Here is a 70,447-nt window from a genome sequence, read left to right on the forward strand (position 1 = left end):
GAGGATTTTCAGGACTATGGCTATTGATGTCAAGTGCAGTAATTTATGTAACTAAAATGCATCCCCGAAAGCAACTTTAAGAGAATTGGAAATTTAATCAGCCTCTTTTTACTGTCCATGCTCACTACAGAGCCTGAGACAAGTAATCATGGTAAGATTACATTTCTAGAACACAGCTACAGCATCCAAATTCAGCAAACACCACTGCTAATGCCTGTCCTGGGCTCCACACCTTTCTTAGGACAGAAAACATTTAACCTTGGACATAATGTGTCAGATGAGTATTGTTTTCAGTCCAAGGCTGAAAGGTGTTGAGGAGGAAACACTTCCTACACTTCCTTTGTTTCAGAGAGGTATCTGGCAAGTTCCTCAAGCCCAGAAACAGAACAAGTGCAACCCCATGCACTGGAATCAAACAGCCACTCTGAGGTCTCCTTTCTGCTACAGGAGTAACCAAGGGCATCTGGAAGAGCAGTACCAGAAGAGCTGTGAAACCCAGCTGGGGGCATTTGGGGGAGCATTGCAAATGTACGTTTTAGAGCACACACACCTTAGGGGGCCCTGTGTCTCTCCCTGCTGTTTACACACAGAAACAGAAACTGTTACTGAAATACCACATCAAGCAAAGAGCTGTGGGCCAGTTCATACCACAGCCGCTTTGTGATTGGTACTGGTATCACACCAAACAGACTAACAAGGCTTAGTGCACTAACACTGTTCTCAGATTTGTGTCCAGAGGCATCTTACTTTGACTGTGAACTGCAGGGAGCTGGTTTTGCATGCAGGAAAGTCCCAAAGAAATAGGCACATGATCTTTAACAGTTCACTAGTCCTTCCCACCAGCTGAGTTACACGTGAAGGATGCTCAAAGACCTGCACTCAGGGCTAAAAACTAACCTGATACAGCTCAGCAAGTTTGAAAGCTTACATGGAGACAAGCCTGAAACAAGACATCCAATTTGTTACCATTAATTGGAAGATGCTGACAGACAGTCCTATGAAATAATCAGTGTCCTAAGAAAAATTAATACAACAAAAACCTTTGGGAAGAACAGTCAGTGAAACTTCAGATTAAATTCACAGCAAAGATTTTGTTCAAGACCTCAGTCAACAAAAGCCTCACTTCCCACGGAGATAAGAATCCTTCTGCTTTAATTTGCACTGAAGGATCAGGAACTGCAAGATCTGACACTTGTGCTAGAAAAACAAAGGTTTTACTCTAGGCTCAACACAAGAACCAAGCTTGCAGTCACATGCATTTCTCTACTGAAAACAGAGCTGCAGAAGGCTACCCCTACTTCAGACCATTCACTGACCATTGCTTTTCACACACATAAAAAAGCCCTGAAATCTGCTCAAACTGACTATCTGAGCTTGCTCAGGTAAGGTGAGCAAGCCCCAGGCCTCAAATGTAGCTGTGTGAGCATTTCACTGAACAGTTGAACCACAGAATGTAAATCAGCTCAGGTTTTTACCAATCTTTCTTCCCCCACTGTAATCTTTGGCAGAGCAGACAGACATCCCATCGTGTTTTTCCATGAGTTCAGCCACATCAATTCAAGTCAGGCAGTTAAGTGTCAATACAACCCTCAAAACATAAGTTTATTGAGTAAAGCTGAAGAGCAGGAAACCAACATATGCATCCACCTAAATAAAAAAATTCACGTATTTACAAAGTTCAGTAATTGTATAAGTTGTTCACATGCAGAGAGTAATGCACAGGTTAACAATTGGTAGTGTTTGGATGCCATAAACGCTGAAAGCAGTGAAGTAGATAAACACCAAACACATCAAGTTTAGCTATAGGCCAGTTAACTAAACAGTGACCTGGTCCCCCACAAAGATTCACACATTCTAGTTTAGTTTCCTTATTATAGGCACAAGCAAGTTTGCTAAATAAAAGTAACTGTAGCAGTTCTGGCGAACTCAGGACTACAGTAGCAAGTTAATACACCCTCTCCTCTACAGCACCAGAGTATGGATAAATTGAAATCATGCTTCAGAGAACTGAAAGGGGACAAAAAATTAAAATGCAGCTTCAGACCGAAGGCAGGCAGCGTGTAGTGTCTGTGCAACAGTGCCAGAGCTGGGACACGACAGTAAGGCCATGGCAGTCTGCGTTAACACTGGCGTCTCAGAACTGAGAGGGACTGAACGGTGTTCCCAACCCGAGGCTCCCACGGGATGCAAACCACACAGAGGTGAGGAATCACACACAGTGTGAGGCAACACAAGCAGCTGCACCATGGATCTGCACACACGAGTAGCTACACTGACACTGCTGGATGAACAAACCAGTCTTAACAAGGCTGTCCCTTTAAATATGCTGAAGTCATTGAGAAAGTAAAGCTACAGAAACATTATAATCTTGAGTTTATACACACTTCCCTAAGCTGCAGGAGCTAGTCAAGAGACAGGATCAATTCATTGGCTCTCTTGTGCTTTGACACAGCAGAACATTTCATTGCATCTGACAGGCTTTGCACATGGTTACATCAAGAAAGCAGGCGGGTCTAGAGTTGTCACAATAGCCCAGGTATTCCATAGCACCAGGTGAAACTGTGCCCAGCCATTCCAGGAGCAGGAGAGAGACACTGACAATTACACACAGATTGTGCTAAAGGTCAACAACTGCCTCGATACAAGAGCATCAGTAATTTGGGTGTCATGCAGCTGCTCAGAATGCATGTTCTGGTTTCAGAGAGAGACCACGAGTATCTGGAGATAGAAAAATGTATTTGAACAAAGCCTGATGATCCTAGCAATTTGTTTTCATGCTGGAATACTCCAATTTTTGAAAGTTTGACAGAACAGTCCATTCCCATCCCCCACATAAACGTTAAACAGAAGCAACAGAATGATTTTCAACACATGACTTTCCTAATTCATCAAGAGAGTTTTCTTTTTCAAGTGACAGGATCTCAGCTGTAGATTAGTGATGCTGATCTATGCCTTGTGCTCCCCTCTGCAAACAGTTTCCATTTCTCTGCTTACATACACACATCACATGCATTTGTGAGATCAATCAGTATCCCACAACTCACGCTTAAATGTTTTCTAACTACTGTATGTGGCATCTTACAGAATCTTAATGCTGTCAAGCATCAGCATCTTCAAGCCACTAAACACTAGAAATAAAACACTTGCTGAAAATCATATAAAAACCTGGCCCTGAAAAACCAGAACAGAGTGTACCATCATAGTTAACATGGTAGAGATATTCTTTTAAAAAGCCCCCCCCACAACCCTCCCACCACAGATGGTTGTAAAATAAATATTTGTGCTGACTTTATCATGACAACTCTAGTTGTTTTGTGACAGAATAGGAATACAAGTCTTCAGCAGTGCACATGAGAAATGAACCGTGAAAAGGCAGATTCTTGATACAGGATTTTTGGGTAGTATCTCATTATGGAGGGAAGTGGACAACTGAGATTATGGCCAACTGGTACTGGAGATTCCAGGAAGACTTCAGCTTCTTCTAGATTTTGAATGCTGAATAAGCCACTGAAGCGTGATATCTACAGGGAGAGAGAAGAGAAGTTCCATTTCAAGTGTCTGTATTGGTGTAAGTGGCAAAGCTTTGGTATTCCAGTGTCCCCAAACACAGGACAGGAATATCCAAGCCCTTCTCTAGAGGATGGCCCAGGGCAGATGAACAGAATGATTTTTTAGGATGCTTGCTGTCTGTGCTTTGATCCTGTAACTGCCCAGCATCCTGGAAGTGACAACTACAGGCACTGCCCCACACATCCTGGCTCCTCAGTTCTGTCCATCTCTAGGAAAAAGACATCCCTTCATCTGGCACTTCACTGTGGCTCCAGTAATTAGCTTTAGATCAGCATTGCTCTATTCAGCCAGTCTGCAGCTCCTCACCTGATGAGAGCAAAGCCAGTTTAGCCCTTTGGTACAAGGCATCAAGCTCCTCCCTGCCTGGAAGGGGCTCTCCTAAGGAAGGGAAAGGCCCTGGCTCCCCTCCCATCAACTCCTTTCCCAGAGCCTCAGTGATGCTCAGCTGTGCTGGGAGCCTTGTGTGCATCTCCACAGAAGGGAGTCTCTGCTTCTATCCATCATGTCTGAACCTCCAACTGATGCTAAGGTGACAGGGGCTTCTTGGAAGCCACAGCTGTTCCACAGACTGTTTAGTTTTCCTAGAAAGAAGATGAATCCTTAATATAAAGCCATCCTGGTATCCTCTAGAACTTCTCCTGGGAGCATCACCCTGAAGTTTCCTCATCAGTAAACTCCTGTTACCCTGGCAATGCACCAGTATTAATCCCACAGCAGCCATGGAAGGCATCAGGAGAAGGATGGAAAGTGTCGTTAAATTCTGTTCTCACTCGGCTGAGATGACTCCGTTTACTTATAAAGCTTATGGCAAATACCAGATATTACACAGGACATGGTTTCTGCCTTTGAACTCCACAAGTTCTAAAGCATTTGATTCTGTGCCAGAAAAAGGCACTGTTTGGCTGCAGGGAACAGGGACTGGCAGATGCCACAACACAAACTGCTCTGATAAGACAGCAAGGGAAGGTGATTATTTCAAGGGAATGACTTGAGGAAAAACTTGCTGTAAGTACTCGTTATCCTCACCAAGTGAGGCAGAGGTGAGAGCACCTGACAGAAGTATAAAATCACTTAGGCCAAGCTAATAGACTAGACAGCTATTTCCTGCAAACTAACTGAAGAAAGGAGCAGGCTTCACAGGGACTGACATGTTTTGGTAACTACAACCCCTAACACCACTCTAACTAACACACCTAACTACAACTCTAACACCAGTCAGGCATCCTCACTGCCATCAGGAGTTATGCAGAATTTAACCAGTGCATTCACACATTGGTCTTTGATTTGTTCCTGGTTTCCTGAAGACAGGAAGCTTGTGTTTAAGAAGTTACAATCCCTCCCAATCCATCCTCTGATAGCAGTTCATAATTCTCAGCATTTTGGGTTAATAGTTACCTATATTATCTTTCTCTTTGCAAGAAATAGAGTAGCAGCAGATTTCTCTGTCCTGAATAGCAGCAAGGTTCCTAGGAAAGAGAGAACATTTCAGCACACATTTCACTGACACAAGGACTCTTACTGACAATCTGAACTGTTCCTCTTCCCCTTCCCCACACAACTTGCTCTGTACAATGCTCAGTTACCTCCTGTTGCTGGATTTTCCACTCATGAATGCGAGCTTCCTGATCTAATAACAACCCTATGTACATGAATTTATTGAGTAAGAGAAATGTTTCTTAGGAAGGGTTAGACTTACATCTTTTCAATTAGCTGTTTCTCATCCAAAGCATTAGGAAGGTCTCTCTTATTTCCAAGGACTAGAACCTGAAATCCAGAGAAGGAAATGGCTGTAGCTTTGCTTAAAAAAACCCCAAACAAACAGACAAAAACCCTAACGAAAACCAGAAAACCAACAAACGTCAAGGGACTCTCATGAGCAGTCTGCATCTGCCTGTTAAATCTAATGGAATGAGATATTCACTGTTAGACCAGATCAAGACCTAGTCCCAGGGAAAGAGGGGGTACAAATAAACTGTTCTGTGCAACGAGCAAGCACGAGAACACATCAGCTGATAAATCTGAGAACATTTGCAGCACACTCATCTGAGATTCCCCAAACTTACTCTTCTGTACTACACTGTGGTTAACCTTTAGTCAAGAGCACAAACTCATACTGTGGAATCCTCCAAACTACCGTTTCAGTTGTATTTATTATGTTTTGTGAGCACTGAATAAAGTACAATCACTGAAGGTCAACAGTTCCATTTTAGGCACTGGGGGCAGGTATTGTTCGTGCTTATACTGACCAGTAATGTTGGGCCTTACAATTAAGAGTTCAAGGCAGACTTCAGAGTTGCTCAAGTGATGCACATTCCTCAGAGATATTTAATGCTGTTTGAGGTGACGTTACTTACAGGGATTCCTTGTAACTGGGGCTTATCTAGAAGATTGTGCAGCTCATTTCGAGAGGCTTCTATTTTGTCACGATCTGCAGCATCTACCATGTAGCTTTAAAGAGAATTTCAGGTTAGGTCAGTGACACTGAGCTCCTGCAGAAACATTACTCTTTTTTTACACTGCCAGGTTTGAGAACATTCAACAAGGCTTTAAACAAAGCTAGGACTTCTGAGCAAAGAATTTGGTTCTTTTAAAAAAAATTCTCTAAGAACAGAGTAGAAGGAAGATGCTTTGAGTCAGACAGCACTGCCACCCAGTTCAGACAGGGAGGAGTTAGTATTCCAGATCAGACACTGATAAGAAATAACCCATCCTGAGCCCTGAACTTAGGGGTGAAAAAGGTCAATGTGGTTGCAGTACAGGTTCAGAATCACAAGGAGAACTACAGAGTCAGGCATGCAGTGTTAGGAAGGCTCCCAGAGAAGAGGAGCACATGTGAAGGAAGCAGAGCTGAAGGAAGGACACTTACACAATAGCATTAACTCCTCTGCAATATCGCTCCCACATGCTTCGGAATCGGGGCTGCCCTCCTATATCCCAAATCTTAAGGCAAGGGGAGAAAGACAATTTAGCCATGCACTGTGTTTAAACATGTCAGGCAAAGATAAGACAAGAAATCACAACAGTTTTTCCTTTCTCCTTAAGCAGCTGCTGGACCTCTCCCACGTTACAACAGGAATAATCCCTTGCACAGCTGCTCAGAGCTTGGGGCCCAAGAGCAGGAGATGCAAACTGGACTCCTGTGTATGAAGGTTACACACTGAGGTACACAAGAATATAAAATGTATTCACTTAAAGGTTTGCTTTTGATGTAAACCTTCCCTTAAGCAAACTGATGAGCAGGAAAGAGGCATCTCTGGGCCTCAAACACTCAGATCTAAGCCAGACAGCATTATCACAACAGTGCTTTAACTAGTCCTTGAACCTGGGAATCACACACAGATTCTCATTTCAGAAACTCCATAAATAAACATAAATGTCTTCTTAAACTACTCCACAGATTTAGCTGAGCCTCTTCAGTTTTCTATATTTGTCCCAAGGCTGGAAGCAAAACAGAGCAAACACGTAAATTTTAAACTAGAAGCTACAGAAAACAGTCAACAATGGCAACATACCTTTATTGTAACATTACCCTTTGTAACTTTCCTCATGTTGAAGCCCACAGTAGGTATCATATCTTCACTGAATTGACCTGACTGGGGAAAAAAAAAAAAAAAAGAGAAAGTTAAATTTAGTGCTTATCTGACACAGCTGGTTTACATAGTAAAATATCACAAGCTTTTTCTAACCATTTGCCTTCCAACTGAAGGTTTTACAGCCAAGAAGTCACGGATGTTAAATCCATGTGTACTGGAGCTTGTGTGAAGTCAGACAACTCATTTTGTACAGTCACTGAAATCATTTTTCAAGCCTCCAGGCAGCCAGGGGAGCAAAGTTACCTGGGAAAGTGCTTTGCACAGCTTAACAGATGGACAGCCAGGGCAAGGGTAGGAAAAGAGCCATTCACCTACTTCTGCTGGAGCCAAGGTCTACACGTCAGGATCTCCCAGTTACCTGGGAGCTAGAAATATCCAGAAGGGCTCCCTGTGATGCAAGGTGCTCTTTGGCCAGCATTTGCAGTAATAAATCACTCTTGTGGAGGAAGCCTCCAACCCACAGGTATGGGGTGACTCCCTGAGGAGTGTTAAAGGCTGGAAAGTGGAAGGACCTGACAGGTCAGCTTCCTGCCAGGCTGCAGCATCCAACGTGTTCAGCAGTGGCAAATTCAACTCCAGAGTATCTGAGCCCGTTTCCAGCAGACATTCAGCATCACTCCAAGCTGGGACAGAACTGCTGCAAACAGCAGTGCACTGGAGAGGTTCGCCAGTGGCAGATGTTTTACTGCCTGTAACACTTCAGTCTGCAGCAGCTTGAGAGCCAAGTTTTCAACACTACCACAGATTTCTCCCTTGGCTGTTTGGCAGAACCGTGGCCATTATGAAGCTCACTACATCCATTATGTGTAATAGAACCAGCCAGTCAAGCGCATTTAGAAAAATTAGGGTTGATCCCAAAGCATTCAGTTGTTTAATTAGGGTTTGGTATCACAGCAGGAAAGTCTGCATCTCTCCCCTGACACTGCCCAGAGAAGTTCCCTGGGGTTCAAAGCCCTTTGGGATCTCGGAAGCAGACACCACCCCAGAGTTAGGGCCTGACTGCCCACAAGCTGGAAGGAGCAACTAAGCCTGACCAGGTGGCCACAAAGGCCAACAGCTCCTGGCTTGTATCAGAAACAATGTGGCCAGCAGGACCAGGGCTTCATGAGGAGCTTGGGTCAGACCCTGCAGGACTGCTTGAGAAGCCACTCCACCCCTTCTAACTTAGCAAGGTGGGTGCCCACTGCAAATGCCAGTCCAGTAGCAGTCCATTCCTGCCCGAAATGCCAGTGCCTGAGCTGCCCATCACAGCCAGAGTGATCAGCACAGCTCAGAGCTGACGGTCAGCTGTGCTGCCATGGCTGAGGCAGCTCAGTTCAGCTCCTCAAACCAGTCTTGCCTCTGAAGGGTCACTTACCACACTGCTCAAGCACCACAGCATTCCTGCCTCCACAGTCACACCCCACACCCACAGCTCCTATCCCAGCGTCTCCCAAACACTCCCTGAGCCTCCATCTCTGTGCTGCTGAGTGTTACCCCAGATGGTGCCAACTATTCCCACTCAGATCCTTCCAGATCCTTCTCTCGAGAGCTGTTCTTATCAATAGGAACACACATTCCAAGAACCTCCTGGACTCATCACCTCCCTGCTGGGTTTATTTCCAGAAGACATGTGGGAAGTTGAGGACCCCTACGAGAACAAGGCCTAGCCACGGTGAGACTTCTCCCAGCTGCCTAAGGAGGATTTTGGTGTCTCTTCATCCTGGACTAGAAGAGACTCCCACCAGGGTATCTGCCTCCCCCTGATTGTTGGCCTCCCCCTGATTCTTACCCATAAACAACCTTATTGTGACCCTCATCAAGCTCTAGACTGTTCAAACAGTCCCCTGCCCATCCATCCCTGTGAAGAGTTTACAGCCCTCCCTTGCAGCACTCACTGTGCCAGTCATCCCACTAATTGCAGTGTGTTCAGTACCAATTTCATGTTCTCCCACTGCTCTTTTAGGATACGGATTCCTGCAGATTGGAGCAGCACTTCATTTGCCACATCTTTAATGTAACGTTGAAATTACTGTGACCCACCACAGGGAAACTTTTACAGAATCTTCAGGAAAGCTGCTGCATCTTCCTCCTTCCCAAGTGCTCTCTACCCACACTGCACATCCCCAAACCTGTTTTGACTTGCTGAAAACCTCAAAGCCTTAAAACTGCAGTGGTTCAGTTGAGTTTCAGCTGCCTGTTCTCTGCTTTGCAGAGGGACAATCCAAAGCTGACATGAACATATTGGTCAGCTCAGGTCTTCACTTAAGAGACCTTCCCCTGATGTGAGTGTGGGTGTTCCTCTGCTCACAGGCAAGTGGGCCCAAAAAAAGCTACTGGCACTCACCTTCTCTTTTAAGACAGGTCAAAAATTGGTTAAAACAATTGTAAAGGATTTTAGCAGCAGACAGTGTTCTCCCTTGATGGATTCTGCTACCACATTCAACTGTCTTGGCCCAGAAACAGTTCTCTAAACTCAGAATTTAGAGGGCTTTTGTTTACTACCTCCTCAGAGGAAAAAAGCCAGGAATTCAGCTTCAACTTAGAGTATTCATATGCAAAAGCTACTCAAAGAGCAGAACAAAAGGAATATACTTTTACTAGCAGGCACTTCTCTTCGAACCAGCCTTCCCTGCCAGAGCAGAGTACTTGGTGCTGTCACTGTGTGCTCACAATAAGATGCTTTCTCCTCCTAAAACACCAGCTTTAAAACAAGTTTGATATGCTCAGCAATATTTTCAATTCCCGATGGGAAAGCCTTTGGCTGTTGTCACACACAGCAGCATTGCTCAAACACTCATCAAGGACAGCAGGAGTAGCTGCTGACAAACCCAGCAATGCCTTGTTTTCAGCACTGGTGCCCATCCCACCAGGCAGACCCTGAACTCCCTGCAAGGCTCCTGGAAGGGCAGGAGCTGTCCCAGCAGGGATTGTAAAGGAAGCCTCAGCCCCGAGGTCACACAGACCACACAGCACCAGCACAAGCCGAAGGTCACCAAAGTTAACTCCAGCCCGTGTGGGAGATAAGGGACAGGGAGACTAAACAGAGACAATTTCAGAGGCCACATGCACAAAGAATGCACAGGATTGATCCTTAAGCTTCCTGTTTTAAGAGATGCTTCCTTCTAGATACTCAGAGCTCCTGGAGAACCCAAATATGTGATTTTAGTGCAGCATGAACACATTTACCTGGATGAGTATTTATGTTGGATAAGGATTATTCAGCGCAGCAAAACTGCTTCCAGACTGAACTAAGGGACTTTGTCCCATGAATCAGTTTGGGTTCAGCTCACCTTGTATCAGTACCAGCACTAACTCACAGACTGCAGCATTTCTGAACAAGCCAGCTACAGGTACAGTTCATTTCCCAGAGCAAAACTTAGGACAAGTGTTTAACTCGCCATCACCTGACATTCCAGAAGCACACAAAGTGAGTTTAGTCTCTTTTATAATTTAATTCATATTACAACAAGCTTATTAAACCTATCATTTCCAGCTGTCTTGAGTCAAAGAAACCTAACCCAAACAAAACCACATTCTGCTTCTCCATAACCATAAGCTACAGCCAGAAACTCAAATTGCAGGGAGTTACAGAATGATAGAGTGGTTTCAACTGGGAGGAATCTCAAAGACCATCCAGTGTCACACCCTGCCATAGGCAGGGGCACCTTCCACTGCACCCGGTTGCTCCAAGCCCCATCCAGCCTGGCCTTGTACAACTCTCACCAGACTGTCAGCACCAAGCCCCCTAAGCAGCTTGTGACTCCACAGCCTGCACAAGGACATTCTTTTTATCATCAGAAAAGGTCAGGGCAGCCTTTAGTTTGCATGTCATAAAGCTGACATGATTCACTACTGTTATAGGACCAATTTCTTCATACAGACTTTGTTACTACACAGCAAAGATTGTTTTATCTTTAATCATAATACTTTTCATCCAGCTAGATGAGATCACAAACAAGCTTAACCAACTAGAAGACAACACCACTGGAGTATGGAATCCAGCCAGGACACTCCCAATCCACCTGGATCAGAGTATTACATTAAACCCTGCTGTTCATCCCTAAAATTTTCTTTCTTTTCGCACTAAGAAAAAATGCTGCATGTCTCCAAAATTTCTTCTTAAAAAATTATTTAAAAAGCAGTGCAATTTTAGCATTATATCAAGCTACCCCTACACTAAGCCTCCTCTGCAACACTCAAAGCCTCAACCAAGCAGTGCATCATAAATGGACAAATCAACTTTCTATAGTCCAGCTTCCTTCTTTAGGAAATACTTCAGTGTTCCAGCTACTTGTGATCATGATCAGAAGCCTGAACTCCAGTTTAGAAGCTTCAATCCCAGAAAGGCTTCCCAACAGCACTTCCAGGAATGATTGCTGCAGAAATCAAAACAGTGGTATATGACAAGAAAAGGCATTTTTATTTCTCCAACTCTGACTTTAACTGAGTATTTAAAAGGACATGGACTGCTTAGCAAATATCTACCATAAAAAAGGCATATGTTTGTCTAGAAGTCAGTCATGTAAGAGCTCAGGACATTTCATGTTTTTGATAGTCAAGAAAGTGTCTTTATCCAGGTGTTATCACTTAAAGCTCTGCCATTGCTTACAAAGTGCTCTACAGGAACTCAGGACCAAGATGGAAAAAGTAGATTCTGATTTCAGTCACCTGTTTCAGCCCAGCTGGGGTACAGCAAGCAGGACCTCAAAGAAAGGGTCTGAGACACCTCCCAGGAGCTTTATTAGCTAATGAAGTGATGCAATGCATTTCAAGAGACTCCTGCCATTAAGAAACACTTGGAATTTTATCACCCTTCTCCCTTAGCTATGGTGTGTATGAAGTGACAACACATGGGGTTTATGGCCTACCTGGGTGGTTCAAAAGGCACTAAAACAGCAGGGAAGCTCTTTAGAGCAGTATTTTTCTGCACTTCTCTGGTGTGGCTTCTTCAAGTCAAAGTTACTTATAACAGTCACAAGAACAGAAGGAAGTTGCAACTCCCAACTGGCCAAATGAATCTTTTGTTGAGAGGCTCTTCAGGAATTGCCTCTCTCTAGAAACCACAGTCTCATTCCAACACTTGCCAGATATTCCAAAGTTAAAAAACAAACCACACTAATTCAGGCTCTGACACAAATCCTAAAAAGGGACCTTATTTACCCTGACACTACAAACAGGTTGAGTTTAGCTCTTGAACCTGATAACTGTATCAGAGAAGTCCAACTTCCTCCTACTCCTCCAGATCTCTGCTTGCTACCAGGCTAATGAGCTTCAGTGTTCCAGTGCCACACACCTGGATCAAGGAACAACCTACCAGGCGTCAAGCAAAACTTCTAAAGAAACCCCAGGACACGCCACTCTTCCATGAAATACGCTGTTGAGGCTGCACAAGTGCCCCATTCTCCGGCAGCACGCGCTGCCATGCCGGGAGCAGAGTCAGTTTACTTGAGTCATGTTTCAGTTGCGTCACACGGCCGGAGCAGCCCCCTGGCCTCCCGTGCTCCCCACAGCAGCACGGCCACAGCTCCCAACTCCAACTGCCCGGGAACGGCCACGAGCTGCAAACACCACAAGGTCCTGCAGAGTCTGTAAATAATGGGCATTTCCAGGGCTCGGATCAGGAGCCGACAATTCCAGATGCGATCCCAGGATGACATGCAGTTTCTCTGAATAAGAGCCACAGGCCATGCACATTAGGGAAATTAGGACCAGGAAGAAATGATATCCTCCCTTGTGAGCAAGTTTACTCACGCACATGGAAAACTTATGCTTAATATCTAATTAGAGACAGTGACTAATGCGGAGCCTTAGAAAAGCAGAAGCTGCATTAGCTGAATCCAGCCCTAATGAGATTTCACTGCTAACATTGGGTTTTAAACCTTCTAATCAAACTGATCACAGGCGGGTTTGGGTTGGAAGGGACATTCACGACCATCCAGTGCCACCCCCTGCCATGGGCAGGGACACCTTCCACTGTCCCAGGCTGCTCCAAGCCCCATCCAACCTGGCCTTGGACACTTCCAGGGATCCAGCAGCAGCCACAGCTGCTCTGGGCACCCTGTGCCAGGGCCTCCCCACCCTCACAGGGAAGGGTTTATCCCTAATATCTAATCTATAATCTCCCTATCTCTCAGTTCAAAGCCATTCCCTCTTGTCCTGTCTCTCCAGGCCCTTGTTTAGTCTGATTACAAATCAAGTGTTTGTTTACACCGGAGGAATAAACGTGATCCAAACCCGCTACCAACCTAGAAAAGGATTATTCTAGAACTGGACTGTCTGCCTCTCGTGGCCTGTCCACTTCAGCAGCAGTCAGGCCTTGTACCAAGCTTCCTGTGTAATTGGTTGAGTTTTCCCTCTAGTTCCATATGCCTGATTTGATGGGCAGAGATTACATTAGAGATTTATATTGGATTAAACTCACTGTTGTCAAGACCGGCAACAGCCCTTTGTTAGACAGCACACAAACTTCTAAGCCACAGCAAGATCCTGGTGTGCACTCCAGCTTTAAGAGCTATCCTATAGGACATCTTGCTGTGTCATTCCTTTCATTTTAGTCTTGAGGAATCTCAACAGCCTCATCCACCCAAACCATTAACTGGCCTGCAGAGAGCAGTTGTTCTTTTCCTGCTCTCATTCCCAAATGCAGACTCTGAACTAAAGTCTGTCAAGGAAGCAAATAAGAAGTCAGCTCTGCACGCCATGGACTGCGCTACTTCTCTAAAAAGTGATCTTGCGCTGGTAACTGAAGCTTATGCTATTATTTTTTTAAAACCAATAATAAAAACCTGAGCAAACCTCCTCCCTCTGTTTTTTTTTTTTTTTTTGTGTAAAGACTCACCAGATTTCCTAATTTAAAACTTCAGAAATGTGACTTGATGCTTCCAAACTAAACCAGCTAAGGAGGCTGTGTCAGCATGCACAACAACTTCCTCCTGCCCCTGGGTTTTGCAAGGCTCTTTGAATGGCACTCGCTCAGATAAATGCCTGGGTGTGATCCTAACATGTGGTTGAAACCTTGCAAGATTCAACCCCCGCAGAGGAGGCTGGAAACAGACTCCAGCTTTACTTAGGAAAACTTCTCCCACTTGAGACAAGTTAGATGGACTAAACTGATGTGCAGCTACTACAGCTCTGAACCACTGCACATATCTGCAGTCGGTTCCACAGGTAACTCCCCAAACATGTGCTGCTGGTACTACACAGAAGCAAAGCAGTTCTTTGACAAGTGCCATCACCAGGAGGACTCCAGAGGATGAAAAGCCTGCAGAGAACCCCCAGCTGCAGAAACACTCCAAGCAGTATCAGCTCAGCAGCCACAAATCAAGGTTGTTCAACAATGTCAGAGCTCCATGTCTACAAATTCAAGCTCAGAGGTATTGGCAGAGTGTGAAAGAAAAGGCTTCTGGCATTCCTGGGTTACTCCAGCAACTGCCAGCTAACCACCAGTCAGAGAAGAGTTACCTTTTATGAAGTAACCCATTTCCCATGACTATCAGGAAGCCCGCTGAGTGCTCACACCTGAGCTACACAAGGGCTTAGTTACGTTTTACCAGGGCGTTTGTCAGTGTGCAAGGATGATGTATAACTGCAAGAGAATGAAAGTCCTTTTCCCAGGCAGTAACTCATTCAACTGACAAATAAATACATTCTTAGAAATACTCTGTAGTGTTAAGGACACAGCCTCAAAAACCAAAAGACAAGCTGAAGGTGTGCTCACTCTAAAGCTGGAAACATCAGCTTTCTCATTCTAGGTGCACTGCACTCAGGTCACTCATGCTCCCTGAAAAACCAAAAGGTGCCCTGGTTGCCCATTTCAGGAGCTCCCACAGTCCAGCTTTTCCATCACATACATCAGCTGAGCAGGACACTGATGAAGCTGAACATGCCATTTAGGCAAAGCCACTCTTTATCTCGTTCAACAATGGAAAAGCTTCGTGTAGGAGTATTCCCACACCCTTCCTTCACCTGCTCCAGGCACATCACCAGATCAGCAGGCCCGAGTGCAGCAGTTTGCTGCCGATGGGCTTGTGAGTTGTACTTCTCAGGTAAGTTGTACCTTAAGAGAAAGGAGATTATTTGATATGGGTCTCAGCAAGAGATAAGCAAATATCTGAGAGGAGAACCGAGAGTGGGTGCTGACACTTAAATCACTTAGGACTACGGAAAAACAGTCAAAGGGAGGCGGCAGCTGAAGACACACAATGTTATCTCCACATCTGCTAACACAAGCCCCGCCACACCGACACCCTGACTGAAAGGCGCCTTCAGAGCCCGCTGTGGGGCCGTGCCCTGCTGTGGGATCAGTGTCCCCGCGGGTCCCATGAGCACACGAACGTTTATGGAGGCACGGCAGCCAGCAGGGCTCAGCCATCGCACCCAGCGAGGGCTCACACGCCGCTGCCCGTGCCCCGGCCCGGGGCCCCGCTCCATCCCCGCTCCATCCCCGCGGCACCGGGCCGGGCTCAGGCCGCTGCCGGCCCCCGCCCGCCGCCCCGCTCACCGCGATGACGTTGACGAAGGTGGTCTTGCCCGAGTACTGCAGCCCCACCAGGGTCAGCTCCATCTCCTCCTTCCAGAAGAGCGAGCGGAACCAGTCGAGCAGCCGGGACAGCAGCGCCAGCATCGTGGCGGCGGGCGGGCGGGCCGGGGGCGCTGCGGGCCGGGCCGGGGGCGCTGCGGGTTGGGCCGGGCGATGGCTCCGGCGGGCCGGGACGCTGCGGACCGGGCTGTGCCGGGCCGGGCCGGGCTGGGCTGCGCCGGGCCGGGCTGGGCTGTGCCGGACGCTGCTCCGGCCGCTCCGGGACACCCGCGCTCGTCTGGGCCCGGCTCCCCCCGCCGCCGTCACGTGACGCCGCGGTCACCCGGCCCGGCCGGCCCCGCCCCGCCCCGCGGCGCCCCCTGGCGGCGGGAGGACCGAGCGGGAGAGGGCGGGGCGGGGCCGCCAAGTGGGGTGTGGTGAGGAGAGGTGTGTTACCCCGGGCCCGCTGTGGGGCGGGACGGGCCGTGGCGGCACCCCCGAGCCCGCTGTGGAGCGGGACGGGCCGTGGCGGCACCCCCGAGCCCGCTGTGGAGCGGGACGGGCCGTGGCGACACCTCTGGGCCCACCATGGAGCAGTGTCTTCCCTGCCCTCTTCATCACAGGCTCCATTAGGTTGGGGAAGACCCCCAAGATGATCAAGTCCAGCTTGTGACCTAACACCACCTTGTCACCCAGACCTTGTTGCCACGTCCAGTCCTTCCTGGGACACCTCCAGGGATGGGGACTCCACCACCTCCCCGGGCAGCCCCTGCCGATGCCTGACCACCTTTTCCATGAAGAAATTCCTTGTGAGGTCCAACCTGACCCTCCCCTGGCACTGTCTGAGGCTGTGTCCTCTCATCCTCGCCCGCCGTGGTGCGGTGTGGTGAAGGGGTGTCTGCCTGCAGCCCTCACCCTCATGGCGGTGCTGTGAGGGCCCCTCAGGGCCACCCACAAATCCAGTCCCAGCCTGCAGAGGATTTGGGATTAAAAGATATCGACTGTAATATTTTCAGTTAGCCCAAGTACATTTTAAGCAAGTGAAATACAAAACCCTATGTATGCTCATAGAACTTCCAAAACCAAAGGGACAGCCCACTTCACCTCGTTATTCCCAGTTATTCTCACATAACCAGATATTCTCCAGAATTTCCTGCCTTTTGCATGGGCAAATTTTAATAAACTGACTTTGCCCTTGAGCCAAATAATTAGTTTAAGTAGATGACACTGACCAAACTACTCCATTAGGTGTATTTATCACAACTTAGTTGAGGTCACTTTAGTTTTCAGTAGGAAGCACTTTCAAATGGAGTTGAAGGAATAGCATGCATTTTGCATGGGCTTTTGGGGTGATTTACCAGGGTTCTTGTCACTGTAACTGGGGTTATTTTAATTCCCAGTCAAATTAGGCCCAAATTCACAAATTTTGCTGCTCCAGCTCTCTGGGGAGTTACGCAGTGACTTGTGCACTGAGGCCAGGCGGGAGCAAGAGGTGAGGCGGGAGCAAATGGAGATGCAGCAGGAAAAAAATCACGAGGAATCTACAGAATGCCTGAGGAATATCTTCTGTTCCCCTGAAGCACAGTCTTTTTCCTCAGGATTTCTTATGATGTTGCAGTAAAACTTTCATGACTCAAATGAAGGGCTATTAATGGATGTTAAGCAGGATTTGTTGGTTGTCAATAGATTGGAAAAGCGCTACTGTTTTGCGCCTGGCTGCAATGGTTCTCAAATTATTTTACAAATATTAAAGAGCTAAGAAAATGCATGAAGAATGGATTGAGCTGCCTGGATATGGACCAGAGGTTACATGCTGTGTCTGGGACACCTGCAAAGGGTTCTCCTTCTCCACTGCTGGCAGAAGGAAAAGTTCTAAATCACACAGAAAAAAAATATTTTTCTGAGCTGGAAAAAATGGGTGTCACAAATCTACTTTTCAGAACAGTGTAAAACAGGTGTAAAAAACAATTAGAGTGGGATTGGTATAAAAACACCAAAGCGCGCACTGGGAACGATGGTCTGAGGGATGTGGATCTCCATCAGGAGGATGCACCACACCCAGACCAGCCCTTGATGCTCCCGCAGCTCCCTGGCCTGGGGAGATCTGCACTAATTGGTCTCTTCCCGCAGGGCCTTGCGCAGGAGGAATAGCGAGGGCTGCACGCAGAGAATAAAGCCCATTCCCATCCCTCCTCAGGCTCACGGTGCGGGGAAGGCGCTGCCTTCAAATGCCGTGGCTCTGCCACACTGAAATTAGAAATTCCCAGCTCCCCAGTGGCAGCAAAGGCATTTGTGCGTGTGCTTTTTCACCCCAAAACACGGCTTTCCTTTGTATCCATAAAAAAGCCAACTAATATACTCCTTCCAATTAAGCTGTGATATGAACTGCACTTTGAAAGTTCTTAATCCATTCTCTGGTTCATTAACTCGGAAAATTTCATCCCCGTGGTTAGCCCTATCAGAGAGGATGGAATGCCTGGCACCAATTAGTTCTAATAACGAGCTAAGTTGTGCACAGATTTCAGAGCCTGTCATTAGTATGAGAAAATAGGACAGCTCCTCTCAGAATAGAATATCTTACTGGACCTTCCTTTCATTTGTCTTTGGCTAACGACTCCTCCCGCAGACAAAGGAACTAATTGATTTGATGAGTTGCAGACACCTACTGTGTGGCACTTCCCCTGCTGCTGAGCAAGGAGCTGAAGCCAAAAAATAGTGACAATATTGCTCTGAGATTCTGCTTTCCTGCTTGTTCACAACCCGTGCTTTAAGGAGGCAAACACACGTGCCCTGTTAGTGCCCTCAGTTCGTTTGGACGCTGATTTTCTTCCAGGGATTCAGCTGGGTATTGGTAAAATGTCTTAGAGACTGTGGGTGCCTCCCAGGTCAGGATCCTCCCTTGTCGAGGGAGGGAGAAGCTCTTAGATCTGGGGAATCTGAGGACTGTGAGGACAAACGGGAGCCTTGCTCTGCAGTGCCAGGAGGCAGCTGGGGGCTCTTTCCAGCTCTGCTCTTTCAAGGCCCACTTAAAATGATATCAAAAGAAACAGGGGCAGATGATAGCAGGTACAAGATATGTGTCACCTTACGTTACAGACTCTTACAGGAAAGCGTAAGATTACTGGTCACCACTAAAGAGATGGACATTAAATATCTGGTTCCTAAACCTGCCACCGCCTGTAGCAGAGTCTTCCATCATTTTATACAGGGCTCTTGGTACTGCCACAGTATAAACAGTCACTAAAGAACCTGAGGAAGCAAAGGAAGGATTTCTCTGTCTGCCTCACTTTTCTGAAAAAAGAGATGTGTCAGTTACGCTGTTACTGCTTGAGCTAAACCAGAAGTATTCCTTTGCTATGAAGAGGGAGACGCACCATGAAAATTAAACCATAACTTATTTCCTCAGAGATGTTTGCATGCTGCCAGCATGCCATAAAATCCTGCCTCTTTCTGCAGCCCAGGACAGCACCAAGTCTTCTCCACAGTGGGGAGGAGAGACAGAGAAGGGGAGGGAGGTGGCAGTGAGGGCAGCACAGCCCTGCTTTGCCAGCGACCCAGGGCACGCAGCAGCGTGACTCCTGTGTGAAACCTGACGTGAGCGCCCATATCTCATTTCCCAGAGTCACGGGATCACAGGGTGACAGAATGGTTTGGGTGTAAGTCAGAGGGGTGCATGCTTGGACACTGAGGTTTCCATATCTCTAAGAGGACTGCCTGCAGGTGAGCCCAGGTGAAAATCCTGATCTCAAGGTGACCTGGTATCGGGTTCATTGGGAGGCATCACTTTTCATGCACCTCCTTCACCTCGGAGTGAAGTCTCCAAGCCTGGGAACGTGGCAGCTCGGCGGCTGGCAAGCTGTGCGATTGTCTGTCACTGCCAGGGAAAATATAAATGATGGCAGTCGCTTTAGCATTTCGATTTCGTAGGTGCTGGCAAACACTCCCCAGCATGAGCTGCTGCATGCAAGTGATGACCTTCAGGAATGCTGGCATCTCCCAGTGCCGAAGAAGCAGGAGCATGAATCAGCAGAAGGGAGCAGGGAAAAAAATTATAGTTAAAAAGGAGCCTGCTGTTAGCAGGAAGTTAAAAAAAATTCTCCTGGTCCTCCAGTCAGATTTATTAGCAGTGACCTTGGCACTTGCAGAGCCCCCTGCACAAAAGCCAGGCCCACGCTTGCAGATTTAGTGCAGAGTCAGGGCCTTGGCCAGCCTAGGGACTGCATTTCACCCTTTCTGTAATTTAGATTTTAAATCTAAAAGGAAACAAACCCAGTCTTCCAATCTAAGCACAAACAGCCTCCAAGCGAGGCTGTGAAAGGCGGGCACAGAGCCCTGGGCTCCAGCTCTGCACAGACACCTGTATGACCAGATTCAGAGGGAGCAGCACCTTGGGAAGGCCACAACAGGGACTTCTTGGAGGTCCTCGGTTAGACGGAGCCATGAGCTCCCCATCCAGGGACCATGCACATGGTGCCAGGCCAGGGGAGACATTTCTCCAGCCTCTGCTTTGAAGTAGAGCTCCCTCCAAGATGCCAGGCAAGATCCAGCCAGTGCTGCAGCCCCTTCCTGACAAACCCCAGCGCCCACAGCCCAGGTTGCCATATGTATTTCAGTCCCAGCCAGGTGTTTTGCAGCTCATGCCCATCAGCCGTGGCCCCTGGGCACCACCTGGGCTACGAAGCATCTCTGAACCCAGCACCAAAGCACTGAGATTGTCTGTGCCATTCTGTTTAGTTCCAGTCGCGATTCTCCACCTGCTGTGAGACCCTGCCACATCATCAGGGCCACTCTGACCCACGGCACCGGGTGCTGCCCCTGCCTCACTTATCCATTCCCATGATGGGGAGTGGGATTGTGCCTGGCACAAATGTGATGTGGTCCCAATTTCTGCAGAGGGTCAGGTTGTCCCCAGCAAGAGCCCTCTCATTATGACAGGCATGGGATGAACCCCAGTACAGCCCCAGGGACCCCGGGCCTCACTTACGTTCTTTACACATTAATTTCCCCTTTTCCTCCCTGGCCAGCGGCTGCTCTGCTGCCTTTGCTCGGATTGTCCAGGAGAGGGGGATGCAGCCTCACCAAAACTGTCCTCCTTCCCTAAAGCTTTTAGCTGTGTCCTCACCTTCATCCTCACCCTCAGCCTGGGCTGGGCTCCCTGCGCATCACGGCCCCTGGCCCGGCAGTGCCAGCACCCACACCCAGCCCTCCCCTGGCACATGGGCACCACAGAGCCCGGCAAATCTTCCTATTTCTCGGAATAAATCCAAAGCAAGGGATGTTATCAGCCGTGAGCTGGTCACAGGAGATGGACAACAGGAACAGCAAAGCAATGTCCCATGGGAGCCCCAGCCTGCCCGGCGGGAACATCTCTGGGGGGCTGTCCCCAGTGTTGTCACGGACAAGGGGGGAGAGAATCCTGGGAACGGATTGTCACTTTGGAAGGAGGGAGAGACAGGGCTGCAGCCCAGGTACTATGGAATGCTGCACAGGCAGGTGGGAGTTTTTGCTCAGGTATCACTCTCTGCTGCCCATGCTCTCACCTTGTGGTGAGGGAGCATCCAATTCGCTCCAGGTGCGAGGGGCAAATGCCAGGTGATGCCTTTGCCTTTAGTGAGGGAAGAAGCAATACATCTACAGGTACAAACAGCATCTCATGAGCCCAGTCAGCTGAGCTGCACTGATTTACACCAGCCAAATACACAACCTGTTGCCTCAAGCACCTGGTGAGAGTCCTGAACTGAGCAGGGGGAACTTCATGTGTGTCAGCGCTGAAACCAGGAGCAGAAGGGAGCACCCAGCCCACTCTGCAGCCTCTCTTGCACTGGATTGTGGGTGCTCTGCTTGTTTGTATTGTCCTTTGTCATCTCCTCTGTGTCACGTTCCCTGTTGGCATCTGATGGAGCAGGGCCATCTCAGGGAGCTGGGCACCTCACGCCATCATGTCAGAGCTGTGCCTTCAAGGTTATTTCTTGTCAAACGCTCCTTCTTTCAGCCATCCAGTTATTTTCTCCTTGGCTAAATCATCTGAAAATAGTCTGCAGCCATCCTAGCTCTTCCTGCTTTGTATGCATGAGCAGGAAGGGGAATTTAGGATTTTGCTGTAATGCCATACACAAAAGCCTGCTGGAGAGCATCACTTTGATTAGCTCTTATTGTACACCCAAGAAAACAGAAAAGAATAAGAATAAGGGAGAGCCCAGCATGAGGCTGCTGTGCCTTGCTGCTTCAAGGCTGCTCAGAAAATCTGCCTGGTTGCTCAGGGCCCTCAATATCAATAGCATATTTGTGCATATCTCAAAAATGGGTTGGGTTTTATCTTCTTAATGATGAGGGAAAGAAGGGCAGGAGCACTGTAATGATTTGTTCACTAGCACATCCCAAAACTTGAGCTCTGGCAATAAAGCAGCCCCATGTGTGACCCCAAGGCCTCCCCTCCACTTGGTCACCTGCAGGCAGGTGAACCTTTCCAACCCCTCACCACACCACACAGGGCACAGCAAAGCTTCCCAGCTGCAAACAAGACATCCCAGCTCCTGGAAGTCCGAGATGGAAAACTTGATTTAGATCTGGGAATTAAATTAGCAAAAGGGATGAAAAAGAAGAAAAATATCTCACATCCAAGCACTCATCTTTGGCAGCATTTATGATTGGAAAAAAGTATTGGGATGTGAATTTTGCAGACAGGTCTGATGAGTGATGGAATGGACCGAACTCCTCGTTCTAAACTCCCTGAACTTTGAGGATTTGATGCAGATCCAGATTTTAAATTTCCATTGGGGCCTTTCTCATTAAAACCAGAAGCAGAAGGATCTCGTTTCCCTACAGAGGCTGTACCAAATATTAACTTGCCCCTTCTCTCTCTGTGTACTGGCCACCCCCTCTTTATCCTTTCTCAGTTTACGTGAGTCTTTGTCACAAGGCACTGACAAACCGAGCAGTCCTGGTTCTCCCAAGACATAGGGCACTGAGTTCTGGAAAACAGAATTAAGTCCAAGTATCTGCATATGGATTTTTAAAATAAACCTAATCCCAAATAAAGCTCATCCGAAGCTGTGGGCACTCAAATCATGTTTAAAAACACGAGAACACAGGAGAGACAGAATGCAATCAGTGCTTCCCTGCTTCCCACCCAGCCAGGCGAGCTCCGGTCATGAGACTCACACAGCTTAAATCCCACTGTTACACTTTCCCACCAGACAAATCCTACTTTATTAAACCAAAGTGCAAGGGAATTAGCAAAACCGCCCGTTTCCTTCACACTATAGTATATATAAGCAACCTAATCCATACGCCAAAGCTCCCACTGCTCTCAAAACCTCTCAGTTGGGAATTCCCGTCAGCAGCTCGCAGTCTCCCTCCTGTCAGCTCGGGATTACCTTTCCCTAACAGGGCACAGGAAGGAGAAAAACACGTGGGCACCTGCCAAACCCATCCCTGTCGCTCCCCTTGCACGGTGACCCCGCCTGAAGGAGAACCGCAGGGATGGGGATGGGGCAAGGGGCTGCACACCAGACTAATTAGTGCTCGGCTTTGCTCATTAAAGAGGCTCCTTTGGCTGACCTGACCAAATACTTCCCATTGTTTCCTTCAATCCCATGGCTGCTGGGTCTGCTCAGCGGCGCGGGGAGGAGAGGGATTGATGAGCCAGGGAGGGATCCCCATGCCCTGCCCGTCACCCCTCCTGGCAGGGGCGGCCCAAAATTCTGCTGAGAGAGAAAGGAGGTGAGAGTCAGCGAGGCCGGCGTTTCGTTTCCATGAGATAAGCACCTCCGTATAGCAATAGAAATCAGGGGTAATTGGCGGGGCTGGGAGGACGGAGCCTTTTGTTACACAAGGCTTAATGGGCCTCTTCAGAGGGAGCAGGAACCAGCGCTCCCGCCAGCGAACATTGCCGCCCGGGATAGTGATGTGCTACATCCCATTTCTCAGGAGGGAGGAAGGAAGGAAGGACACGTGAAAAGAAAATAGCAGTAAATGATCCCACTTCGTCATTTTTTTCCCCCGTAACCCTTCTGGCCTTACAAACAGGAACTTCATTTTAAACTAAAAATAAAGCCTGATGCCTGTGTCGCAGTTGCGATGGGTGTTTCCAAGAGCGCCGCTGGGGCTCAGCCCTGTTCTATATGCAGCCTGGGCTGGGCACCCTAGGAAAGTGCCTGGCTTTGCATTTGCTATATTTACATATCATCAGTTATCAGGAGAACAGGATGTCCCAGGGGATCTGAAATAGGATATATCTCACTCCATCTCCTGGTCAGTTCAGCCACGGGCCAGGCCCGTATGACTGATCCTGTTTGCCTGTCTGCCCGTGGCTCTGGGGCTGCCGGCGGTGCCCGGTGGGTGTTATCCATCCCAGCCCAGCTGGCACGTGGGCTGGGCTGCTGTGGCATCCCCAGCCTTCCTCCAGACACATGTGGCTGCAGCAGAGAAGAGCTAGGGGGTGGAAAGCTCCTATTTCTCTTTCTGCCACACTATTTTTTATTGCAAAGGCAGAGGAGATTTATTCTGCCCTCCAAAACATCAGGTCTGTATATCTCCTCCACACATTGTTTTTTACACAAAAGCCCCAGCAGCCATCAGGAGCCTTCAATACAGGGTGATGGAGCGCAAACAAGCCCTTTCCCAGGCAGAACAGTGCCAGGGCAGGAGCAGAACCCCTGGCACAGCTTCCTGCAGGCCCATGGAGGGGCTCACCGGGGTGCAAAGCACAGAGCCAGAGAGGGCAGGTGGGCAGATGGAGGGGTGGGTACCCTGCTGGGGAGGTTACAGCTGGCACTGCAGACCCTGCAAGGCATGGGCTGTCCCGTCGGAAGCATGCAGGGTGCCCTGCCTACCTCACCACCTTGGATTTAAATGCCTTTCTCACACGCTGGGCGTAGCTGCCAAGTATTGTGCCTTCGGTACATCACTCCACCTTGATTTCAGGCCACTTCAGCTTGTGTTTGGGAGTGGTTTCCAAGCATTCAGCTCACCCATATCTTATCCACACTGGTTTCCTTTATGAGCTGCACCCACTACAGGTCCAGAGCTTTAAATGCAAACCCAAACAAGTCTGTGGTAGCGCTTCCCATTCCCACTGGACTGGCCTGGAGTGGGAGTGGAATGAGTCAGGAGTACCATAAAGGAAAGTGAAATAGATCCACCCTGAGCAGATGATAGGATCAGGGCAGATTAGTAGCCTTGGATCAGATTCAAGGGTCAGCATAAATCTTTAATCTTTGCAAAGTCCTCGAGCCTCCCTCCCCTCACTGTCTCACATGCACACACACCAGGCATGACTAAACAGCTCTCTGCGGGGATGGCAGACGCTTCAGAAACTCCCGGCTGGTTTTGGTTTGCAAAATACAACAATAAAGCTGTTCTCTGTTCTGTAAACGTGAGAACTTCCCTACGCAGGCACCTCGCCACTGGATGCTGTGGGATGCTGCCAGGGACGGTGTCACACCACAGCCACTGCTCCCACCAGCACTGGGGGCTCACCAGGGCCCCTCCGGCTTGCTGACCCCACAGTCAGGCTGCAGCACACTCATCTGCCAAAAGCATTGGGTGAGAGGCAAGGACAGTCCCTGCCTTGTGCCTTATTAGGGCCCAACATGGTCTGCCAGCACGTCATTACTCATTATTCCTCTATATTTGCTCCCCACTGACGCTGTGCTCAGTGCACATAATCTGGATAGTTCCCAGGTTGCACGTGGAGCTGCAAGTGCCTGGCTCAGGGGTGGTGGAAACGCCAGGCTGCCCTGGGAAGGGGCTGTGTGGGGGCAGAGGGGCTGGAGGAGACGTGTGTGCCAGCTTTGCACCCAACTGTGATGCACTAAAGGAAAAGAAAGAAAAAAAATATATAGCAAAAAGCCCTGGCCTAGTTTTTTCTAGTTTTTGTTTCACTGTGCTGGGCTCAGGCTCGAAGGATGTGGTTTGGTGGTCAGCGCATAAGACAGCAAATGCAAAAAAAAATTCCTTTGATTAAATCCAGATCAGGTCTGTGCAAGCTCTTCCTGCGGCCATCGGGAAATCACACGAGGGAAAACCCTGCCCACGCTGCCTGTGGCTGGGCACCAAGGGACGTGACGCAGTCCTGTGGTGGCCCCATCCTGCTCGGTGGGGCACTTTGTCCCACGGAGTGAGGTGTCCCATCCTGGCACCTGGAGGACTCAGTCCCCGGGGGGCTCTGAGACATCCATCTCACCATGCTGAAGGCTCCATCTGAAGCTTTTGTGATAGATTTATAACAATTCAAGTCACTCTCGCTACCGCTCTGCACACGAAGGGCCAGGCAAGTTCTATATAAGTGAATATTTATATATTCCCATAAACATTTTTAAATGGGAAATTACCTAATATGCCTTATTAAAGGGAAAGCATGAACAGCTGGCCGAGGGCACCTGGCAGAGCTGCTGACAGTGGATGTGCTGTTGCTGCTGCACCTCACAGCTCTAATTGTTTCAGGAATCCTTTGACTCATCTTCCAAGCGGCTCCAGGATCTGAACAGAGATCTTGGTCTTGCCGGTCTCCTTAAAAACACCTTTGCCTCGCTGTTGGGTTCAAAAAGCTCGTGCTGCAGATGCCTCCTGACCTCAAGTGCCCAGGTGCTTGCTGGAGCCCGGAAAACCCCTCTGTGGTTCCTGCCTCACCCGCACATAGCAGCCGGGCTCACGCTGCTCACACGTGCGGCATGGCCTGGCCCTGCCACAGCAGATGCCCGGCTGCTGCTGCAGGTACTGGGGACAAAGACCTGCCACCAGCCAGTCCTCACCCCAGCAAGGTCCTGGCCCAGCCCGACACCTGCCCCTTCTGCCCTTGGCCAACAGTTCTTTGCTCTCCCGGGGCTGCAGAGACACAGTGGAACCCTGACACGCTCTGAAGCACAAGAGAGCTGTCCCTGGGCTCTGTGCATCACTGAGGAGTTGGGGATACGGACCACGCAGGTCCTTGGCTTCTCCCTGGGGACCAGGGATGTCACTGAGCGCTGCAGTGCCAGCCTGCTCTGTTACTATGGGGACAAGCACCACGGGGCTGAACGGAATAAATGTATAAAAATCTCCAGTAGTTTCGCTCCGAGGGTGGCGGTGGGATCACCAGGGTGCCGCAAGCTGCCCTCCCTCCCTGCCCCTTGCCTGGCTCGGTGGCCTCCCACCCCTTGCGACACCCAGCCCGTTCCTATCTTTGCCCAATCTGCCAGGCTGACAGCTCAGGGCTTACACACAGCTGTGGTTAGGCTGGCCCGGAAACGCCCCGCGGCGGAGGCGGCGAGCCCGCTGCCCCCTGCCCTGCCCCGGCTGCCCGGAGCATCCCTGCGGAGCCGTGTGCCGGGCCAGGGCCTGTGCCGCGGGCACGGCACGGTGGGCACCACACGGGCTCCGCGCCCCCACCAGCGCCGGGCTCGCCACGGCCGGGCAGCACGGGATGCAAAGCAGCTCGGGAGCGGAGCGAGTCAGGCGTCACACACTCACTCCTTATTCACTCGGCTGCGTGAGCTCCAGGCAGCGGCTGAATTCCCCGTGACCTTTGGACACTCATTTCAGCCATGGAAAGGGTGATGGGCAGCCAGAGGGAAGGGAAAACAGGCAATTGGCCTGGCGAGATGGCAGCGGGTACAGCCGGGGGAGCCTCCACCCCGGGCTGGTCCCCAGGCTGGGCGGTGCCATCACCCCGGAGCCTTCCAGCGCCCGGTATGGGGTGGCAAGGCTGAGAGCAGCTCGTGGGACACCTGTGTGCTGGGGGTCCCATAGCTGTTCCGCCTAGGGAAAGGCGCTGTTCCCATGGGAACGGGCCCGAGGAGGGATTGAGTACGGCTGTGCTGCTGGGAGGGAGCTGCCACGCACGGCAAGGCCGGTGACAGCTTTCCCGAGGGCATCGTCTTAGAAAGCCGCTCTTGGGAGGCCCGGTGATTCAAGGGGAAAGCTCTGCAACACTCATTCTGGGAAGTTTCCATTTGAATTGCTGCAAAGAGCAGTTTTTCCATGATAAACAGATTGCTTCAGTTCCCCAGCAGCACTGGGGGGGGTCACAGCCACCCCCTCCCTCCACGGGGCCCTGAGTCATCCTCCACCCAAAGGCTCGGCCAGGGGCCGGTGTGGTGGGGTTGGGATGGCAGAGCCCTGGTGGGATGGGCCGTGAGAGGTGCTCCGAGCAGTCTCCCACAGCACAGGGGAATTCAGCCCCGGAGCAGCCAGCACCTCTTTGAGGTCAACCGTCTGTCTGAAATCCAGACCCTGAGAAAACCCCTCCCCAGCCACCTCCTGACCAGTGCGTGCAGAGCCAGGGCCCCTCTGGGGCTCCCTGGGGGGATTGGGCTTTTTCATTCCTGAACCAGGACTCCAGCACTGGGGGGGTCAAACATTTGGTACAGGCAATGCTAATGAGAACCTGGCTTCCTGTGTCCCCACACCACCAGGAGTTCTGGATCATGGGGAGCTGCCCAGTCCCTCACATTTCACTGCAGCCCCAGAGCAGCACCCCAGCCCTGGCCAACCTCATCTCCTCCCTGGGGTGACACCAACACCAGGCTGGGTGCTTCATGTTCCAGCCAGCTCCAAGGCAAACATCTAAGCAGCAGAGATCAGTGAGAGAGAGGAATTCCACTCCCTGTGCCTCTCTAATCCTGTGGAATAATGCATCCCATGAAGTGCAGTCTGGATCCAGTCCAGCACTCACGGAAGGCAATGACAGACCTCCCACTGATTTCAATGGGAGCAGAGCGAGCTGGGGTTTAATCAGCGTGGTACCAGCAGCAATAGCTCGTCAGCCCCAGCATTTCTGAATACATTAGAACATGTTGCCTATGCCCATAGGTCACATTTCATCTCAAATCACACCAATTTCACAATACACACACTAATACCACGAGATAATCATCAGCAACGCTTCCATTTGGGATGGAGCTTTACCCCAATCAATAGCTGCAGTCAAACCCCACCAACAGGTCCCCAGGCCCTGCCACAGCAGGAGGAGGGCACTGGGAAAGGCCCCCAACATGGTCATAACCTTATTAATGATTCGGTGTCAAGAATAGAAATAAGAGTTAAATCTTCCCTAAGCTGCTCAGCTGCACACTGGTGGTGTACACATCCTCAGGCAGCAGCACAAACACGAGCTCCGTGCACGCCCCGTGAGGCGGATAAGCAATATTTCAGCCCTAATAGTTTGCATATTCATCAGTCCTTTCAAAGCAGGATAGATCTCAGCCTTTTCTCTCAGTGCCACTGCATGGAGGCGACCAGAGAGCAGCACGGAGGAGGGAATGCTGAGCACCCCAGGCTGAAGGGAGGATAAAGCTGTGTTGCAGAGAGAAACTAATTATTCCTCTTGTGCGACAGCTCTGGCAGCCACAGACCCTGGCCATCGCTTCTTGGGCTGAGCTGGTGTTTAGAAAACAACAACGTGGGAGCCCATCCTGGGCACTGGAATAAAGAGCAGAGGTCAGAGACAAGATAAAATGGAGCACTGGGGATAAGCCAAGGCGGTAATGGCCAACCCAGCCCTTTCCTATCAGCATTGTCACCCCCACAGATAGACACTCAGAGACATGGGCAGTGCTGAGATGACCGAGAGTCCATCCCACAACAAACACCCACCTGCCTCAGCCAGGCCTGCCTCCGTGGAGGCATAAAGATTTGGATGCCAGGAGCAACCAGCCCAGGACAGACTCCAGCCAGCTCCCTCCATCCCAACACCAGCAACAAGCACAAGAGGTACTGAGGGATCTGCCTTTTATTTCCAGGAATTCCTGTTTCCCTCAGCTGTGTGGTGTTACCCAGCCTGCTCCATTTGCAGTTTTTAATGAGGCACATGTGGTGAAAACCCCTTCCCAGGCAGAGCTTTCCTGTTTGGCCATTTCCAGAGGCACTGGGTGTGATGGCAATAACTGACTCCATGGGGTGATGTGCCTGGGGCAGAAACACACCCGGGAGAAAGGCAAATGTCTAAGAAATAAATTATTCCGAAATAGGTAGAAATACTATCCTCCATTTCTTACACCCCAGCACAGTGGTGCCCCAGGAGTGTGGGCACGAGGGCACAGGCACCCCTTCAGCCATGCCCAGTGCTCCCAGTGCAGAGGCGCTGTGCCCAGGGCCACTGATGTCCACTGCAATTAGCAGCCCTCGCTGGCACTGAGAGGCAGCGGGAGAGTTCTCAAGTGCTGTGAACCGCCCGGAGAAGGGCAGTGGGAAAGGTCTGGAACACGAGGAGCAGTGGGAGCCACATCTCCTGGCCCCGGCAGCACGCCAGGGTTACAAAACACGGACACCCCGTGTCACATAGGGAGGGTCAGTGTCACCAGCCCCGCGGGCTACGGTTACATGGGCTGAGCCCAGCAGAGTCATTCTGCCTGCAGCCCTGGGGAGATCATCCCGCCTCTGCCCCCGCTACCCGGGCATTCCCAGCCCTCTCCTTCCATCCCGAGCATCACACGAAATGTCTAAGGGGAAAAAAAGACTTGCTCAAGACCTGCTGCTTTTTCCACGCTGAAGCAGAAACAGCAATTATCTGGTTCAGTCTGGTGCTGCTGGCCTGTAACATGCCATGACAACGTGTTTCTCGTTTCAAAGCCTCTTTTGTACTAGGACACAGTTCAAGGGATCTTGCAATGCCTGCATTTGTAAACACGCCGCACTTGCAGCTACACGCTCTGCAGATGAAAGCCAAGGCGGAGCACAAGGGCACTTCTCCCTCCGTGTGTCACGGCCGGGGGACGGCGGAGCTCCCCCCGGCTCGGGTGGACGTGCTGAATCAGGGCCCCGGCAGCCCCGGGGCTGGGTAACCATGCGTGGTCCTCAAAAGTCACGGCACGTTCAGAAAAATGGAGTCCTGGAAAAGGGGGGGGAAAAAAAAATCACAGCAAAAAATGTGCGTCACTGCAGATTATTTTAGGCCCTGGTCCATGCATAATGCAAATAAGCAGCTCCCGGGGTACATGCCTGTAAAAACCATCCAGTCCCACAGCGCTCGGCTACAGGAGCTTTCCAAACAGGTGGTGAAAAGCTAAAATTATGTCTGTGTGTCCTCACCGGAGTTAGGAAAGGCCCTGGCTCTCAGGAAGGCTCTCCCCGTTCCTCCACAGGGCTGGTATGAAACAGGACCGAGACATTAAAAAATTCAGGAGCATTTCTTTCCTTTTGAGGCAATCCTGCGCTCCGGCTCAGCAAACCTCACTCAGCACCTCCAGGACACCCTTTGATCTGGCTGACCCTGCTGCCCCCTCCCACCCGCTCTTCACACACAATAACTTTTCTTTTTTTTTTCTTTTTTTTTTGCTAAAAATCATTGTATCCTCCTTGTCTGACTTCAAGGAGTCGCTCGGGAAGCCCTATTTATGGGTTGAAATGCTGCTGAAAGAGTTATTGCCGTGTTATTCAGCTGTTGTGCCAAGCCTGCATGGGGATCGGGTTTCTGCTGAAAGGGTGCCAGGCACGTCTTTTTCCAGGAACCAGCAGCCGTATTTAGCCTCCGGCTGCACATGAAAGACTGCAGTCGGAAACGTGACATTGTGTCAACATTTGAGGCAGGTCAGAGCTGGGTGAGACCATGAAAACAAGTCCCGGGAACTCAGCACAGCCCAGCGGGGCGGGCGGCACGGGCTGTCCCGGGCTGGCGCCGTGCCGGGGGTCGCCCCTCCATCCATCCACCCGTCTATCCACCCGTCCATCCACCCGTCCATCCCTCCCTCCTTCCCTCCCTCCATCCCCTGCTCCTGCCGGGCCACCCCTCTCCTCCCGGGCCGGGCTGGAGCGCAGGGGAGAAGCTGCTCTGGCAGGGCAGGGAGGGGCTGCTCCGGCGCTGGGGTTGTGGGCGGGGTCCCCACCCGGTGCCCCCCCAGGCGCTGCCCCTGCCCCACTCTGCCCCACAGAACTCGCCTGTCCTGCTGGTGCCGGGCCAGGGTGCCAGAGAAAATCCCAGCCCGTAGTAATATTTTGCTTCCTGAATAAATGTTCTCTCTTCCACTTTTTTTTTTTTTTTTTTTCACTTTTTCCCCCCATGACTGAGGGTCTGGAACTCGTGCAAGTTGTCCCACCATAGGACAAGGAGGGTCAGAATATGGAGGCCAAAGGGGAGTGAGAGCCATGGAAAGGAGCCAGAAATCCAGGGGGTCCCGAGGCTGGAGACACCGTTGCACTGAGCACCAAATGCTGTCCCCAAATGGGGTTGTTACAGTCGGCTTCAGTGAGATCAGTATTTAGCCCTAATTAAAGCAAACATAACATGAATGCTGGGACATGTGGAGGCCCCAAACACATTAAACCAAGCAGCATTTTTTTCTAGCATTACTTAAACTAAGGTTTCTTTAGTTCTAACCACAGTCAAACAGAAGCATCAGCCTCTCCCTGTGGGGTCCTGGAGATGCTCAGCCCAGGACTGAGCAGTGCTGGCCCAGTCGGACACTTAAACCTCTCCTCACGTTTTGTGACTCACCTGCACAGTGAAAATCCAAAATACCCCCTCAGAAGTGCCCATGCCCCAACCACTAGGAAACGGAGTCCTCCCACCCATCCCTTTGCTTCACCTCTTTTTTGCCTTTGGGGGAGGTTTGGGGTTGTCATCATTTTATGTGGAGGCCAGAAACCAGCCTTGCTGCTGGAGAGGCTGGGAGGAGCCCATGGTGGGATGAGGAGCACATCCTCTGGCTCATTTTGCAGCACTGGGAGCAGAGGCACCAGGCTGCTCCACCATTCACAGTGCCAGCTGGAATTCCCGAATCAGGGACACCTGGGACATGTCAGGGTAGCAGCAGGGATCACTCCCAGCAAAGGCAGGACCTGGCCCTTGAACCCCTCAGCCTCAAGGGCCTGGTGGGCACCATCCCTGGCAGTCCTGGGGCAGCTTTGACACAGATCAAAGGCACTGGCAAAGCAAAAGCAGCTTGCAAAAAGTGCATTTTCCTCCAGGAACTGGGCAAAGGCTGTGGAAACGCCACATCCTCCGGGGTGAGGGGCTGCCTCGTCCCCACAGAGCTTGGGGCCCAGGAGCCAAATGCCAGACACAGGGAGCACAACGTGACATCAGGAGAGAGCAGGAAAGCCAGCCAGGCTGCCCTGGCACCTCCCTCGAGTCTGGAAGGAAAAAAATCCCTGAAGGTGCCAAGGGAGTTAAAATAAATAAATACTCCTGGTGACAGGGGTAATGGGACCCTGAGCTCCTTCGGGCACTGACAGCAGAGGAGCTGTGGGGGGAGCAAGAAGAGCCCTGCTCCCACCTGCACCCCAGGATCCCCCATCCTCCCTGCATCCCAAGATCTCCACTGCCCCCTGCACCCCGGGATCCCCACTTACCCCTGAAACCCGTGACCCCGCTCCTCCCTGCATCCCGAATTCTTGCTCCCCCCTGTGCCATCCCCTGCTGGACCAGACCATGTGGAATGACCCTGCTCAAACATTTCAAAGCACAGGAGGCAAACCCTTATCTTCCACAGGAAAAGAATTATTTTATTAAGCATTTTTAAACAACTACTTAACATTTACTCAAGATAAAAATATGTACAATATCCCACCTTGAAGGCGGCTCCAAAATATAAACACTGTACCTCTCCCGAGAGAAAAACGGAATATTCTTCTCTTCAAAAAAAAAAGACAACCCAGAAACAAGAATACATTCATATTTCTCACTTCTTTATGCTCAAGTAGTTATACAAATAATAGACATCTGAAACGTCTTAACTTTTAATATATTTATATAATATATATATATTTATAACAGGATTTTACAAATAAAGGCAACAACTGTATACCAAAAAAACCCAAAAAACCAACAACAAAATAAACGTTAGAACACAATCTGCAATCAAGCATAGTGCATCTCAACAGCTGGTGCAACGGGAGGGCGACATGAGGGTCCAGACAGGCGTTCTGATCACCAGTTCTCAAAACCAGTAAGAAAAAAACCACCAAAGAGCACTGCCTTTTGCAGTGAAGTTTGGGGGTTTTTAATTAAAAAAAAAAAAACTAAACTGGAAATGATGTTCTTCTGCGGAGAAAGCCCCTCGCAGCTTACAGGACAAGTGTCACACCGAGCCCTCTCTCCTTAGCACAGGGATGTGGGCCAGGGTTTGCCAAGGAGACTGAGGAATCCAGATGCTCAAACCCTGCCGGGATTAGACTCCTTTGACAATCCCAGCCTTTTCCTTTTCCAAAGGCACTGTCAGGGACACGTTCAGCAGGGATGGCGCTGCCAGCTCCGGCTGAACTGCTCCCTCTGGCAAGGAGCTCCCGACCCGCCCGGCCGGGAGCAGCTGGGCCGGGAAAACTGCGGTGATTCCCGAGGGACGCGGTGAGACCGTGCAGCAGCAGCGGGAGAGGCTGGAGCCAGTGCCACCAGCAAAGTGATCCCAGGGACAGCTCCTCCCGACCCGGCCCAGCATAGCAGCTCAAGTTACAGGAAGAGCGCAGGTTAATTTATTTATTAGATGTACGCCATGGAAAGCTCCAAGCAGCAGCTACCTTTTATTTCTTAAAAAAATATCTATGTATCAGCAAAGGTGTGGAGAGAAACCCATCTTAGGTCTGCGTGATCCTGTGTCACCAGGCAGTGACCGCTGCCCTGCTCCTCCTGCACTCATGGTGGCACTGCCACCACCACCAGTGACCACTGCCCTGCTCCTCCTGGTGACATTGCTGCCCCTGCAGTGACCACTGCCCTGCTCCTCCTTGTGCTCTCTGTGGCATTGTCACCACCACCACCACACCACAGTGACCACTGCCCTGCTCCTCCTGCGCTCACGGTGGCATTGCCACCGCCACCACACCCCAGTGACCACTGCCCTGCTCCTCCTGCGCTCACGGTGGCATTGCCACCACCACCACCCCACACTCGGGGCCACTTGGACACCAGTCCAGCTCAAACAAGCTAGCGGGGCCATTGCCTTCAGAGCCGCTCAGGGAAGTACCGTGTTTTATATTCATGTATTTTATATTCGCAGACCCTCAAACCAAGTCTGCCCCGTGGAATATTTCTTCACAGCTTTGCAATAGATTGGCAGCTGACTGAGTCAACTGTTGCTCTGTAGATGTGGAGAGGGAAGAAGGGAAGGGGTAAAGCACAAAACCCTTCTTTAATCTTTTGGAAGTAGTTGTGAACCGCTAAACTGGGCGCATCCTTCATCCTTCTCCAAGCTACCTGACAAGTCAGAGAAAAGGGGATTTAGCTTCCTATGTGCAGTGAACCTCGTCCCCACACCTCAGTCCAGCCAATATATAAAAGTGAAACAGTCTCTCAAACTAAAAAAAAAAAAAAAAGAAGAAAAAAGAGAAAAACCAGTCACACTGCACTCAGTCTTTGGTTTCCAAGTTCAAAGGAGGAATCTGCTTCAAAGCTTGAAGCAGAGCTGAGGAGTCGATGGGGGAATGGGCTGGTACAGGAGAAGGGAGTCTCTGGGGCATCAGCAGAGGGGGGGAGATTTTGTCAGGGTTCATGAAGCCCGTCAGTGCTGCGGCAGAGGCTGGGAGGCTGGGGTACAACACGGGAACCGAGGCCGGGTACCAGCACTTCTCCAGCATGGGCAGGTAGGCGGTGGCAGACGGCGGGATCAGGTAGAAAGGCAGGCACAGGGGAGGCTGGTGAGCGTGGGGGCCCAGGAAGCTGCTGGAAGAGCCCATCATGTCACTGCCAAAAGGGCCCTCGTCCTGCGGCGACTCCAGCCGGCTCCTTTTGGCCGGTGGGTCCTCAGTCTCTTGCTTAATAGAGCTTATTCTCTCCTGGACAGCGTACTTGAGGTCGGTATCCTTTTTGAAATAGGGCTGCTCCGATTTGGAGTCACTTTTCTCCAGCTCTCCCCCGTACCCGCTGTCTGTGTCCGTGTCGCTGCCACTCTGCTCCCCGCTGGAGTGAGCGAATGTCCGCTGGATCACGGGCACGCAGTTCTTCCCGTGGCCCTCGCCCGCCGTGCCCAGGGGCACCGGCTTCTCTTTCAAGTCCACCATTTTGGGAGGGATGTCCCCAGCCTTGCGGGCAGCCCCGCCCTGCAGCACCTCGCTGGCCATCCGGTGCAGGTGGCTGACCAGCTGCGACGACTTCAGCTCCTTGCCGTTCTCGTGCTTTGCCAGGTATTGCAGCATTTCCTTGGCACACATCTGGAAACCAGATCGAAACATTTCCTGGCTGGAATCAAGGTTTCTCGATGACAGGTCACCTAAGGAAACATTAACAGAAAGAAATTAAAAATTAACAACATGCTAAATAGTTCCATTTTCATCTCTGAGGCAGACCGGAGGCGATGCTGGACTTGGGTTACAGCACAGGCAGAGGAAAATGTGACAGCCAGCCTGGACTGTATGAACAGAAATCCCCAGATTTCTGCAGGAATGGACATTTTCATTGGAACATCCACCTGTCCACTTTTACATAATAACTTTAAACTTATTTTTTGTTATTTACTGTATAATCCACCTTCAACAGGTACTGGAGTGTGGAGCAGGGGAGTGAGTCAAGCTGTGGCTTCTCCAGGAAACCCCCTGGGGAAGGCAGGGAGCTCCTGGCCCCGACAGCAGCTCCGCCAGCCCCAGGGGACTCCGCGGCTCCACTGCACTCCCTGTGGCTGCCGGGGCAGGGACGGCGCCTCCGAAAAATTCGGGTTTACTGCATCAGATTCACGTGAGTGCCACATGTGAAAACAGCAGGAGGAAGTGCATCTAAGGCTGATAAGCTGAAGCACCGGGTCCCCTCTGCCTGCAGAGCACAGGCCAGCTCGCTTTTAAAGAAACTTAAAAAAAAGTGTGTGTAGAAAGCAGATTTATATCTAATTCCAGAGAAAAACAACCAAATAAACCCGACTGGGTCATCCAAAGCTCCCAAACACAAATGGGAAGAGTCAAATGGCTTTGGAGAGAACCTCACAGCAAACCTGCGCTGTAACTAAAACTACCTAAAACCCAATTTAATTTCAAACAACCCCCAGTTGTTTGCACTCTGCACTGACCACCTTGAGCAATGCATCTTTTTTTGTGAAAGCTCATAAGCAAAGCCTGAGAAAATAACAGCATGAAAGGCCAGAATTCCTGTCTCCTCCCTTGTCGGGAACAAGGTGTCACAACCGCATTTCACAGGCTCCCCAGGGAAAGTCCATCACACACACACAGCTTCTCACCCCACCGTTTGAACACTCACCCGCCTGCAAACCGTTCTGCAAAGCGATGATCTTCTGCTGCTGCTGCTCGATGAGATTGGTCAATGCCTTCACGTGCTTCAAGGTGAGCTCCAGAACCACAGCCTTCTCCAGGTGACCTAGAGTCTGGGAGCACAGGGACAGGTTGGCACCTGCCGCAGGCTCAGCCACGCAGGCAGGAGCCCCACGGGGCTGCCAGTGCCTTCCCAGAAGCCGCGGGAGGACGGACACGGTGAGACCCTGAGCAGGCAGGACTACCACCGACAACATTCCACAGAAATAACTTAAAAAGCAGGCTCCGGAAAAGGCTGTCACGGAACCCTGTGGGTACTTTCGGACCAGCCGCATAGCCCGGAGGAAGCTTTTTATTTATCGGTTCTGCTGCCCCTGCTGGCACCGTGACCTGAGCCCGGGGGAGCCTGGGAAGCCCGGCCGGGGGCTGCTCTCGCCCGGCAGCGGAGGGGGGAGAACCGGCGGGCAGCTCCCGCAGGGATCTGCAGCTCGCGGGGAAGTTTGGGACGCGCTTACAGCCTGTCCGGGTGTGCGGCACCGCGGAGCAAAAAAAAAAAAAAAAAAAAACCAAAAACAAACAAACAAAAAAAAAAAACCACCCCAAATCCGCGGTGAAGCGGCAGCAGAGAGCCGCTGCCCCGTCCCTCCGCCCGCCGCTCGCACCTACCGTCAGCTTGAGGTGCTCGGGCAGCAGGTCCTTCAGCTGCGCGATGCACTCGTTGATCCTGTCGCGCCTCTTCTTCTCGATCAGCCGATGCGGCAGCTTGTAGGTCTCCTGCGGGGCCGGGGGCAGCGGGTCAGCGGGGGGACACAGCCCGCACGGCCCCGCTCCCGCTGCTCCTCCCGTCCCGAGTGCCCCGCGGAGCGGCCGAGCCCCCGCCCCGGGAGCGCTGTCACGGCCGATTTACCCCGTTAACCCCCAAATTACCCCGTTAACCCCCAGTCTACCTTATCGCCCCTCATTGTACCCCGTCACCCCCCATCTACCTTGTTGTCCTCGCTCCTCTTTAAGCCCCTCCGGGGCTTGTACACCTGGTACATGTGCGCGAAGTCCAGCCTGCACGGGCGAAAGGAGAGCAGCGCGTTATTCCCGTCCCGGAGCCGGCGGAGCCGCTCCCCCCGGGTCCCCCGAGCCCCCGAAGCCCCGCTTACCCCGGCAGGTCTCCGGTCTCCAGGGCGGGCAGCTTGCCCAGGCAGCCGGGCGGGGGCTGCGCGCTGGGGATGCGCTCCATGGCGGGGGGCGCGGGCGGAGCGGGGCGCTCAGGGCGGGCAGGGGCTGCGGGCGCTGCCGGTGCCGCTGCTGCTCATGCCGCGCCCGCGCCGCGCGGGCTGAGGAGCGGCGGGCGGCCGCGGGCCGGGTTAAATGCGGGCGAGTGGGTGGACGGGAGCGACGTGCGGAGCCCTGTGACCGCCGGCACGTCTGGCGGCCCCGGCGCCCCCGCCCCGCCGTCACATGAGCCTCACGTGGCGGCGGCGCGGGGGGAGGCGGGGCCGGGGCACCGGGCCCCCCCCGCACGTGTGTCCCGGCGCGGCGGGGCCGGAGGCGGCGGCGCTGGGGCCGTGCCGTGCCGTGCCGTGCCGTGCCGTGCCGTGCCGTGCCGTGCCGTGCCGTGCCGTGCCGTGCCGCTGCTGCGTCCCGAGATCGGGGGAAAAAAAAAAAAAATCACCCCCAAAGCGACACAGGCACAAACACGGACCCGGAGAAACCTGCAGCCGCGGAATTTTGGAAATGTGGGGGGAAAAATAAAATAAGTGAGAATCGCTAGAATGTGGCTCTGGGGAAATGGCGGTGCTGCAGGGAAGTTTTGGGATGGTAGGACCCCATCTCTGGGGGTGTCCAAGGCCAGGTTGGACAGGGTTTGGAGCAACTCGCTCCAGTGGAAGATGTCCTTGCCCCTAACAGGGGGTAGAACTAGATAATCTTAAGGTCCCGTATGGCCCAAACCATTCTGTGATTCTATGATCAGCAGGAAATTCTTCCTTGTGAGGGTGGTGAGGCCCTGGCACAGCTTCCCTTAGAAGCTGTGGCTGTCCCATCCCTGGAAGTGTTTCATGGAGCAACCCGGTCTAGTGGAAGGTGTCCCTGTGCATGGCAGGGGGTGGAATGATGATAACATTAATGTCCCCTCCAACCCAGACCATTCCATGCTATCCCATGCCCATGCCAGCCCGTGGACGCCAGGAGTTGCACAACGCCAAGCGATGATAATGGTTTGTGTGTACCTGCCAAGGCAGAGCTCTCCTGAAGGGCCGTGGTCACTTCCCTGCTGAGTGCTGAGCAAGTAGAGGCAGGCTCAGCTGATAAAAGGTGCATTTACCAAGATAAGGGAACAGCAGAGCTCCAGCACTGAGCTGCTGCTATTGCCTGCAGAGCCCTGGCTGCTCCACCTCAAGAGGAATCCGAGGGCAGGAGGTGTTACATGAGAGCACAGAGAGGTTTTATATGGGCGATGGAGACAGGCTGTTTAAGGCTCACCCCCATCTGAACATGTCTGTTGTTACCAGGAAGAATCCCAACGGAAGTCAGAACCTCAGAAAGATGCTAGCCATAAATGTAAGGTCTATAAACCCCCAAAATCTCCTCTACAAGCTCCCAGCAGCATCTCCAGTGTGAACGCCAAAGCACTCTGTCAGTGACATGGGGCTTCCAAAAAACAGATGTTTGGGTTGTCCCACTCAACATGGTCTTCTCTGTGTTTGACATCAGAGCCTGCAAACCTGCTGATTATGGCCAGGATCATGGAATCCCAGAATGGTTTGGGTTGGAAGGGACCTTACATACAACTCATTCCAACCCCCTGCCATGGGCAGGACCTCCCCATCAATCTTGGGGGTCTCTGTGGTGCCGCAGCCCCGGTGCAACGTGGAGGAGAGGGCTTGGGACTGAGCGTGGAGCTCTGAGTACCACAGGATCACAGCTCCGAGCTGTGACCTCTCACAGCAGAGCTGGTCTTTCCTATGGGCACTGAACAAATTCAGCAATAACCATGAGAAGACTTGGGGGTGATGTGTTTGTCCCCTCCTGCAGCTCAGGGGACCGTAACCAGCCTCAGTAACGAGCCCTGGAGCAGACGGTTCGTTCTCTCTATGCCCCCAAGACCCAAGCTGTTATTTTCCAAACAAAGGGTAAAAAAACACAGACAATTTTTCATCTATCCCATCACTGACCCTTTGTCCAAGGCAACAGAAATAATTAGAGCTTGCTGCAGCCTTTTGCTAATGAAAAATGAGGTTTGGGGCCAACCTGCTCTGCATTTGAAGTTCAGGCTCCAAGAATACGTGGACGGCTTCATGCCCGTGGATTGTCTGACTTCTGCATGCTCCTTCAGATATTTGGTACATTCCTGCAGTGGGTGGTGAGCCACAAATCAGGGTCAGAGGTAATCCCCAATTATTTAGCCCTTTTACTGTTCTCGTGCTTGCCAAACAATTCTCCATATCAGGATTTGCTCATGACCTTAAGGGATGTTGCCAAGGACTTAGGAGTCCCCCTAAAAGGAGGATCCAAATGAAGTTATTACATTCTTGGGCATCAAGTGAGATTGCTCGAGAGTTGAGTTACATTTTCCTGGGGATCAGTTTTCATAAGCAAGGGCTGATGCAATCATCAATTTGCCTTCTCACTTGTGTTTGCTGAATTATTTCTACAAGGAGAGCTTCTTTGCACCATACAATTCAGGGAGTAACAAAATGCTTAAAAAGGCTGAATTCCCTCAAGCCATCCGTGGAGCAGCAGCTCTCCTGAGCACTCCTCCAGCAGGGCTGGGAGTCACAGGACCGCGACAGCTCGCGTCCAAGGGGATTTGCAGTTATTTACAGCGGCACGAGAAGGTGAGAGTTTGGGGGCTGGTTTGGGGGTGGGCTGGGAATCCGAGACTCAGGATCTGCCCCTTCCTGGGACTGTCCCCTTCCGACCGCAGGGATTTGGGGGAAAACGTTCCAAAAATCCCTGGCACTGCTGTCTGATGGAAGCCTATGTGGGCAGCGCCGGGAGTTAACAGATGGGTTGTGGATTCGAGCTTACGATAAGGTTACTGAGGGTGGTTTTGTTTTAAAATGTCTCTTACTTAATATATCCATGAAGGCCAGGCATGTGCCTGTGGCCTGTAATCAAATCGCTGACTCTCCCTCTCTCCCATTTCCAGCAATCCCGGGTCGGGTTACTGGCACCGGAGGTGAAAGCTCAGCCCTGCCGAGGCTGGACGCGGGCGCGGTGCCGGGCGGGATGCGCTCAGCCCTCGGCATCCTCGGCCCCGAGCCTCCGGCAGGAACACCCCGTGCTTTCTGCTCAAGGAAAAGTTCCCGTGGAAGCCAGGCTGTCTCTGAGAGAGCTGGGGAGCGGGGTTCTCTCCTGTGCTCAGCAAACGTGACGGCTCTGCTCCCGAGCCCGGCAGCTCCGCAGCTGCCGCTCCCGCCTCTGGGATGGCCGGGAGGCACCGGGTGGGCAGCAGGGTGCAGTCAGCCAGGGGGGACAGCACCTCCATCCCCATGGGGTCTGTGCTCCTGCACAGTGTGGTCAGTGTGGGATGTATCCAGCCAGCAGCTCCCAGGAGACCTGCACGCCTCATTTCCCACCGCAGTGCCCAAGGAAGGCGAAGGAGAGCCCACGCCCCTCAGCCGAAAGCTGGGTCCCAAGGGACACTGTGGGACCTCACAGCACAAGGTCTGAGGAGCAGTTTGACACCCACCAAAGCTCTGTCTCAGCCTTCTGGGAGTTGCAAAAGCCCAATTTGGTGTGAAGCCGGGTGGTGTCAGCTGTGTGTGACTCTCGATAGCACAGCTGGCCGCGCTCGCTGCCGTGGAACCCCCAGGAACCGTCACGAGTCAGAAGTCGAGATTTCATATTGCAAATATGTGCATCCATCGCTGCTTGATTGCATTGGTTTAGGCTGCCATGGGCTCTGCCTGGATAAAGCACTGGGAAAACACAGCAAGAGCTGTTGTCTCTGTGCCCTCCCTCCGGCACGACCCTGGAGCGCTGCCGGGCACGTGAGAGCTGCGGGAATGACGCTGGCATCGCTCAGCGAAACTCGCCCGAGGACTATTCAAATGAAAGCCATTCCCCTCTTTGAGCAGAGATGTTTGCCAGCACCCAGGGCAGCAGTGGGAGGAACATGTAGGTGGAAACTATTTGGAAGTGGCAGAATTTGTGGACATTAATAAGAGACTTTAGCCCACTTTGATAGTGTGTTTAATAAAACACACCGGCTTCCCGGTGACATCCTGCCCTGCCAAGCCCCAGCAGCTCACGCTGTTTAACCAGTTCCCCCCCGGCTCTTGCACCATCTCGTGAGAAAGAACCCCGGGCGTGCACACCCGGCACACCCCGGGGCTGCACAGGCCTCAGCTCTGTCTGCACACGGCCTAATCACGGAATCAGGGACTCATGCAATGGGCTGGCTTGGAAGGGACCTTGAAGTTAACCAGTTCCAACCTCCTGCCATGGGCAGGGACACCCTCCACTATCCCAGGCTGCTCCAAGCCCCATCCAACCTCCTTGGACACTTCCCAGGGATGGGAGTCCACAACCCAAGAGCCATTTCAGAGGCGACATCCTGGCTGCTGCAGGTGGGGCAGGGGACAGCGACGGGTGACCCATGGTTTGGAGGGGCAGGGAGGATGAGGAATCACTTCTCCCGCTGCTGGCATTGTCTGGTGGATGCTCTGCACAATGGGATCTGATCACATCCCTCCTCCTGCCTCACATCAAACAGTGAGTCAGCGCTGGAGCCCCATCAGATGTCTCTGCCTCAGCTTTCATATCTGGGAAGCAGAGAGGATGGCACTCTGTGAGTATGCAAAGCAAGGAAAGCAGGGTGCCTTCAGATCTGCCACTTGGAAAATACCATATTATTTATTTTCCACTGGCACCCACGTACCCCCGCAGGAATCAACACCACTGAGGCTCCCAGTCTGGGGAGATGTTGTTCTTTCAGGGGATGCAGGTAACAACAGCTACGGGGCTGAAATGCATCATGTCTGAGTCAAATATTAACAGGGAGAATATTCTGAACTTGCTAATTGAGTCAAAAAAATTACACACCCACCCCTAAAAATAATAATAAAATAGAAGTGGAACAGGCAAAAGAAGAGCCCAGGAGTGTGTTCCTCCTGCAGTTCGTGTGAGGACATGGATGAGTTAAACCTTGACCTCTGAACTCGAGGCTTTGGGGCAAGGTCTGTGTGACCTCCCTGCTCATGGGGTATGAGGCACCCAGGGGCTGGGTTGGGTTGGGGGGTCTTGGTTCAAGCTGCAAATGCCAGGGGTGAGCACAGGGGTGAGCAGAGGCTGCTCTTCAGGGCATGGGGAACAGGTGAGAGTGTGGCAAGTGAGTGTGGGGAGCTGGGGGATGAAGTGCTGCCCAGGGAGATGGTGGAGTCACTGCCTCTGCGAGTGTTAAAGAGGTGGCTGGATGGGGGACATGGTTTAGGGGCAGTGGTGCTGGGGTGATGGTGGGACTGGATGATCTTGAAGATCTCTTCCAACCTTGCTGATTCCGTGATTCCCTGTGATTCTGGGAAGGGGCACACAGGGAACCCAAAGGACTTTGCCAGGATGCCACAGTCTCCTTGGCTGGAGACAAGGGAGAACAAGCCCTTGTGCTGCACGTGGCCTTCCTTAGCCCAGTCTGGTCTTCGTGTGATCTTATGGGATCAGGCACCTGCCTGGAGGGCCTGGGATGTCTCCAGGCTGGCTGAGGGCTGCAGTTGTCCAGATTTACCAGGGCTGCTTAAGGTGGGTGGGTGGCTGTGTTGGGAGAGGAAAAGGGATTCCTGGCACTCAAACTCATCAGGACTTAATGAACATTTGGCTCCTTGGAATAAATGGGATGCAAAGAAAATGAAGGCAGAAGGGGAAGTGCAGCTGCACGAGGCCAGACAAGCCATACACATGAGCTTGTTTCCTCGGCAGGCAGACTGAAAAAACCCTTGGCCAGGAATATCATTGAGCTCTGGGGCAGTCTGGAGCAGCCGTGGGAGAATGCAACCCATCATTTTCTAAATAAGAAGCCAAACCTCTGAATCCAGATCCACCTCCTCCCAAACTCCCGGTCTGATCCCATGTGCATCACGAGCCAGATGTGGCTTGGGCACTACTCCTGCTGCAAATTCAGCTGAAATAAGCACAAACAGGAATTAAATAGAATAGGAAATATTCATGGTGGATTTCTGCCTAATCAAGATTACACACACAGTTCTGCTGACTGTGTTCCTACAGCACAGAGCAGGACCCCTCCTACATTGCTCCTGGACCTCTCTGTGCCACACAGAGCCCTGATTCCAGCCCCCAAAACACCACCTGGAAGGGAACATGCCTGTGTTTAGGTAGAAAACACAGCCCACCAGGACAGAGAGAAAGGCAAAGGACACCCAAGGCATCCCTACGAGGAGTAGTATTTGACAGGAATGTCTCTCATAGTGCCCTTCCCTCTGTATCAGCAGGGATCTGGCTGAGAAGTCCTGAAGCAAACCACAACTGAGGGTGTTGCTGTCTTCCCCAAATACTTTCTCTAATGAGGTTTTTAAATAGTTTTGCCCCGCCTACACTGGCAGCCGGAGCACTTTCATCTCCAGGTGAATGGGAACCGAGGTGGGACTCAGCTGTCTGCCGGGAGGATCATTTCCATACTGCAGCGAGGCGGGAGGCAGAGCAGGGAGAGCTCCGGCTCCTCTGGGAGCTGATCCCGGCGCAAATATTCACCTCGTGCATCAGTGTTTGAGATGCAAAGAGCGCTCGGGCGGTGTGGGTTGGCAGGACGGGGGGGCCTCTCGGTTCCACCCTGGGCCGATGAGAACGGCCCTGAGCCCGCAGGTACCCGCTGGAAAATGAGGTTTGTGAGCAGGACTCAATTTGTTACAACCTGCTCCGAGTAACCACACACCTCTCGTTCTTAGGTGGCAAAGATCACGTCTATCCTGGAGGCTTTTGGGTGGGTGTGGAAGTACTTTCCACAGAAACGCATCTCGCCCCCTTCTCCTCCCCTGCGCTGCTGCCGCCGGAGCGGCGCTGACGTCGCCGGGGAGGCGAGCGCTCGCCCACCCGCACCAGCCGAGGAGCAGCCCAGACTCCAAGAATCCCAGAATCGCTGAGGCTGGAAAAGGCCTCCAAGATCATCGAGTCCAACCTGTTCCTGATCCCCACCTTGTCCCCAGCCCACGTCCCGAGTGCCACCTCCAGCCCTTCCTTGGGCACCTCCAGGGATGGGCACTCCAAACCTCCCTGGGCAGCCCCTGCCAAGGCCTGAGCACCCTTTCCATGGAGAAATTCCTGCTGATGCCCACCCTGAGCCTCCCTTGGCCCAGCCTGAGGCCGTTCCCTCTCCTCCTGTCCCTGTTCCCTGGCAGCAGAGCCCGACTCCCCTGGCTGCCCCCTCCTGTCAGGGACTTGTGCAGAGCCACAAGGTCCCCCCTGAGCCTCCTTTGCTCCAGCCTGGCCTCGTTCCTCTGCAGGGCTCTCTCCCACAGGGATCAGAAAACCATAGGATAGCCTGAGCTGGAAGGGGCCCACAAGGATCATCAAGTCCAGCTCCTGGCTCTGCACAGGACACTCCAACCACCACATCAGAGGGGGGCACCGCACTGGCCTCATGCACAGGGTGAGTGTGAGCTCTGAGAGGTCAGACAGGGCTCTGAGCCCTTCTTCTAAGGGAAAAGGAATAATTTCATCCCCAAATATTCACATGGGCCGTACTGCAGTAATCTGGGGAAATAGAAATGGCCACACAAGCTTATTACAGCTGTCCATTCTGATTTTATAAACTGCACATCCCTATCATGGAAATAAAGTCCAGCCCTGGAGAGCTGTGAACATCTGCAGCTGCTGCCCAGATGTGGTTGCCCGGAGCCTGAGCAGAGGTTTCAGGGGAAAACCCCCGTCTGCCTTGCACGAAATGCCAAAACAGAGGACAGAGGTTTCGCTTTGTAACCCTCGACCAAGGAGACATTAAGTGCCTTTGATCTCCAGATAGAAAAATGATCTTTTGATTTCAGATTATGAAAATGAGGAACCATCTGCTAAGAAACAGCTCCGGACCCACGTTTTATTGAGGCCAGATGGTGTCCAGGGTTCCTACGTATGAATTCAATTAGCTGCTTGTGTCTGCGTCAGTGAGTCTGGATCCACCCAGTCATGTTTTTGGAACAAATATTGTAATATTCCCATGGATCCTCCAGACAGTGGGAGGTGTTTCCTTCACTGTGAAGGTTTTGGGAAGTGGTGACTTTGTCTCATTTTCATCATTTTCATCCCTGCTCTGCATTTCTAGTCCCTTGGTTCTCAAGGTTCAGGGCTTCCCCTGGATGTCTGAGCCAGCTGTGCTGAGTGAAGACATCCCTGATTCCAGTTTGCCCATCAGGGCTGAGGTTTCAGCCCCTGGGAACCTCTCCCATCCACCTCTCCTACCCTGGGACTGAGTTTCAGCATTATTTGGAATATAACCCATCTCCAACATAAGCCAGAGCTGCTCCAGTCTCCTTTGCACGGTGCTTACCAGGGCTTTACTCAGGGTTTAGCTCGCTGAGAGCGAGGTTCCTGTTGCCAGCACCTTGCAGTCTGGAAGGGGGGCACAACGGGAGGCCTTTCCCAGGATACAGAATGTGGGAATGAGCAGCTGCCTGACCAGCCACCAACCCCAGCACGGATGGATTTCCTGCCTGGATAGCCAGGCTCTGCAGATCCCAATTAGCTCCCCTCATCTTTCCAGTCTGATAATCTGGAAGTCCCTGGTTGGTTTTTTATACAGGTGTGGCTCAGCACCACACGTTACCCTCAGCAAGCTGCATATTTGCACCAATTTCCCTCACTGCAGTGGTGGACGGGGGAAAATCCTGCTGTGGGAAAGGGCAGGGCCGCAGCAGGCTGTGATTTGGGGCTGGAAGGGCCTCACTCACAGCCCACACCTTCCTCTGCATCCTGGGAACTCACCTGCCTTGAAAAATGTTCCTGAGCAGGGAGTATCCCTGGCAAAGGGATGGCATTTATTGTTTTCTCTGGTCTTTTTGGGGAGGGATGGGGCTGTCAAGCTCAATTGCTGTTTACAGACACAGGCTCTGGGCACAGGGTCTGCCACTGCCCACGGTGACATCCCTTGTTTCAGGGTACCTCACCCATGAGCTGTGTTTGACTCTGGTTTTCCATCACGGGGAATGCTGGGAGGTCCAGCCCCTCTCTCCCTGCCTTTCCTGCCATGGAATCACGGTCTGTCCGGGCACGCTGTGGCTGCTGTGCCTGGGAATCCCCAGGGCACCTTTCCGGGCTGGCTCTGCTCCTCACCCTGCACGGCTGTGATTACAGCCCTATTACCAAATTAGAGGATTATAAGCATAATAACACACAGAGAAACTACTAATTTCCAATGATTTCTCCTTTTAAAAAGGAAATACAAGCCCTTTAGCAGATGGGGTTTGCAAAGAGCTCTGAAGGAGCAGCCATGAGGGAAGAGCCGCGGAGCAGAGGGATGAGAAAATGAAGCAGGTTCTCATTAGGGTGCAAGGTGTGTGATAATTACTTGAGGAAGCACGGAGAAGGCAGGGCTGGGTTCACCCTGGATCCCACAGCCACTGCAGGCTCCTCATGTGCAGCTGCTGTGGGCCTGGAACACGATTTCCCAGCTCTGCCCAACCCAAGCGTCCCTCGCTCCTTCCTTCCCAGGAATTCTCAGGAATCCGTACCTGCTCCCACATGCCACTTGGGGTTTTTCCTTCCTGTTGGTGCTGAACTGCCTGATAGAGCTGTTATTGCTCCAAACCCAGGATTTTAGGCAGCTGGTTCAAGTTTGACACCCCTCAGCACGGATTAGTCAGCTTTACACCGTACTCATCCCTCTGCTCATTCAGCCTCCATTGACAACCTCACCCCCACCAGATGTCCTGGTTTTCCAGCCTCACAGTTTGTGTTATTCCAAGGACCCACCAAAGCTCCTTGGATCTCTGGCAGGTCCTTTGGGATTCCCTTACAGCAGCAGGCAGCAGCTTTTGGGCTCCCAAACCTCGATGTAGAACCTTCCAGAAACACTGAATCCGCCCACCTGTCCCCATTTCCATCACACGTTACCAACGTCACCCCTTGCAAACCACTTTGAGGAAGGTTAAGAGTTGGCTGGTTGAAGCCAAAGTTGTGACTAATATTTTTTGGGGAAAGTACTTTATGTCAAAACAAGCAAGAAGTGAAGCGGAGACATGTGGTACAGGGATGTGGGAAGGGATGGAGGGGCTTTTTGGTGCCAAATTTCCCTGTTCCCTGAAGGGAGAACCCAAGTTGCCTTATTTCTTAATGTAGAATGAGACAGAGAAGGAAAACAGAGAAGGAAAGCTTCCTTCTTTACTTCTTTTAGATCCTTGTGTTTCTAGAAAGCTGCTGAATCATCCCCCTATGATAGAGTGTCATGGAAAGGGTCCCCTGGCTCACGACAGTGGCCACAGGCCAAGCCCCTGCCGGGTTCCAGAGCTGCTGGAGCCCCTCAGTGTCACCCCTGGGCCCTGCCCAGTGCGGGCTGGAGCTGCCAGAGCCCCCAGCAATCCCTTTTCCTCATGGCCCCTTCCCACAGCCACAGGCTGCAGCTTTCAGGTTTTCCAAGCCTTTTTCCAGCCAGAGCAAGGTGTGCAGGCACGCAGACACCTGGAAAGACAGTCAGTGGGGTCCAGCCCCAGGGACAGCCGAGGCATCCAGGTTCATTCCCTACAAGGCAGCCGGAGCCAGGTGTGTCACACGGAAACCTGTGGGTTCCGTGACTTTGGAAGTGAAATAACCAGTTATTTTCAGTCATTTAGAGCAGGCAAAGGACTCAACCCTCAGAACTACTTTGCTTCCACAAGTTATTCAAGCCCTGTGGAGCCACATATATTTGGTTATTAAGGAAGCGCCTGTGCTGGCCGAGCCTCGTCCCGCCCTGCCGAGCCCGGCGGAAGGAGGCAGAGCCCTCTGCACCCCGGTGCCTGCGGAGGCTCAGCTGCAGAGCTCATTTCCTATTTACATCCCAAAAAAGCGCAGTTCAGCAGCGCTGCTGCCCCTGCAGCCAGCGAGGTGCGCTGTGAGGTGTGGGAGGGTGATTCACCCCGCACCCACGGGTTATCTGCGTCCTGCGGCTCCCGGTGCTTCCCCGGCACAGGCAATTCCAAGCACACCCAAATAAAGTCCCAAATCAGTCCTGTCTGGCCTCACCCTCTTTCTCACCAGAGGGTTTGGACAGCTTCCATGTCTCTTTTTCTCTTCCTTCCAGAGGAAGTTCGCCTCACAAGCAACTCCCCGTGAAGGCCTGAGCCAGGAGCTGGGACCCGACCTGCTGTCCCGCTCTCCCGACCTCTCCTGATGGGAGTGACAACCTCCAAGGCTCTCCTACACCCCAGATGGGCTTTCCTCTTGCCCACACACAGCAGCCCCAGCACCCTCATTAACCCCTTCTCTGCTCTCGGCTGCACAGCCCAGGCAGGGGGAGCCCCAGCTGAGCTGGGGGGATCAGTGGGGGCTGATTCCTGACCCCACTGATAACTAAACGAGGCAGCCGGGAATGAGGAACTGCACATGGAAACGAAACATCCCACCACATTCTCCTTTCAGCAGGGCCTGTTGCAATAGGCCAAGGGGGGATGGTTTTAAACTTAAAAGAGGAGAGATTCAGATGGGATGTCAGGAAGAAATTCCTCCCTGTGAGGAAGGTGAGGCCCTGGCACAGGGTGCCCAGAGAAGCCATGGCTGCCCCATCCCTGAAAGTGCCCAAGGGCAGCTTAGAGGGAGCTTGGAGCAACCCAGGATAGTGGAAGGTGTCTCTGCCCATGGCAGGGAGTGGAATGAGATGGTTTTTAAGGTCCCTCCCAACCCAAACCACTCCACGACTCTATAAACAGCTGGCTGGAGCCTGTCAACTTTGGCTACTCTTTACAAACTCATCGGAAATACTAAAATACCCTGATTTTGGTTTGCCATCCCTCGGGAACAGTGGTATTGTTCCCAGCCAGCAGCCAGGACCTGTCAGGATGCCCAGACCATGACATGACTGGCTGAATGCCCCTGACAACCCCAGTTTCACTGGAAATGACGGGGCTGGGCTGGACATCCGGGTGCTGCGGCTTTGCCAGGCTCCAGCCCTCTCGGTGCTAACGCGCAGCAAAAGGCACTTCCTGGGGACAGACAGTATAAAACCTGAGTGCTATCACTGCCAGCTCACCAGCAGCAGGACTCATTGCAGATAATCTTCAGGGACAGGGACCTGAGGAACAACCCACCTGAGCAGAGGCTGCTCCATTAATCACTTTGGCTGCCCCCAAACTGAGCTAGGTTTGAGGCTCCCTCCTCCATCCGAGACACCGTGTCACACTGTGACTGGATACAGTGCTGAAATGCAGCTGCCGGAATTATGGAGGTGGAAGACCTTTATTTAGCCCAATCTTCCATCGTGAAACCTCCTCCAGACTTCCAGCAACCCCCTCCCAGAGCACTGAGTAACAGGACCAGCGCAGCTGCCTGCCGTGACCTCCCCCGAGCTGCCGAGCTCTGTGTATTTTGGATACCAAACTATTTTCCTCAGAAAATAACTTCCTCAGAAAGTTAGTGGGAGATCTTGGGGTTTATTTTTCTTATGGGATTTAAAAATACAGATAAATTCTATTTGTGTTTGCAAAGAAAACTCCGAAACCTCCTTCAGCCATAAAACAATTTGGGAGCCCAACCTACCCTTGCCCCGGTACTGTTGCCTCTCCCCAGCCATGGCTGTTGTTTAGGCATCACTTAGCAACACTTATGAGCAAGAATCTGTGCCGTGCTGGGGTCACCACACCCACCACCACATCACACATCTGCACAGCCAACTTTCCAGAAAAATGAAATTAAAAAACCAACGACAAAAAAAAAATCAACTCTTTTGGCGGCTTATTCCCACTACTCAAACGTTACTGATTTGGGGTGGAAATTCCCTGGCAGGAGCTTCTGTTTCCATTCTGTTTCTTGGGAAACGTGGTGAGGAGGGTTTTGGGAGATGAGCTGGGGGTGCCAGAACTGCAGCCTCCCCCTGGGCTCCCGCAGACTCCTCAGATGTGACCCCAGCACGCTGGGCACCCACAGTGATGGTCAGTGGCTGCTGCTGAGCTGCAGGGCACAGTGCTCCCTGATCTCCTGGACAGGGATGCTCCTGGGCTCCACTGTAGGAGCAGTTCCACGAAGAGATGGGTGCACATGCACCCCTCACCCTACACCTTCCCTGCACACACAGACACCCCTACCAGAGCACGCTGGGCTCGCAGGTGCAAGCCAGAGCCTCCATCCTTGGTGAGGAGAGCATGGACACACACGGACCTGGCACTCCCACAGCAGGAATCTCCTCCAGCTCCCAGCCAAGGACAGGATGTAGTGGCCAAAGGAAGGCCTGGTCTCCATCCCACACCCCCAGGACAGCCATTTGGGGAACTTCTTCCAGCTGGCTCGGGAGCACCTTTAATTACACACAGCTTTCGCCATGTGACACTTAGAGCTGCCATGGAGCCACAGTGATGCCACCGGGGCTGGCAGGAGGTGACAGACCCCTCACACCCCATGGGGCGTTGATGATCCACCACTGTTCTATCTTGCTTCTTTCCAATTGCAAGACACGGAAAACCCCTGGAGCCTGACATGGCCATGCCCCGCGGGCAGCTGAGCAGGACAGCAATGACTCAGGCCAGGGGCTTCCAGGTCAGCCTGGTCACAGGGCCCCACCAGCCCCCCTGGCCCCGGAGGAGGTGACCACCAGGTCAGGAGGGCACAGGGCACTGCTGGGCCAGCTTCCAGCTGGGGTTTGGGAAGCAGTGCTTGTTCTCGTGTCTCTCACGAGGGTGTGTGGTGTGGCTGTACAGATATCAGACAGATCTGGCTGTCTGGGTGCTCCCCTCCCTCAGCAAAACAGAAGGTTGTTCTTTACTTTTCTTGCTGGCACCATCGCTCAATTGCCATATTTTATGTCCATGCACAGTTTCTGTATGGAATTCTCTGCTCTGGGACTCTTTAGGATGAAAAGCCCTGTGTAAGTTTAAAATTATTTCTCACTGCCATTGAAATTACCTAGAAATAATATAACCGCTTTGGTTCTGGAACCTCAGCACGAGGCAGGATTTAATCTTTACTGTCCTTGGCCAAGCACATCCCTGTGCTCCCCAGGGTGTCTGAGTACCTGCCCTGAAGTGACACCACGCTGGGGTTCTGCTCTGGGACTCATGACTGATGGATTTTCACTGCTTGGCTTAAGTAAGGAAAGAAGGGAAATACTGAAATGAACAGAAGTAAACCCACAGCTTCATTAGGACTGCACTAACCCCTTCCATCCAAAATCTGATTTCTGCAGCCTGGCTGGCAATGCCTCATCACTTCAATGTCACCTTATGGACCACAACACCCAGAATACCACGGCAGTACAAATCTGTGCTGTTCCCTGCCTCCCTTCCCCAAGGCAAAGAATTAGGAATGGCGAAAACAAAATCATGGGACTGAAATAATAAGACTTAAAAAAAAAAAAAAAAAAAAAAAAAGAAGAAAAAAAAGGAATCACAAGACCAGTGGTTTGGAGCTAGGTGGTGCAGGGAGGGAGTCCACAGCCAAGCAGTGACCTCTGCTCGGGCTCCCACCACCTGGACACACCACACAGAACATATCAGCTGGGATTTCTCCCTCCTTTCTGCCTTTTTCCAGCTCCTCAAGTCTGCACCTGAAAAGAAGGCATGGAGGAGCCAAGCTGATTTACTGAGTTTTATCCTTTTTTTCCCCTATAAGGAAACGTTCTCTTTTTCTCCCATGAACATTTGAAACCCTGCACATTTTGGGGATGAAAGCTCCTCTGTGTGTCTACAGCTAAAGAGGGACTTTGACTTCCCACCTGCCACTCTGGGACTGATGCAAGCAGGAGTGCGAGCAAGCTGACTCCCATTTCCCGGGAGACAGATCAGCCAGATTTAGGAAAAACTGAGCAGTCTCCTGTGCCAGGACCCATGGCAGATGCTGGGCGAATGGCAGGGATGGAGCTCAGAGACTGTGCTCGTTGCCAGGGATGCAGCACAGGCTGTGCTCAGCTCTCCTGGGGACCACTTCGGGCTCTGCACCCAAATATCTGAGGCAGGTCCCCTCACCTGGGTGTGTGTGGGAGGAGAGGTGATGACCACACTTGGAAGTCCTGTAACTGTCCAGTGGCTGTGGAGGGACCCTGCACGTCAGAGGAGACACTTGGCCAGGTGTGTTGTCCCCTTCCCACCATGGCTGGAGTCAGGGAGAGGGACAGGGTGCCACTTCCTTCGGCAGGAGGTGAGGCCACCTCTGTGCTCTGCATGCGTGCAGGGCCCCAGCACCCCCCACACACTGGCACACATGCACAGCAACGGCTCCCTGGGCATTCCACGTCCCTGAATCAGGAACGGCGATTCTGGGACCTTCAGGAGAAAGAAACAACTTTCATGAGCTCGAGTGCAGCGTTTGATGGTGAGATGAGCACCCTGCGAGTGCCCTCTCACTTGGGAGGCATGTGGAGACTGACTATTGACACCTAATTAATCTCCCTCCATTACCCCTCATCCTCCATCCTGAGGGCCTTTCTCCCAAACTTCAGCCCAAGACCACTAAGTGTTCTTTGGCTCCATCACAGCAGAGTTCATCACTTAAATTATTTTGCTAAATCCCTTGAGTTGTTGCTACCCAACAAGACCAGCACAAAGAACCCTGGATATGCTGTGGCGGAAGGCAACCTGCACATTCCCAGAGTGCCTGTGCCTCCGGAGGTGTCAGGACTCCTCACTCCTGTTGGCAAATCCAGCTCTGCAGTAACCCACATCGCCTGACTCCTGGTCTTGTGCCTGGATCACAAGACGATTTTTCCCTCTGCAAGAGCACTGGGAGTGAGGGATGAAACATCCCTTGTATTGCCCAACACCTCCCCCACGGATGTGCTCCACTCAGACCTTGGGACGTGGCCGGGAGCCAGGACCCAGCCCAGCAAGGACACAATTCCCGGGCAGCTCAGAGCCTCCAAGGGTTTCCACTCCCACCTTGGTAATCCCTGATTTTTACAGCACGGATTTGGGACTGAGGTGAACCTCAGGCAGGCAAGCCTGCATCATGAGCAATACCAGCTTTGGCCATGGGAATCTTGTTTTAGGGGAAAAAACTGAGATAACACCCTGGAAATTAAACACAACTTTCTGTATTCCCTCTTTTTCTTCTCGAGGTCAGGCAGGCCCCACTGCATTCTTGACAAATACAAATGCAATAAACCAAATTCATTTACATGGAAACTGGCCCCAGCCTACAGTAATAATTCAATATCAAGAGAAATTTTACTCAATGGAGCATCTTTATAAACTGAAATCCTGTGAATTCATCTCTTCAGGATATCCCCATTTCCAACCCTGCCCCAGAGCTCACTCGGGGCCTTTTCCTTCAGCTGCAGTGGAATTTGGATCAGATCAGCTAAATAGAGTGGGGACTCAACGTGCAAACTGCAGCAGACCAGTCAGCCCTGGGTCCTTAGGGGTACTGAGGCCAAACTGGTGAGAACTGGGGAGTCCAGCCCTGCTGTCCCTCTTCTGTGGATGCCATTGCTAGCACTGCACAGCAGCATGAGCTCTGCTCTGCATGGACCAGAGATGCTCAGGGTTTTCAGGTGCCCCAGACAGACCTGCTCCTGCTTTGGTTCTGATTCCTAAACTGTCCCAAGATAAAATAATGATCTGTAGATGAAGCAACGACCCACAGAGCAGAAGCAAGGCAAAGGACTGTGCTGGTGGTGCTGATGCTCTGGGTCAGGTACTTGCTGTTCCTGTATTTACACGCTTTGGGGAGTCATTCCCTGTCTTGCAGAACTGCTTTCATGCAGTGTTAATATTTCTTAGACTTCCTGGAGCTTTACTCCACATTCTTTCTCATTAGTGAAGTGACTTTTTCTTTCTGTAATTAATAATGGCCCTCTCCAGAAGCAGATAATTTGAAAATATAAATGTTTTATTGATCACATTTTTACTGATCCAAACTGGACTGTCTCCTTAGGAGACAGACACCACGGCTTTGCATTACCCTGCTCTCTCCTCCTTGTCTTGACCTATTTTCCCCCTCTCTTTCCAGTGGAATCAAATCCTGTAACTAACCTTTAAGGCTTCCTTAGGCTTTATTTTGTTCCTATTAACCTTCTGCTTCTCTGGATAATTCTGCAGCCAAGAGTAGGTGTGACTCCCACGGCACAAGTCTCGCTGTGCTGTTGACTCATGTGCTGTGCTCAGCCAGCTCCTGGGATGGGAGGCTTATGCAACGTAGCGAGGTCTCCCGGAGCATATGCTGCTCCTGGAGCTGTGAGATCCCGGCGTGTTCTCCTGCTGGATGTGCCCGTGGGACGCGCGGCGGGCGCACGCGCTGCCACCGGCCCTGACTGCGCCCCGAGCACGCACACCGGGCCCCCGCACAGCACTGCGCAGGGGATTTGGGCAGGTTCCCCCCCTGCCTCCAGAGCTAAAAATCAAATATCGGCACAGAGCGGCTGCTGGGCTCTGGGCAGGGGTGGTTGTGCAGCTGCTGCCTGCCCTGGGCTCCGGGAGCTCCCAGTGAGGAGCCCTCCCTGGGTTTTTAAAGGGCACTCAGTTCTAAACAGAGATTATATAAAGTGAACTTAACAGACGGTCAGATTTGGCCTGGCATGTTGGGAGGGTTCTCACACAGATCTTTTTTTTTAGGAGGGAAACTAGCAAGACATGTGGTGAAAAACACCCTATAGCTTGTAACTCCTGTCTGTGAGATCCAGCCATCTGTTCCCATGAACTTCAAGTGAGAAGCAGCCACCATTTTGAAGGCAGGCACTTAAAAAAGTGAGAGGATCCAGCCTTCGATTCCTTGGGCAGAAAGCGGCTCTGGTGCCCGTCTGAAAGGGCAATGCACGAACTGCAAACCTCTCTGGGCAAGATCATCTTCCCTGCATGGCTGAGCAAAGGCTGAGCTAATGGCTAGAAAAATAATAGAATCACCGGATGGTTTGAGTTGGAAGGAACCTTAAAGCTCATTTCATTTTCCATCCCTGTGCCATGGGCAGGGACACTTTCCACCATCCCAGATTGCTCCAAGCCCTGTCCAACCTGGCCTTGAACACTTCCAGGGATGAGGCAGCCACAGCTTCTCTGAGAAACCTGTGCCAGGGTCTCACCACCCTCACAGGAAAGAATTTCTTCCTAACATCTAATTTAATCTCCCCTCTTTTAGTTTAAAACCATTCCCTCTTGTCCTAGCACCACCTGTGTAAATCCCTGGTGCTTTGGCTGCGCAGGTCGGAGCTTTCCCTGCACGACTTGCTGCCACCCAGCCCATAAACTCACCAGACTCATAAACACAAAAATAAAACCGCCTCAAAAGCCCTGCTGTGGAAAGGACAAACCCATCTCCTGCTGTGCAGCCCGCTCGGTTCTGGAGCCAGGATTTCCCAGAGCAAGCTGAAAACCCCAGGTTTGGGGCGAGGTGTCAGTACATCACCGCAGCTTTGCTGGAACTCCTGCTGGAAGGCAGCTGAAACATTAACCTGGGCTCGCCGTGGCACCTTTCCCAACAGGAGATGAAAGCCAGCAGCTGCTGATATGGAAAGCAACTGTTGGAGCCGCCGAGCACTGACACATGCGATCGCACGGAGCCACCGGCTCCTGCAAACGTGCTGCAGGAAATGACTAAACATTGAGTGCTTGTTATTGAGCAGGATTCCTGGAGACACGTAGGTGGTGTGGACAGCGTGGTATGTGCATTAAAGTGCAATTTAGGTCAGTGATTCTTTGAAAGGACCATTCTCCCTTTTTTCTCCCCCCTTTCTCCCTTCAGGGACGTTTGCTATTCAAAGATTAACTTTCCCAGTTCTTTTTTCCAAACAGTTCCCATCAGCTCTAAATAAAATTAAAAAGGGTGAAAAGACAGTAAAAATTGCCCTGGTTTAATATTGAAATCTCTCTGCATTTTTTTTCTCATTTCAGCTGTTTTTAATAGTAAAACAGGATTCCAAAGAAGCTTTAGAGGGAAGAGTGCGTGTTCAGACAAAACCAATCCTTCTTCATGAGGTGTCTGCGTCTCACTTTTTAACAGGTGAACCCAAACTGAGAGCCAGCCCTGGAGGGACTGGACAGATTCAGGCTGTGGGAAGTGTCAGTACAGCTCCAGCTCACGCTGGGGCGTGCCAGGGCTGTGATCCACGTTTTCCATGGACCCTCCGGTGCCCGGCGGTTCCTGAAGCATCTCCAAGAATGTGAGGCGGTGCCTCCAGCACTGCCCCGGCACCCAGAGACCTCATCAGGAAACACAAATCTTCTCCAAAAGCTGCTAAAAGCTCCACAAATCCATCCTTATATCATAGATCATATTTGCATTATTGCACAGAAAGCCAGACTCCCACAGAGCCAAAGGCTCCCAGCCCTCCTTGGAGGCACGGAGACCCAGAGGGATAAGGCTGCCATGGAAGAGGGCTCAGCAGGGTGTTCACCTCCAGTGGGAGCAGAGCCATGAGACCCACAGCTTCCTCCCCACCACAAAGGGACTCTGACACTCTTTTAAGTGGGAATCAGAGAAATCCCAGCCTGGAATCAGTGGGAAATCTGCAGTGGGGCTGGGGGAGGCAGCTGGCTGTGCTGCAGGACTGGCCTCTAACATAGGCATCACTATAGAAAAGGTCTCCTTGCTAAAGAGAAATAAATTATTGATGGCAATGCAATTTCCTGCAGTGAGAAATTCCAAAGACCCTTTCCAAACAGGAATAAGACCTGGCAGAATACTGGTCTTCTCAGGCCACCTACTTTTTTTTTTCCACCCAAGGACCAGCTAAACAAAATCCCAAGAAAAGCTCATTTGTATCCATTTAATTATTTAATCAATAGCTCTGCTTTCAAAGCTCCTCTTCACCCTCACTCCAGCAAAGCCTGGTATCCCACACATCCTTGGATATCCAGAGGACAGCAAAGAATTTTAGTGGGCGACTGTTACAGGAGTTAAATTTAAATAAAATTCAATTACAAAGGCATTAAAGAGACAGAGCAAGGGGAAACAACAGCTGGAAGCCTCGCCAAGCTGACACAAGTGTTTGGGTACAAAAGGTGGCTTTGAGGAGGGTGGGCACGTCTCTGGGATGCCCAGGTTATCCCAGTGTCCCTCCAAAAGCCTCAGGGGTCCTGCAGCTGCCAAGGGGGCAGCGAGCAGGACAGGCAGGAGGGTGTTCAGGGGATTGTCTCCTGGCCAGGACATCACCTCCAGCAGCCTCGTGCCCTGGGTGTGAACCCGTCCCCTCCTGACCCAACAGATCCCAACACCAGTTGAGTCATCCTGACATTTAACGGCGCCACTGGCCAGCTGCTGCTGCTGCTGTTCTCGAACCAGGAGAGGGATCACAACAAACCAGAAGTCCAGATCATTTTTAAAAGCATTTTCCTTGCTTTTGCCAGTCTCTTCTCCAAGGCTTTCCTGCATGCACTCAGAGTGAGGGAACGGCTGAGGCTGACTGCAAAGTGCTGCTAATGGTGGCCAGGCACTGCTTCTCTACCAGTGATCATTTTCTGGGAAAAATTTTTCAAGTCATTGGAAAACCTCTGCTGAATTTGAGACGCGTCTCTGGAGTCTCCCATCAGCAGGAATGCACATGCCCTTGGTTAGGCGGCCTACAAGGGAGCTGGAGAGGGCCTTCAAACAATGGCCTGGAGTGACAGGACAAGGGAGAATGGCCTTAAGATGACTGAGGGCGGGGTTTGATTGGATACAGGGAAAAATTCTTGATTCTGAGGGTGGAGAGGCCCTGGCACAGGTTGCCTAGAGAAGCTGTGGCTGCCCCATCCCAGGAAGTGTCCAAGGTCAGGGGGTGGGACAAGATAAGTTTTAAAACCAAACCATTCTATGATTCTCTGGAGTCAGGATGGGTCAGATCCGTGGCAAAGGGATTGCACAAGCCACAGTTTCAGTGGAACTTCCTCCTGACGATGGGCTGCAGAAACATGTTGTGTGTGCATCTCACAGGAGAGTCAAGGGGCATAAAAACCCAAAGTAAAGTGCAAAAGGGCTCAAAATGACCCCTTTTATGATGCAAAACACTACACACAACTGTCATTAGTTTTCTCATATCTCCTTCCCCACCTTTCCCTTGTTTGGGTTTGCTCCTGATTCCCATTGTTCCCGGGGTTGGGACCAGACAGTGGCAACACCACCTCCCATCAGCAAGCTTTGCCTTGGCGAATTTTCCAGCATTTGCTGCCTCCCAAGGCCATTTGTTCTGAGGTATAAAGCCTTTTTTTTCTCCGGGAATTGATCTGGCAATGCTTTCGGGACTGCTGCCAGGGAAAGAGTGTCCCTATTGCTCCTTCATTACCATCACAGCTACGGGGACCTCTGCTGCCTGTCTCAGGATCTTGGCTGCAGTTCCCGAGCCTGAACAATCTTTCCAAATGCAGGGAATTCCCTTTGGATAAAGGAACAGGGACCGTCACAGGAAAGCTTTGACTGCCATTCCTCTAACATATTCCTTCATGCCCTTGCAGGGAGCTGCCAACACGGCTGGAGCCAGCCGGCACCTCCGGGCTGGCTCCATCAGGCTCCAACCCAGTCCAGGACACAAACATCAATGAAACCCCCAGTGCAGCTGCAGAAATCACTGTGCAGCAAAATCAAAATATAGGAGATCTTCACTTTTTTCCTCTTAACCCACTTAAAGGCCTTACACAGCAAAAAAAGCATTACTGGAGAGAAAAACGATGTGCAAATACTGAGTATCATTAAAACAGGATCAACTCATACACGTGGTAAGGAGAAGGAGCTCCAGTATTCCTCCTCGTCTTAGGGGAGGGAGAAGGTGTGATCCTGCAGAGTTCCTGCTCCCGGCAGCTCCTGCCCCGGTTTCTGGATCAGAGGAGCAGCATCCCTCTCTCATCTGCTCTGTCACCACCCAGACTTTTCTCAATCCCCTCTTGGTATCTCACCAGTTACTGCCATATACTTTTCTCTCCAGACACTCTGGAGCAGTTACTATTCACAGATGTAGTTGCTTAGTGCTCCCTCAAGTCACAAACACAAGACATCAGAAGACATCTAAGAACACAGTTTCTCCAAGGCCCTGAAGTGTGGAGATAAAGGATGGCTTTTCTCAGGAAAACTTAGGGCAAACCATAGCTATGATGTTTAAGAAGCCATCTCGATTCCTTATTTTAAACAAGGATGACTTTGCATTAACAGTAACAGTGCCCTTTTGCTAAAGACCCCTAGTTTGGGTTTCACAGAATCATTTAGGTTGGAAAATACCTCCAAGATCACCGAGCCCAACCTTTAACCCTCGGTTTGGGAGTGGGGACGGTGCAATGTGGAGCTCACGTGCTTCCCGATAACCACGCTTGACCACATGACTGAGCAGCACACATCCCACGCTGCCCATTGCCGCTCCTCGCTCCGCACACTGATCTCTGCTTTCATCTCCCAAACATAACATGGGTGGGATTTGTTTACACTGGGTGGAAGGATGTGCAAGAGCCAAGCCTGCGACTGCAAGTGTTAGAAACTGGCAGAAAGGGCAGCAGCTGTTATGATGCAAAAGTACATATTTGCCTGAAGACTCTGCCTAGGAAACCATCAGAGAAATCCAGACTGATTCATGCTCTGCGCCCTCCCCAGATGACTTCTGAGAGTCACGCCAGCCCTGCTGCCACAGCCAGAGCCGTGGTGGCTGCCCCAGGCCAGCTGCTGCCACCAGAGACACCGGGCTGAGACCACCCAACTGCCTCCTCTGCTGGTGTGACACATCAGATAGATTTCTCTTTAATCAAAGCTCCGAAGGAAGATATTAAATGATGGTTTAACTACAGCATCAACAGCTGAATCACAACGGCTGAGCAAGCAACCCGTGCCAGACAATCCCGGTGCCTGGGGAGCTGCAGGGGAGCAGGTGAAAGCAGGCAGGAATGCTCAAGGCTGCGGCACCTGCACTGCCAAATCCACCCAGCCACAGTCTCGTGGCAGGGCCAGGAGAGAAATGCCCATGTACTCCCTCTTTGCTACTGGGAGTAAAACACTCTGAGCCTCATCTGTGTGACTTGATGCAGAACAAACCTGCTTGTTCAAGGGACGAAAGTCAGGGAAGTGGGAGAAGAGACTCTTCAAGGCATAAAACCTTGGAAATGTGGGCTGAAGTTTATCAGAAGAGGACTGCACAAGTTAATTTACAGTCTCTAAGCACCCCTTCCTCAGCCAGAGCTCCCAATTCACACTTTTGAGGATGAGGAAAAGACAGAGAAATATTTCTCTGGGGGTTTTCTGCGGTTCCAATTCAGGTTTCTATGTTTGCATGTGATATTAAATGAACCCAATGTGCTGCCTGAAGAAGCTTCCACCATCATATGTCCTGGTTTTGGCTGGGGTGGAGTTTATTTTTTTTCCCAGTAGCTGATACAGGCCTGTGCTTTGGATTTAGCATAAGAGTCATGCTGATAACACACTGATGGTTTAGTTGTTGCTGAGCAGTGTTTACATTAAGTCAAGGACTTTTCAGCTTCTCACCCCAAAATAACTTCCCCTAAAGAGTTCCTAAATATGACAGCTGTCACAGATCAATGGGGTGGCTCAAACTTCCACCAGTTGCCAAAGATTGGCAATTGTGGTTGCCACATCTCAACTCTCAGTGAAAGGTGGCTTTTCCCCCTCATATTGCAGTATTTAATTGCTAGATGCTTTTCCTAATCCTATCCAGCAGCATTCTCAGACTAAGCACCAGTCCTACATAAATCAATACCAATCAGCAGCACCTTCCTCCACTTCCAGATGGCTTGACTTGTGCCTACAAGTCAGGACAGGAATCCTCAAGTGAAAAGGCTGATCCATCAGGCTTTGGGATTTTGGGCAGCCCGTCCTGGGATGGGACAGGCTTTTCCAAGCCAGGTGACATGGCTGCAGATCACAGCCAGCATGGTCAGACCTCAGCTTCTGGAGGGACAAACACCTTCTTGGGGTAAAGGGACTGGTTACTGCAAAAGGGGAAAAACGGGCTACACTGCAGAGAAATAGCAGCAAAGTCTCCCTGAATGTCCTCAGAAATGAGGGAAGACTCCTTGGGAATATGTGGTTTGAGTAAAACCTGCTCCAGGGTGACTTGCTCTGTTCTGCTAGTGGCAGAACGACCTGCAGAGCTCCGTGTGTGACAGTAGCAGGGTGAGCAACACCACGCTGGAGCCAGAGGTGGATTTTATGCCCATATGGTATTCCCAAGATACCCTCGTTCCCTTCAGGTCATAAACAGAGTTTGGGGGAACTAGCTGCTATTTTTTGGGGGGTTGCAGCCTATTCTTTCCCCCCAGTGCTTATAACAAGACCTCTACTCCCACACAAACTGGGACAAGCTCCCTTTCCCAGCCCCAAGCGAACATCTGAGCATATTGCTCAACCAGACCACAGGCAACACAGCCATCAACTGACAGTCCCAAACCCTCCAGCACAGCCCTTGGAGTGGGACAGGACAGGGCCAAACAGCAGCCCATGGGCACATGAAGCCCTTGGCAGCTGCTCTGCCCTCCCTGTCTGACGGGGTTTGCCCGTACAGCTCACACATATCAGGGACCCCCGTGCATGGGGAACCACCTCACCCACAGGAGGGCTGCAGCACCAGCTCTGGTGACAGAGGCCCTCAAGTCCAGAGGGGCTGAAAAGCTCTGGTTCTGTGCTTTGTTGTTTGAAGGGACCCCCAGCACAGTGCCCTGAAGTGTCCCCAGCATAGGGGAGCTCTGTGCTGCACTGCTGCCCACATTCCCTGGCACAAGGCTGCCCCACTGCCAAAGCTGGGGATTCCACACGCTGAGGGTGCTACGTGCGTGTTCCCACCCAACCGCGTCCCTCTGGGTTATGCCCTATGGAATACAGGTGAATTGCATTATGGAGTCCAATGCATAATAAAGAAATGCAAGGTATTTCCCTGCTTTTGTCTCCCTCCTCCTTTCCAGCCTTGCATCAGCTTTTCCCCCTCCTGCCTTAACTTCAAACTCCCTCCCTCGCCCAGAGAAGAACCCCGCAGCAATGCAATGTCTCTGGGCTCTCCCGCTTCAGGAGTTTACTGCCCACATTGGATTTATGCTGTGTTTATTTATTTAATGGCCCAGTTAGGAAACTCAGAGTGGGATCTGTGCATGGGATATGCATGGATCTCAGCAAGACCTGCTGCTAGCGCCTGGGAAATCTCTGGCCTCCAACCAGTGCAGCGTCAAGCCATGCTGCATTCACAGAAAACAGGAGAATATCACTGCCCTTCTGTGAGAAAAATCACCCATTTCAGCAGGGCTGTGCACAGAGCTGGGCAACCAGCACCTGGCCTCGGGCCACTGGCAGCCAGTGGTTCCCAGCCCTGGGTTTTCCATGGGCTGGCATGCCATGGGCCTCAGCCCACTGGAACGGGCTTCGCCTCCTCAACTCCTGCCTCATTGCTGTGAAAACTGTGCCATAGAATTGTGGAATCACAGAAGAGTTTAGGTTGGAAGGGACCCTGCCATGGGCAGGGACACCTTCCACTATCCCAGGGTGCTCCAAGCCCCATCCAAGCTGCCCTTGGACACTTCCAGGGATCCAGGGGCAGCCACAGCTTCTCTGGCCAAGCTGTGCCAGGGCCTTACCAGTCTCTGAGTCTCCTAACATCTACTCTGAACTCACAAGGACACTGGTCCCACATCTCCAGCCCTTGTAACCAGCCCATAGTTTGTCACATCCAACTCACAGGCTTTACTAGCACTGACAGCCCTGCTCCTCCACTTTCTGTCCCTTATGTCACAACAAACTGTCTGGACATTGCAGGAAGCATTGAGGACACTTCTGTCAGTTTTTTATAAACAGAAACTTCTGTGGGACTCTCTGGCTGGGTCAGCTTTGCTTTACACGACATAGAGCAGCACACCCAACACAGAAAATGACAGAACATGGCCCACAAGTGTGAAAATTCAACATGAAGCAAGGTCTCAATCAACCCTCCCTGCTCTGGATTCAGGTGGTGGCCAGGCAGGCACAAGAAGAGGTTTCTCCTCTGGCCAGAAGCCAGCACTGAAGAAATGCCAAACCCGAGCACCTGGCTCCTACCGCACTCGTACCAGTTCTGCTCCCACCTCCGAGGCTCACGACTTACTTTGATGCTGTTCCGAAATCTCCTTCTCCCAGCTCCAAACCAAGACTTGAAATTATTAGAGGGAGTAATGCCTCTCAGGGCAGAATGCAAATTTAAAACACTTGTCCCAAATAACAGGAGGTAGTAATTAGGCTGCAGCACTCCAAAGCAGCATCCTTCAGCTACACCCTTTCCTGCACTGCTCCACTGATGTAGGACATGTGCCATGCCGTGCCATGCTGTGCCATGCCGTGCCATGCTGTTAAAACCCAGGTTGCACGAGGCTGTTTTTCTTTATCTGTGTATAAATCAGCTCCCTTCTTTTCATTTTCCTCCTTCACTCTGTGCTCTGGTCTGTGAGCTTTGCTCCCTGCTTGTTTAAACCTTTTGCTTCTTGTTGCTGCCCCTTACCCTCTTCCCACTTTTTTTTGTTTTAGCCCCTCAAGGTGCCTGCTTCCTTAAATAGTTCTCTCTCTCTCATTCCTTCCTCCCTTTCCTTATCATCTTCTCTTTCTCACAGTTACCCAGGGTCTCCTTCTTCTTCCCCGGGCTTTCCCCACAAGGCCTTTTGCATTCTTTCTTAATCACATCAAACAGGAGATTTCAATTTAGCAGCAATCAGGAAAACACCTCAGACACCCCATGGCATCAAAGCCTCCTGCCACCTCCGTTCCCCCAATCCCACTGAACTCTGGGTGTGTGAAGCAGGAGCTCGGATTCACTTGGCACCGAGGTGACAGCGTGTGTGAGGCACTGCCGTGCCCCGCTGCCACCGCGCCATTCCCCTCTGCTCCGGGACCGTGTCCTGTCTGACTGCAGCCACATCATCCTGTGCATCTTTTCAGGCCAGCAAGGGCAGCCCTGCTGCTCCTGTGAGGCAAAAAATGAAGCCAATAATGTTGACTGCCACAGGGTGAGGGCTGAGTTTAGGGCTCAGCGGGATCGGATGCCCGAGGCAAAATAACCGGGACACAGGTACCTTTCCCTGCTACTGCCCGTGCCCTCGGGGAGCAGCAGAAAGCTAAAGAAGACAGGTCTTTACGTGGCCTTTAGGAATTAGATATGTTCATTATAATCTGATTAAAATTCCTTACAAATACACTTTAAAGTTAGCTCTGAAATCAGGGAATGGTCGTGGATTTCCTCAAGCACAGGATTTGTGTTTAAGAAATTCCATTGTTATGGTAAATCTATGAAGAATGTGTCCAGCTGGGTTAGGTGCTGCCACAAGAGCCTGTGGTTCACTGCTCATCCCGACTGCCAGGTTAAAGATAGGCGGAAGCTGAAATTCCAGGGAAAGTAAGGCAACCGAGAAACAGATGTTTTCAAAAAGACCAATGGAAGCAAAATGAATATGGGTTTTCACATCACTTTTTCACTCTCAAATTGTTTAAGGTAGAATTTATAGGAAAAACATCTCCAGCCCCTCTAAATGACTCTCAGCCAAAGGTTCATGTGCTGAGAAAGCAGAGGGGAAGGGAAGCAGCCTGGTGCCAATTACACCAAGCCGAGGCTCCAGGACTTGTTCTTCAGGGCAGCCAGTAAATTCACTGGAGTGATGTATCAATTGCCAGAATTTTTTTAAAGTTTTCTAATTCATCTGGACGTTTTCTTGCTCTGAGTATTGAGACGCTTGTCTGCACTTTGGATCCTTCTGCAGCCATCACGACAGCTCGAAAACTGCTTTGTTTTAAATTGGCAGCAGAGCTCTTGAGACATCCCCCACCAGGTGTGGGGGCTCTGGACATGCCGTGGGCCTCGCAAAGCCAGGGCAGTGCTGCTCCAGCAAAAGTGGGAACATCCCTGTGCCAAGGACGTGCCGTCCTGGGAGCGATGAGCTGTGTCAGCCCCATCCTGTGCTGGACCATTCCCAAAAAGAGATGGAAGGGTGGGGGAGAGGGCTCGTCTGCACCCCGGAGCGATGGGAGGACATGGGGGCACATGAGGCAGCGCTCTGGTCTCAGCTGACGCTGCAGAGAGAGTTCTGAGGCAGGCTTGTTCCCACAGTTCCCGGTGCATCCCTGCTCCGGGACCAGCAACCTCCTCGCAGCCAGCCCAGGGCTGATTTCACATCCTCCAGCCCGGCGCCGCTTCCCAAAGCTGCGGGAACTGCTGGAACGCGGTTACTATAGTGCTGCTTCCCGACGTCTGGCTACCCCGCTGCCCAATCCCTCCTCGTGGCTCCCCGTCTGGAGCAGTTTGGAAAACCCCGCGGCCGGAGGAGGGTGTTTGCCGTGCCCTCCGAGCAGCCAGCCCGCTCCCCGAACGCGGCCGAGCGCAGCGCACGGGAGCGGGGCACGCATCCCGGGCAGGAAACACAGCGCACAACGCGCTCTGTTCTAATCCCGTCAAGGGTCTTCTCGGGAGCGAGCAGAGCCCGGCTGTGCAGAGTTAAGAATGAATCCCTATTTTTAGCCTGTCCTGGGTGAGGTAAGTGCGCGTGAGTCAGACGCCGGCGTGGGATGTTGCATAAGCCGGGCCTGCGCCGCAGCTCCCGGCGCACGGGGGTGCGAGGAGGAGGATGGAGGGAGCCTTCCCTCGCCGCTTCCTGGCATTGTCATTTCAAGACAGACCCTTCACGGTATTTAAATGCAGGGTTCTTTCTTCCCTCCCCACCCTCTCCCCCCCCAGCCCCCACCCCCCCCCCCCCCCCAAAAAAAATTTAATTAGAAACAGCAGTAGGCTGGTTATGTAATGTGATTAATTGCAGCATTAGAGTGAAAAAATATAGGGCATACAGGTCTTAAAGATTCACATGCAAAGTCATGTGTGGGAGTGAGAGAGGCAAGGGTGAAACGCAAGACTTATCTGTTTGATTAGGTGCTTTTCACGGGGCAGTGATTTATTCCCTGAGTAATTTCGCCAGAGGAGTCTGCAGATGGTTAAAGCAAAAAAGTAAAAAAAGGAGCAAATAAACATTGAGGAGAGAACGGGCCAAAAGTGCTTTCACAGCACCTCTAAAGGTTAGTGTTGTACCTGGGAGCAGGATGTTCCCTCAGCTGCAGACCTGCCCCTTAACAGCACTCACTCACACCAATAAAAAGGAGGTTTTCCACTGAGTCATGATGAAGAAGCTGCAGACACATGCAGACACTGCAGCTAAACTTTCACTATGCTGGAACGTTATTCCAGGGAACATGTGAAGCTTCAGATGACTTCTTTTCCCCCTGCCTTTTGTGAGCCTCCCGGCAGGGAAGCCCCGGATTCCAGGCTGGCATTCCCTCCCACCGGTGACCTCCAAGCACCTGACGCTGAATGCGCAGCGCTGGAAACGCTGCACTCACCACGGCTGTTGATTAAATCCAGCCTAGTTCAATAATGGCAAGAAGTCACCAGCGTGTTTGATTGCTCAAGTGCCCTATATGCCCATGGCTCTGTCGCAGAACAGCAGCTGTCGGGGTCTGAGTGAGCACCTCGCCGCAAAGCGGAGCTCGGCGAGGCTGAGCCCGTGCTGCCACGGCTGAGGAGGCATAGCTGGCTGGATTTTAGCATTGCAGCTCTTCAGAGGGAAACAACTGCTGTTAATATTCATGCAAGGGGGAAGATGAAAAGGCACCGGAGAAGGGAGCTCGTGGCAGGGTACCAAGGATGTCTCAGCAGGTTTTATCCTGTGCTCTTGCTGGGAAGAGGAGGGTTCACAGCCTGAGTGCAGCTGTTCTTACACCAGAGATATTCTCCAGCGTTGTCTTAATTCCAGCTACCCCTAGACTCAATTCTGAGGCTCCACTAAACTAAGTATTAATTTAAGGCAGCCTGAGGTCCCTCTGAAGTGAAGGCTCTTCCCTCAGTGAGCTCGGTCTAGTTCTACAAAGCTTAATTCCTGGCAGCCTTAGCTGTAAAGCCATGGCTGGAAACATAAAAACCTCCAGACTTGATCTCTCCTGAATAAGAACTTCATTTGTTACAGCTGTGCGATGATTTCAGAGGCTTTGGATTTGTCAAGCAGCAAAATGCCAAGATTAATTTAAAAACAGCTTTACAATTACCTCAAGTTTGCATCTTGTTTCTTGCTTTACTAATAAGCAAAACACTAAATGATTCATATTAGAAAAGAGATTTCAGCAGTCTTCTCAGGCAGGCCCAGTGCTCGCTCCAAGTGATAAATGTAGAAATTCCCTCCCATGAGGCTTCCAGTCTTAACTGGAGCCGTAATGTGAGGGAGAGTGAATGGGCCGAGAAGTCCCAGGCCATGAGCCGGGTTTGTGAAGCTACAGAGCCTTGCAATATTCCTCAGCTGTTTTCCTGCATTTCCAAAGCTTTCCTCCCCCTGCACATGATAGCCAAGCATGAAATACATCCCTGGAGTCAGCACTTGACTTCACCTGTCCCAGTGCATGTGTTCCTTATCACCTGAGCACACTTCCTTCTGCAGAACCTATTTGGAGACAATTGTAGGGACAGACCCTGAAGATGCTGCTCACTGAAATCTTCCCTGGAACCATTTTCCAGTGGAAACGTTTTTCCACTGGACAAAGAAAAATTGTTCAGGTCTCTCAGTGCTGTCTACATGCACAGTAAGATATCTCCTGAAGAAATCAAGATCAAAGCTCACACAATTAGAGACAAACCAAAATCAAGGGCACCTTTACTGAAGCTCATTAAAAATATCCTTTGTACCACTCTCCTGTGTGGCACCCAAAGTCTCCCAAATACTGTGCTCTAATGAGAATGCAGTGAGGGTTTTTTCCCTCCAGTATTTTTCTTTTCCCTAGCTAGCAACTGTCATAGTTTAATTAAGGGATGTCACAGGCACGGAGTGCTGCCCCGAGATAATCAGACCCTGCTGGTAGATAACTGCTGAGGTGAAGACAAGCAGGAACAGCCACCGTGCAAATGCCAAATCATCAAGGGAGGGCAAAGTTCAGAAATGGAACTGACAATCCTTCATTTATAGAGGTGAGAGATGTTTATGCCAGCCTTTGTGAATGGGCCCCTCCACCCAGCTCCGCCTCACAACCCTTTCTGAGCTCCTGACTCCTCTCGGGCCTCTTTTTGCTCCCATGTTGTCCCTTGCAGGAAGACTCACTCCGAAGTATCTCCTGGGTGTCTCCAGCATCACAGACGTGCTGCTGGCACAGCCTTTTCCTTGGAGCAGCCCACTGACACTCCCTAAGGAAGGATCCCAGCTCCCACCCGGACACCCCGTGGCCTTGAGCCCTGTGTAACCTCACTAAGAACTGACCTCCAGCCATTCAAATCGCTACAAAGGCTCCCACCGCCTTTAATTTAGTCTTTCAAAGCATGCAGGTCTTTATTTATTAATATTTACCAAAGCCCTTCCAGTCTTTGGCTCTTTGATTTTACAACCTTTTATGATTCTCACTAGCTGAAGTTTTCTTTTCCTGGAAAACAAGCCAGCCCCAAGCCAACCAGCTGTCTGCTCCTCTCTCCTGCTGTCTGTACTTGCTTTCATGGGAAGGTTGTCTCCCTCTCCTTTCCCTTTTCCACCCAGGTCATTATTGATCTGGTCATTCCAGCAGCAGTTTTGTGCTAACAGCTGTCTCTGGGCTGTGCCCTCCGATGAATCCATGACCTGCAAACCATCCTGATTTCTCGCTTGTTGCCCTTGCCTGGGTTCATTCACAGATCACTTCACAGAACAGTTTTTTGAAGGGATGGTCTATGTTTTATTTCACCAATTACTCCCATTTCTCAGCTTCTGTGGCACAACACCTTATGGATTACCCGTCTCTTCAAAATTATCTTCCAGTTAATGTACAGGTCCTGTATTTCCAGCAAATATTTCCTTGTAAATAGAAAAGGTGCCCTAAAAATGGCATGCTGGAGTCCCTGTATAAGTTCATCAACACAAAGTGCTCTGAAGATGGTCAGATGGGGCTCAGGTCCAGGCTCAATCCCTGTTCCTGATGAGGAGACCACCAGCCACACAGAAATAAAAGAAAACATCTCTTTAGAATTACAACACCTGCTACAATTTTCCCATGGTGCTGGGGACAATGCCAGCATGGGGCTACAGCATTTTCAGACTCCACAGGTCAAGCAAGATGGATAATTTTTCTTGGATCCTGGTTGATCCCTCACTGCATTATTAACAAACAGCTGTATTTTGACTGGCTTTGATATAAACTTTATCTGACCCAGTGGTGAGGTTCTTCAAGTGGGCACTCCACAGAGGTCCCTGGGTGAGGGGTTCAGAAAGTAGTTGTGAGTAACAAAGAGGAGCCAAATGAATTCCTTCATTCTGAAAAATGGTGTGTATCTTCTGAGCCAGGAAACAAAAGGATTTCCATGGCATTCCCGTACAAAACTATCAATGATTTCATTTCCGTGAAACCAGCTTCATAAAATATTCTGTGGCTTTACCAATAAACTGTGATAAAACCAAGCCCCCATACTGCTTAATTGCACTTATTAGCAAGCCAATTGTCTGTCGCATTTATTTTGTTATGCGGGCCATGCTTGTCAGAAAGAGCATGAGATTTTTAATCAAACTTGTAACAGTCATGACAAGACAGATTTTTGAAGGCACAACTTTACCCAAACAAGCACATTTTTCATCACTGAGGACACAGAAGAGGTGGCTGTATCCTGGTATATGGAAACAGCTGGTTGTATAAAGATTTATTTCCTCCATCCCACTCTGACTCTAATGCATTT

At 51.4% G+C, this 70,447-nt stretch overlaps 2 protein-coding genes across 2 annotated transcripts; both read right to left on the reverse strand.

Annotated features, from left to right (window-relative positions):
• Positions 1-1,570: 1,570 nt before the first annotated feature.
• On the reverse strand, positions 1,571-15,827 carry ARL8B (ADP ribosylation factor like GTPase 8B). The gene is made up of 7 exons (XM_048315385.1): positions 15,646-15,827; positions 7,083-7,163; positions 6,437-6,510; positions 5,925-6,018; positions 5,267-5,334; positions 4,966-5,036; positions 1,571-3,521 (listed from the first exon to the last, which is right to left on the reverse strand). The coding sequence occupies exons 1-7, from the start codon at positions 15,766-15,768 to the stop codon at positions 3,472-3,474; spliced, it is 561 nt and encodes a 186-aa protein (XP_048171342.1). The 5' UTR covers positions 15,769-15,827; the 3' UTR covers positions 1,571-3,471.
• Positions 15,828-33,063: 17,236 nt separating this feature from the next.
• On the reverse strand, positions 33,064-38,057 carry BHLHE40 (basic helix-loop-helix family member e40). Its single transcript, XM_048315946.1, has 5 exons — positions 37,920-38,057; positions 37,755-37,824; positions 37,435-37,542; positions 36,758-36,881; positions 33,064-35,783 (listed from the first exon to the last, which is right to left on the reverse strand). Exons 1-5 carry the CDS (start codon positions 37,997-37,999, stop codon positions 34,924-34,926), a joined length of 1,242 nt encoding a protein of 413 aa, XP_048171903.1. The 5' UTR covers positions 38,000-38,057; the 3' UTR covers positions 33,064-34,923.
• Positions 38,058-70,447: the final 32,390 nt, after the last annotated feature.

This window comes from Corvus hawaiiensis, chromosome 11, assembly GCF_020740725.1.
Source record: "Corvus hawaiiensis isolate bCorHaw1 chromosome 11, bCorHaw1.pri.cur, whole genome shotgun sequence".
NCBI lineage: Eukaryota > Metazoa > Chordata > Aves > Passeriformes > Corvidae > Corvus > Corvus hawaiiensis.

Excerpts from the sequence above, each read along its gene's own strand:
- ARL8B (XM_048315385.1), bottom strand. The coding sequence starts at position 15,768 with ATGCTGGCGCTGCTGTCCCGGCTGCTCGACTGGTTCCGCTCGCTCTTC. Across the intron at positions 6,019-6,436 it reads AGAGGAGTTAATGCTATTGT|CTACATGGTAGATGCTGCAG; the intron begins GTAAGTGTCCTT and ends TTCTCTTTAAAG. Across the intron at positions 5,037-5,266 it reads AAACAGCTAATTGAAAAGAT|GAACCTTGCTGCTATTCAGG; the intron begins GTAAGTCTAACC and ends TCTCTTTCCTAG.
- BHLHE40 (XM_048315946.1), bottom strand. The coding sequence starts at position 37,999 with ATGGAGCGCATCCCCAGCGCGCAGCCCCCGCCCGGCTGCCTGGGCAAG. Across the intron at positions 37,543-37,754 it reads AGAGGAGCGAGGACAACAAG|GAGACCTACAAGCTGCCGCA; the intron begins GTAGATGGGGGG and ends CCGGCCCCGCAG. Across the intron at positions 36,882-37,434 it reads CCGAGCACCTCAAGCTGACG|ACTCTAGGTCACCTGGAGAA; the intron begins GTAGGTGCGAGC and ends CTGTGCTCCCAG.